The sequence below is a fragment of the Vigna unguiculata genome, chromosome 9, assembly GCF_037176805.1.
Source record: "Vigna unguiculata cultivar grain cowpea cultivar isolate G323 ecotype 2 chromosome 9, ASM3717680v1, whole genome shotgun sequence".
Lineage (NCBI taxonomy): Eukaryota > Viridiplantae > Streptophyta > Magnoliopsida > Fabales > Fabaceae > Vigna > Vigna unguiculata.
The window spans coordinates 32,219,648-32,291,736 of NC_140800.1; the positions used below are offsets into that span (position 1 = coordinate 32,219,648).

The following is a 72,089-nucleotide window of genomic DNA, read 5'->3' on the forward strand; positions in this document are numbered from 1 at the left end:
AACAATCGAAAGACAAACAAACCCAAAAATAGAATTACGAAAACCCTAACCCACGAGCAAACACAACCCAGAAAACCCTGAACCCACTTACCATTGATGATGATTAACTAGAAAATTGAAATGAAGAGTGTAACTGCAATCCAATGATGAAATGGCAAGTATTAGCTGCTTCCTCTGCAAATCTGAACTCAAGAAAGACGAAGATAAAGAAATTTCCCTAATTGCAAAATTTCCCCTAAATTGAGAAATTAACGTTAATTAGTCACATGTACAGTACACGTAACACACCCTAATACAAATCGTGCCACATGTACAATGTTCCCTTAATGATTTAAACGACGTTACAGAAAATGACCAAATAAAACACGAATTGTGAAAATGAGGATCATTCTAAACATTCGGTAAAAAATGAGGACCATTTTAAACATTCTGTAAAAATGAGGACCATCCGCAACAAACACTACGAAAATGAGGACCAAAAAGGTATTTAAGCTCATTTATAAAAAACCTTAATTCATAAATGATAGATGGTATCTAGTAATAATAATAAATTATGTTTATTAAAATTGATTTTTATGTTACATAAAAATATTAATTATTTATATTTAATTGTAATTAATTATATTTAATTGTAATTTATTATATCAATTAGTAACTTCAAAACTCTTTTAGAATGGAAAGTTCTCTTATTCATTATATGCATTCCATACTTTTTTACTTTTTGAAAAGAGAGTTTTGTTATGTTCTAAAAGAGATATTTTGAGAGTATCATACATTACATGTTGTTTAAAAAATAAGTGTTCAAGATTCATTAAAGGGAAATGATCATGCTATAGTTGTTTCATTGTATAATCCTTTACAATATTACCGATATTTTTCATTTATTTTTCTCATAATTTGATTTGAATTTTGTGAATGAATGCTCGGTGTGTAAGTATAAATAATTGACTTCTTTTTATTACATTTGTAAATTTCTTAAAGGATGTTTCAATGAGTGATTTGTACATCTTATTTTAACTACGTGTATTTATACTCATTAGATAATTTAACATTTAGTAGTGAAAAATTCAAACCCAAGATGCTTGAATTAACTAGATTTAGATTAAAAATTATCTGGTGTACAATTTCTTATCTCTTAAGCTTTATTTTTCTTATTATATTCAATCCTTGTTGTTTTTGGTGCTGATTAACAAGTTCACTATATTTCTTTTACTATAAACAATTTTAAGCTAAGTTTTCTTTAAAACTTGTAAAGAATTTTTTTGGACCAATTCACCCATCTTGGCTATGTTTTTAGTCATTCTTTATTTTATAATTGGTATCTCAAGAAAGTTATTCATTTTTATCTAAAATAGCTAATCACTCACAAATATTTGCCGAGGTGATTTAATAAATATGCCTTTTCTTTTTATTGAAAAATATTGTTCTTTTTGAAAATTAGAATGGTATTTTTTTTAATCTATTAATAAGGGAGTTTGGGATGCGGAGATAAATGATACTTTTCAACCAACTAGAATTTTTTTATAATGTTTCACAAAATATTTTCTTTATGGAGAGAGTTCGTAACGATGTTAGAACCAAAAATATCGTTTCTTTTATTTGAACTCTGGATGAATTTTAGAATTTTAGTTATTCTTCAACTAAAGAAATATGAGTTTAGAAATCACTCACGAGAAGACTAAATAAATTATTATCTCAAATTTAAGAAAAAATAATATCATAAAAAAATCTTATACTACATGACAATCACACATTTCTATTAATTATTAGCTTCAAAACTTTGTTCAGGATTACAATCACCATCTTCAAATGAATCGAAGATATTACAAAGTACTATTTTGTGCCATGACTTATTACAAAGTACTATAATAAGTTGATTTTATATTGAATGAGACATAAATGGAAGATTATGAAGAAAATACCCCATTAATTTGTTTTAACTTTTTTATTTCTTCAACAGTTTCTGAGATGAGAAAAGAAAATCATCATGCATATCAGCAGTATACTCTTAAATGGGATGATAGGCGAAAGTAAACATTTTAATATTGCAATACATATATATAATATAGTATAGTAGTGAGTAGTTGAATCTCTCATATCAATGCAGAAAGAACACCTGGACACGAATTTGACACTAGATTCTGCTAGACTGCAACGAGGACCACCTTGTACCTTTGATGACACAAGCACACACACTTCCATTGAATTTCTTTTCTGCATCCTAAGATATCATCATGTGAACCCTATGGGTTGGATATATTTTCTAGTTTTACTTTTTAAAATCATTATTCTGTGTATCCGTCTGAAAATGAAACTCTTGATGGTGGAAGCAAGTTCAGACCATGTTGTATATATGTTGGACAGATTCTGTAGAAGAAAATATGAAAACGTCTCCCAAAACAGTTTCTTATACGTAAGATACTCATACTGCAATCCAATCCTATCACAGAGTATCATATCTCATTTTTACCTCAACAAAAAAATAATAATATTTTAATTATTTTTTTTTATCCTTTTTAATTCATTATTTTTATCATTTTTAAATTATTTATTTTAATTTTTTATAATGATATGATGTGATGATATAAGAATGATGAGAATAATAAATTAAAAGTAAATCAAAAAAATTAGATTAAAGTATTATTATCCAAACAAAAAATTAGCACATCACATTTATCATTTCATACACACATTAATCATATATTCTCCTCATATCAATGTCTTAAATTACAAAAATAATTATTTTTAGTGGAGGTTATATTTAACGTTTGTGAGAGTTTTAACCCCACTAATGGGTTTACCAGGGGTTTACCATTCTCCTAAAAGAGCCAGCGTGGCTAAGTGATTACTGGAGGTTTTTAGCAACCCCTGGTAAAGTGCAACTTACCTGGGATTTTTGAACCTCTGCTACTGCTTGAGGTTTTCCAAAACCCCCACTATTGCTTGAGGTTTTTCAAAACCCCTGCTATTGCTTGGGATTTTTCAAAACCCCCACTACTGCTTGAGGTTTTTGGAAACCCTCACTATTGCTTGGAGTTTTTTGAAACCCTCATTACTGCCTAAAGTATTAAATAACAATATTTCATAGCAATATCACAGTAGTGATCTTGCCTCACAATATTTGCATCAATTACATATGAAAATTAAACTTCTTTCTACCAACTTTTGTATATCTTTCTTTAGTAGGCATATCCATGGGAAAATAATACGCAAGAAATCTAAAGAAATAAACTATTAATTAAAGCATTAAAGTATATATATATATATATATATATATATATACACACTTACAATATAATTAAAGAGCACCCGCTCAATATACAAAACATATTAGTTATAATTATTTTATTTACATTTACAACATTAAAAAATCATTAACATGAGTTTTCATAGATTCATAGTGTAGAATTGTTTCACATCCCTTGAAAATACAGACATATAATAAAAGCACATAAATGAGAAGCTAAACTTTGCATAGGAAGTCATCATAATATAGATAGTTGGAGGACAGAGCATAGAAGCGAATGCAATATTTGCTGCATAAATAAATTGATTAAATTAGCCATTAGTTATGGCTTCCCTTGCTTCAAATTCAACAAGAGGAACAACCATAACCACTTCATCAAAAGAACCGCATTAGATGAAACATTAGCAAAACCTGTAAAAAATATTTGGAACAATTAAGACATGAGGGATTGAGAAATCAAAAAAATAGTGGAAACTGTTTACTTTATTGGATTTACATCTTATACTATAAATATTGCTTTTATAGATTAATTAGAGTAAATAATTAATAAAATTGTAGTTACTATATTCTAAATGTAATAATCAATTCACAATTCACAAAAATAATATGTAATAGTTACCAAGACGATGAATCACAAGGTATGAAGCCAGACACGGACACGGATATATATATATATATATATATATATATATATATATAACAATTACAATTCATAGTCTAAAAAATTGAAAGTTAATATTTATATAAAAAACAATCCACCAATTATACTTCATGATCTAATAGAAATCAAGATAAACAATTATAAAAGAAACAAAGTCTAGCAAAAGAAAAAAAAAAAACATAAGTAAATCATGATGTTTAACTCTCATATTTGTTCATCTTCATTGAAAAATGCTTCTTCTAATTCTGGTTCATCAAGAGATAGACTAGCAATCTGAAGAATTCCGCTGTCTTTCAATGAAAAGTTATCTCCTCCAATATCCCACAATTTAGTTTCCTCTTCTTTGTACTTTGAGGAGTTTTTTGAGAGAAGACGAAGATTACTATGGATAAATACTAAATCTTCCGCCCTTTTGGGAGTCATCTTATTTCTTTTCAAAGAATGTATAAAAGATTCAAGGTGTGCACTACACAAGGAGCCTAATAGATTGAAGAAAATTTTGATTCTATGATCATACCTGTTGCCTTACATATTGCTGCATTGTTTGTGATAATTTGTACCACGTTTTTTGGTCCAACTTCCATAATTACATCTCTCATGTGTTTGGCAATAAAATCCTTGTCTTTTGTCTCACCAGATCCATCTATTGCTTTCAAAAACATTGGTCCACTCTCATTGATAGCCATAAAATTGATAAGAGGTCTTCTTTGAGGGTCGCTCCATCCATCGCTAACAATTGTCACACCTTTTGGCTTCCATGAATTCTTTATAGGTTGCAGAAGATTTTCTACATGAGCTCTTTCTTTATCAAGCAGTGGACCTCTCAATTTATTATATGATGGTGGTACATATCCACTAAGGTTAGAAGTATTGGCAGCGTAAGAAAAGGCACTCCTATAATAAGGACTTCTTGCGAGATGAAATGCTAATCCTGGAGAATAAAACATCCTTGCAATTTCACAATCAAGAGCATCTCTAGCTTGAATGTTGAAAGAAGCTTCTAGAGGACCCTTGAGTTTTTGGTGAACACCACCACTGCTTGTCTGCTTTCTTTCCTCAGATACAGGTGGTAGAGAGACCTTTTTCTTCTTTGAATTTTCAATTTTCAAAGTTGCTTCATTATCCAATCTTTTAAGCTCAGCAAGTTTTGTCGGATTCACCTTTGGACAAACTCTAACCCCTTCGCCCTTAATTTTGAGAGATGAGCTCTCACTCGAGTGTAAGATCCATTAAATTCAAAATCACACAAAGTACAATTGACCATATAGTTTCCACCACCGAGAGTTTTTCTTATCTTTTAAAATATCTCCAAAGAGGTTTTGTTTCATCTTCTTGTTCAATAGCTTGATTAGGTCTACTCATCTTAATTTCCTATAATAAAATAAATTGAAAATACAAAATTTACTTAATATTTAAAATTTAAAAAATAAAACAAAAGTATATAATTTAAATAATTTTTATACATAATAAATTTATAAAATTAAATTCAAAATATAAAATTTATAATTTTATGTTTATAATTTAAATTATAAAATAAATTAAAATTATGTAACGCATATGTATTGAAATCTGAAATTAAAAACTAATAAAGTATCATGTATAATCTAATCATAATATAAAATATAATCATTTATAATATAATATATTTTTTAAGTAATGTTAAATTATTAAATTATTTTATATTGTAAAAAGAACAAGGAACATAGTACCCTCACATGTATAAGTTATAACAAATATGATGGATGCATAGAATAACATTAAGTATTAAAAAAGTTAAATTATTAGCATTTAATGGATGGATTTAATAAGTAGAAGGAAAAGAGTGTGTGGATAGCATTTAATATAGAAGGCAAAGAATTTAATAGATAGAAGGAGAAGAGACGTAGAGAGTACTTACCTTTTTCTACACACTTCTTCTTCTCATTATTTACTTTTTTTCTCCTGCTCAAAATATATATCTTCTTATTCTTCTATCCGAGCTTCTTCCTTCTTCCTTCTTCCTCCAAGAGCTTTCTTGCAATGACTATGTGTTTCGCTTACTAAATCTCAACGTTTCTTTCTTTTACCTCTAACTGATTTCTTTTTTCTTCGTATATTGTGTAAGTCTCGTTATGTATTTATAGGACATGTATAAGGTTTTTGTTATTAAAAGATAAAATATAAGGATATTCAAATAGATATATTTGAAGATTATTTTGTTAAAATTTTTAGTTTTAATTCTATATAATTTATTAAGATTTTTAGTTAAGATTATTTATATATTTATCTTTATTTTTTATTTTTTATATAAAGTAATTTATTTATATTTATTTGAAATACGAAACATGTATCTAGTAATTTATTTATATTTATTTACATATAAAAAATGAAAGATGTTATAGATTAAAATTAATTATAATATAATTTATTATATACTGATAAAACAAATTAAAATCTCTTTAAATAAAATATTATATTAAGAAGGAAGAAACTTTTAGATAAAGTGAAAATGTGATAACTGAACAAATTTATTTGGGGATCCGTAAAATTAAAACAAAATTTATATAAAATAACTAAATTATTAAATTAATAAGAATATGATAATGTTTTCTTTTCAGATTTTTCTTTTTCTTTTGCTTAATTTTCCCTTTCCTATCTTCAGTCTTCTCTTTTCTGTGAATTTTCTTGCAACGTAAACGGTGTCAACTCTGCAACTGCGTCCACATTCCACCTTTTTGCAGCACTGCAACGTGTCTTTTCTGCGTCCAGAGAGAAGGTCGTGTCCGGCCCAAAAAACAGCGTCTGACACCGCGTCGTGCGTGCTTCCGGCAAGTGTCCGTGTCCAGTGCGCCTCCAAAACGGGGAAGCGTGGCTCGGACGCCGTGTCGGAGCTTCCTAGATCACAAGCATACAACATATTAACAAATTGCTAAGAGGAATAGTGTTACTTTTTTCACACTTTAATTAAACTGCATAATAATTAAAATGCATAAGAATCTTTCAAATTATAAACTAGATTAAAGTTTAGATTTACTAAAATCAATAAAGATCCATGAATTATATGTAAATTTATCATCCATATCACGTCCCTGGTGTAAATTATTGAAAATAAGTCCAAAATATGCCTGAAATAAAAATAATGAAATGCAATCTTATTTCAAAAAATGCTTTAAATAATGAATACATACTTGTCACCAACATATGGAAATCCCTTTCTGGAATTGGCAGGGATACTTCCTTGTAGACAAGGTATGATCACTGACATTTCTTGCATGATTTTAGCATCCTTGCTATAGCTTTCATAACACCGACCCTATCTTGGATTACTACAAACCTATAATCAATGTTTCAGGAGTAATCAGTAACATCATCAAAGAAAAAGGTACACATTTGACAACCTCAAACCTGTATAATAAGAAATTTTTTAAAAGCTTATCATTACACTCTTTCCTATTTACCGCTATGCATGGAGCAAAAACATAAGGAATCCCTGTAGCCCTGACTTCAAGAGCAGTAGCAACACCAATCCTTTCTGCCAGATCTGGATCCCTATTCATCAAAGATTATTAGAATGGAATAACCTATGTTTTAAACATACAGAATTGACTGCATACCTACAGAAATGGTTCAGGTGACTATGTCAATTATCAAATTAGAAATGAAAAGGTCTATTAGTTATCAAATCTTGTTCATATGGCACATACCAAGAAAATAAATGATAATAAATCTTGAACTTGCCTGGTACATCCAAGACCAACATTATGGGGAAATGTGGTTGCATTGTAGACATTATTGTGTCCATGAACAACATCAATACCATAGATCATTGGTATACCCAATCTACTCTCCAAAGCTCCTTTATGAAATTCATTTATCATATTAACCCAATCTTTGGCAGTAGCCTTTGGAAGGGGCTCGCTACCACCACCACTCAATACACTCCTTGCACACAAATAAAATAATTTCCTATCTTAATTCAATTTTTCATCAATCACTCATCCCGGCTTCTTTCAGCTTCATAAGTATTACGAGATTATAAAAGTAAGAGGATAAAAATAAACTATAGATTCAAAAGGACGTATTCGTATGAACAAATATAAAGTTTGTAACAGATTATGAGAGAAAAGGAACTCAAACTGAAGCCAAGGAAATAAATAGCACGAATGTTGCAACTTTCCCACTTTCTTAAGGATCACTTTCCTGTGCGTCTTCATATTTAGTGAATTAAATCTAGTGATTATGAATTCAGTGAAGAAGATGATGATAAGGTAATCAACACTTAAGTTGGGATTCAAACTATCTAAAGGAAATCCCCCAGGAGTTGGTGCTATTCATGTATTATGACAAATTTTACATTTTGAGAGGTCATAGGTTTTGAATAATACAATTGTCTCTTCCTGGGGTGAAGTATATGTAAGTAAGTTCTGTTTCAACCCAAATACTTCCCTTTCCTTGGAAAGAGATATCATCCCCTTCCCCAAAAATATCTTGAACCCAAAAAAATTGATGTCCTGGGACAACACACAGTTATCAATAAAAATGAACTATATTTGCAAGGCATATAATTACACGGAAGAAATCCTTCTACATAAGTGAATAGGAATATCACAAGCAATGTCAAACATATGTTGAAAAACAGGAGACTCATCACAATTCACTAATTTTCTTTGATACCATGACAAAATGATGGAAGTAGCTATTGTGCTTCCCTGTCTCATTTCGATTATTGGTACAGTGCAAGCATTTTTGTTAACTGGAGAAACTGCTACTTTTACCTTTTGTTACATTAATTGCCTAAAACAAATCGAACTGAAGTTTTACTAAATAAGGCTCAAGTAAAAGATAGGATTGAAAATGTCATGTTTACTAAATAAGGCTCAAGCAAGAGATAGGATTGAAAATGTCATGTTTCACTGCATAGTGACAAGATTTTAGATGAACTAATAATTGCATATATGGTAGCAAGTAAAAATTATAGGACTTCAACTTACCGTAGTAGATACATGAGTTTTATCACTTATTGCACCCTCCCTTACAAGACCAAAATCTGAAAATTTGGGATGAAATTGCTTGTCCAGTAACACATTTCAAGATTTGAAATCTTGGCAGATCACCTTCCAATAGAAACAAAATTAAAACAAGACAAGATTATAAACAATTAAAACAACTACAATGTTCAATTAAAACAAGATTAAAACAACTATCTTAAAGGATAATCAATTACAAATGTGAAACATGTCTCAACTACAATGTACCTAAATATCTAATCCGTTGTGTAGATAATACAATCCTTGAGCAACACCGAGCATGTACCTTCCAGACCACTGTTTCAATAACATCAATGTAGGTTAAAGTTAGACTTGAGAGAATGACAAGAAAGGATTAATTGAAAAAACCTAAAATAAAATATAATTTTTAATCATTTGAACCTAATACACCACACTGATTTCAAAATTTGTTACACCATCGAAACGAAGATCCTTACCAGAAAAATTCTTACATCGCGAGACAAAATATAGAATAGAACGCTCCATAACAGAGAAAGCATGGCATCAACATAAACTTGGTGAAATCCCTAGAACGCGTGGCATCACAAATTCGCAGAGCATAAGCAATGTGAACCCTACTAGCATTATCTTAGCCTCGCCGATGAGCGGTTGACAAGAGACTCCAACATGAATGGCAGAGAGCGAAGGAGGTTGAAGATGAAAGAGACAAAGGAAGAAATACGAAACGCCAAAAAAGATGAAAGAGGGAAACTGAACAAATAAGCAGAAACATATTAAGTGGGAGAAAGAATAAGTTGAAATTAAAATACCACTTACTCTAATTGGGGTTTGATAAAAAAAACCCTTGTTAGTTGTCAAGGGTTTAAAAAACCTCAGATATGCACGTTACTTCCCGGAGGTTAGCATAACCTCTCTTAAATAACCCCTTTTAAAATTAAAATTTCTTGTAGTGTAAGTCATATATCGTTGTTAATTATATATATAATGTTAATTATATATATAATGTTAATTATATATATATAAATATAAAAGGAGAAACAAAAATAGTACATAAATTTAATGTAATTTAATATTTAAGATTGACTTTACAAATATTCAGTAAAAATATCAGTATACCGTCAAAAAAATTTAATTAGATTCTAAAAAAACTCTTTATTTTTATATTATTTTTTTTCATATTACTTAATTTGAGATTTTAATGAATAATCTAAAATATATCTCTTTTCACTAAAAGTCTCATATGTTTTGAAACAAACATATAATACATTATCAACATATTTATTTGAACCACTCTTGTTACTCGTATTTTGTAGAGACTCATGATGGTGACAATTTTTTACTGTCATCAACTCTCACCATCTTGTACATTAAACTCATTATCAACAACTTTCACATAATTGTCGCTGACATACCGAAGATAGAATCCATCACCAACACCACCTCGACCAAATCAAATCTAACTAACAATGCATCAACAAAGTCATCCCACAAAAAGAAATCATCAAGACTAATCTCTCTTCGAATACACAATACATAACATTGATTTTGGTTAACATGACAATTAAAGACTAATTTTTGTAATAATCAAAACTTTGATAGCTAATTTTAGTGACCAATTTAAAAATTACTTTAATTATCAATAATTTTTAATTTAATTGATATATAAATTAATTAATATAATGACAAATTATTTTTAATTTGATGTAGTGTCTATATACTCAATAGAGCCTTATATACCTAAAAGACTCTAAAAGAGTCATTAAGAGTGTTCATATTACTTGATCTGAATATCCATTTCACAACCAATCATTTGAAATTAATATATGTATTTAATGAATTGATCTGGTGAAATAGTGACAAACTTCATGAATGAGATCACAATAACAGGAACGATGACAAATTACTTTATATGAAAAAAAGAAGTTAGATGTCGTGTCCATTTACCTGAATCAATCACAATTGGCAGTTAAAATATGTCTTTTCAAAGTATTTCAATTTATATCAAATAAACGAACAAATAACTTTAATATTATACATTATTAGACTATATGCAATTATATATAGTCACTACAAAAATTAAAGGAATTACCGATGAATCTACTAACGAATTTATCCGTTGTTTAAAGGAGTAATAAATTTCCCGTCCGAATATGTATTATCAATGAATTTTAATTCGTCGGTACTTACATTAAAATCTGTTGGTACTTACATAACTTAAAATTCGTCGGTAAAATCCATCGATAATTTAAATTTTTTTTACCGATGAATCTACTGACGAATTTATCCGTAGTTTAAAGGAACAAGAAATTTTCCGTCCAAATATGTATTATCAACGAGTTTTTCCGTTGGTAAAATTCGTCGATAATGTAAATTTTTGTTTATCGACGAATTTATCGATAAATAAATCTGTCGATAAAAGGAGCGAGAAGGTTCATATTAATGATGCTCTCATGTGAGGATATGAGTGGGAAGATTCGTATGTTTCGTGCTCACACTTGAGGGTTGCTGCGAACGGAGAGGTTCGTAGTTGGATGGATCACGCGTGTTGAACTATGGGAGGGGAGGTCCGTAGAGTTGGACTACGAGTGGGAAGGTTCGTAGAGGTTGGACTACGAGTGGGCAGGTTCATGGAAGCATGATATATCCTAGGTCCATGGTTAAGTATTTGTATGGTGTGCTTGGAATAGTAGTTTCAGGTGCATAATGATACTTAGAGTTTTACACGACTTGTGACTAATTTCTTTGGAGGTGCGTGGTCTACGATGCTTTGGGTGATACCTTAAGGATGGACTTTGTTGTGACATTCCTTGAGTTGTGGTTCAGAATGGTATCTCTTGAGTTATGGCTTGGGATAAAGGGTAAACACGTGACATTCCTTGAGTTGTGGCTGCCATCCCTTGAGTTGTGGCTCGCGTTGACGAATGGACACGAGCATTCCTTGAGTTATGGCTCGGATTGGCGAGTGTTGCCGGTGTGAGTATGCAAGTTGTAGCTCGTACGAATTGGTCCAAGAAGATTGCCATCTTCGACGTTAGCCGGTGAGTTTGGTAGTCTTGAGACAATTATGAACTATGGTTCGTATTGGGAACTCCACTTGGCGTTACGGAGTGTGGTCCATAACAGGTTTCTCGCACGTGTTCTTCAAGTTGTGGCTTGTAGGTAGAGCCAGTAAAGAGTATCTTGAGGTTATCATCTAAAGACGTAGAACATGGATAACATGGTGGTGGTTGTGTGTTATGGAATCAAAGGATAGAGTTCCTTTGATGAGTGTATGCATATATATATATTTGAATTGTATATATAATTTGATACTGTTAACTCACCCTATCTGCTTGTATTTGACAATGATCGTGTAATGCGTTACACGAGAGCAGATAATGTTGCAGGTGAGGCATAAGATCGGAGAGAGGGCTAGCTAGGAAAAGCTTTTACTGAGTTTTTATTATTTATGGATTTAAGATATTATGTAAACATTTACGTTTATCTGACTTGGAACTTGTAGTGATATTTAAATTTTATTGATTTTAATTTAATAGAGATTTAATAAAGGTTTTTATTTTCCTTCGTTTTAGGAAAAAAGGCTGTTTAAATTAATGCGTATACATTATCAATTTTATTTATTTTATTTTAAATTACTAATAACCGACCGGGATGTTACAAGAAGGAGATGAAGAAGAAGGAGAAGAAGGAGTAGGAGAAAAAGAAGAAGAAGGAGAAGAAGAACAATAAAGAGGAGGAGAAGAAGAAGGAGGAGGAGGAGGAGAAGGAAGAAGAAGAAGAAGAAGACGAAAAAAATGAAAGACGAAGGAAGAAGAAGATGAACAATGCGTGTTATTTACCGATGAATTTTTTGGTAATTACCAACAGATTTTTCGGTCGGTAATTACCGACGGATTTTTTAGTCGATAATTACCGATGGATTTTTCAATCGATAATTACTGACAGATTTTTTAGTCAATAATTACTGACAGAACATGATTATCGTCGGTAAAATTTTATCGACAAGTGTTTTATGAACAAATTTTTGACTCTCGATAATTCCGATTTAGTGATGGATTTGATCATTACCAACGAATTTTGACTATCATTAATATCGGTTTTTTTTTTTTGTAATGAGTGTTCTGTTTAGTAGTATTAGAATTTTATATCGGTTAATAGAAAAAATAACTTTAATATTTTATTGGTTCGGATTGATGGAAAAAAATATACTTTTTTATATTAATTTATTCATGAATGCTCTTTCCGTAAAATTTTTAAAGAGTTTCACAATATATAATTAAACTTCATTTTAACTAGTATTTTTCTTCATTACTTTTTATTTAACAAGTATACAAGGTTGTTCTTGGTAAACCTTCTAAATCTAATATAGTATTAATATAAAGAATAATAAGTTTTCTAAGACACTAACTTAATTACTTCGAATTCTTAATAGTATTTTTTAGTTATTATTTCTGACGATAAACAATTTTTCTTTTTCTTTTATAGAAAACTACTAAAACAATTATCTTATAGAGAAAATATATAGGAAAAATATCTTTTAATGAGAATCTAACTTAATGAATGGATGATATTATAATTATTTTCTCAAAGGCCAAAAGGGCTGAGATAAATCATGTAAGCTCTTTTTTTTTTTTTCTTAATCAAATTTTGTAGTGTGTTCATTCTTCTTTGTCTTTTAGACTTTAAAACAATATCCACTGTGGAGACAATCTTTTATCTACGAAGGAAATTTTGTGATCTTTAATTTGACCATATCTTACATACATAAAAATAGAAAATACATAAGAAAAATAGACTTTTTTTTTTATATTTGAAATATTATTTTTGTACGATTTGTCACATTCTTAATACACTGATCAAGACCCGGCAAATAAGTGAGGCTAAGAATAACATGCGCGATATCTTAATTTAATCAAGTTTTCAAATAAACTCTAATTTTTTTCTATTAATAATAAATTCTAGCATATACAAATTAGACTTAATAATATTTTTTTGTCTCTATATTTGCAGTAGTTATTAAATATATCTATTTTATTTATTTTTACTCAACATGGTCTCTATAATTTAAAAAAAAAAACTTAATATGATCTATTCTGGTAGATTAACATTAACATTATTCATTTCATATTATCCCTTAGATTGAACAATAAACGCATTAACATTATTCATTTCATATTGCCCCTTAGATTGAACAATAAAAAAGTAGTAAACCATATAATTATTAATGGAATACTTAATTGTTAATTATTTATTATACTCAAATACTATTTAGGTCACTCTTATTTGTTATTGCAGGTAGATAGTTTTGGTGAATATATATGGCAAACAAAAGAGAAAAAGAAATAAAAAATGGAAAAATAAACTAATTTTGATGTTAGGCTCTTGTAATTTGAAATTAAATTTATCTTCAGAAGTTGATTTGCTAAAGAAAAGTTATTCCTCATTTATACATGCAATGCTTGTTATGTTATGTGAAGCTTTCGACACACTTCTATTAAACATCTTTACTATAAAATTTACATTATTAAACATCTATATCTATAAGTGATCACATAATTAAATGTTAGTGAGTGATCTAATAACCCTAATAGTAAGAAAAGATTCCAATTCTATCATAGAATTTACATTTTGAACATAATTCAATCCTCCAGAACTTATTTCTATTTTATCATTTCGCTATTCATGATATAAAATCTTTTAAAAGAACTCTCGTTATTTGTTTTGTTGGAAAAGAAGTAGTGAAAATAAAAAGAAAAAATAGATTTAATTTTTTTATTTGATAGGACAAAAATAGGAAAGAGAGAATTAAAAAGTGAGTAGATCAGTAATATTTTTCCATTCTATTTTTCACCTCTCTTCATATATATTTTATTTTTCTTCGACAAACACTTTTAAATTTCACTTTATATGTCGTATATTTTATTCAATTTTACTTTATTTTATTATCCTATATGACAAAAGTTCAATAAATAACGTGTTTAATACAAATAAGTCATAACTCTTTGGTTTTGCATTTGTAGATCTAGAAGATCATTTTAAATCTAACTTTAATTTCTGATTTGATAAAAAAAACATAATATAATTGTTTTCTAACTCATTTCCACCAACTTTTTCTATTTTCTAAGTAAATTAAATTAAGATTTTCTGTTTTTTTTTTTAAAAAAAATTGTACTACATTTTTACATTATATATGCATGCATCCTTCTAAGAAGATCATTGTAATGTTTTCAAAATCTTAAGAAAGTATACGTGTAACGTAAAATTGAGAGACATGAAGATTTTTGAACAAACGGAAAATTTATATAAAATTTTTGAAAACTAATGTACCAGTGTAATTTGATAAACCATGTTTTCAGTCCTATTTATCTCGTCGACACTAAATGAACAGTTGGGTAAAGAAGGAAAAAAAAAAAGGATAAATAGAAATAGAAAATAAAAATGAAAATCGTGTAATACATAATAAACAAAATAAAAAGAAAAAAAAAATTAAAAACAGTGAATCTGATTCATATTTGGATTACAGTGAAGAAAGCGTATTTGAGTTTCCCTGCTTTTACTGTGTGTGTTCAATTGTGTGCAACTAAGCAGAAGAGGGGCATTAGATTTTGCGTTTGAGGATGAACAGAACAAACGTGCATGAATGGTGAGATCAGAATGCAGAGAGTGATGCTGAAATCTCGTCAAAGAGAGACAAAAAATTAAGATAGAAACTATAAATGAAACGAGAGAGAGGAGAGAGATGAATTGATGATGAGAGTGTTGTAGCCTTTGAACACGCAGGGTGGGGACTGAATCAAATCCTAGATACCCGAAAAGGATCACGAAATATCTGTGACACGATTCTCTCTCACTCTCTCTCTCTGGGTTTTCTAAAATTCCTCGCCCACCAACCACCTTCGAATTCATGTCCATTTACTCTCTCTGTCTTCTCTGCACCATATATATCTATATGTATATCTATATGTATATACACTCACACACCATATCCTTACCTTCATACAACTCTTGTGACTTTCGACTTGTGTTTCTCTACTTTTCTCTCTTCATTTATACACGTCTTGTCACCCAACCCTTTTGTTTTTCCCTTCGTCCTCTTCTTCTATACAATTAATACCTTTATTAATTGCTCCCAACTCTGTTCATTAGTTTACCTTTCTGCATCTCTCTATCTTCTTACTATTACTGTAATACTAATCCCTTCTTCCACATTACTACCATTTACTACTCACAACAGAGACCAAAACCAGGACACAGTACCATTTATTCCTCTGCTTATTTATTATAAGTATCACCAACAACACCAACGCATGGCTGCACCTTCTTCTTCAAATTGGGTCATGGAAACCGCTCATGATGTTCCTCATGTTCTGGCCGTCGACGACAACCTCATTGATCGAAAACTCATTGAGAAACTCCTCAGGAATTCTTCTTGCAAAGGTACACCTTTATGCCAGTTTTACACGTTTCTCATGTTCAAAAATGGAACTGCTTGCTTAGTACTACCACCTTTGTGTTTGAAGCTTTCGTGTTTGAGAAGTTGTTTGAATGGGCCTTTTTGTTGCGTTTGGGGTTCATTTGTGTGCCATTGTTGATTGCTAATGCTGTTTATTTGCTGCAGTTACAACTGCAGAAAATGGACCAAGGGCATTGGAGTTATTGGGCTTGACAAGTGGTGGACAGAACAGCATGAACGGTGTAAGTCTTCATTTCAGATTAACCAAATGTTTACCAACATGTATGTTTCTTAACTGTGTAATATAAGATTAAACATTTGTTGTACAATGTTTACACCTTTAAGAGATTTCAATGTTTAACATATATTAATCAGGTTCTATTGTTTACCACATTCCTTTTACCAAGCTGGTAGTTGGTGCTAACTGGTTAATACTATCTGCTGCTTTGTAGAGATCCAAAGTAAATTTGGTAATCACAGACTATTGCATGCCAGGAATGACAGGCTATGAGCTACTCAAGAAAATTAAGGTACTACTGCTTTTTACTCTTTTTGGCACACAGATACATTCATTAACGTAATATTAATAGCCCCCACAACCTGCATTCTATTTTAAACAGGAATCATCTGTAATGAAGGAAGTCCCTGTAGTGATAATGTCTTCTGAGAACATACCCACACGGATTAACAAGTAATTTCCAACATTTCTTATATATGTTCAATGACAGTTTTTTTGGCTCAATAAGTCTATTCTGTTGTTAAATGTGTTCTGTGGTTGCTCTACTGAAAACAGGTGTCTGGAAGAAGGAGCTCAGATGTTCATCTTAAAGCCCCTCAAACAATCTGATGTAAAGAAACTGACATGTCAGTTAATGAATTGAGAAAGTGAAATTTGACTTTAAGAAAGTCTATGCAAGAACACAACTCTGAGATCTGTGGTCTGGTTGTGGGCAGAAGAACTCCAGAACCCAGAATTTATCATTGCCGTCTACTGCGGAAATATATAGGCCTTAACCAGAATGTTACCCTCTAATTGTGGTAGTAGTTTAGGTGTAGGAACGCATTTCATTGTTTTGAACATGCTTTACTTTCTCCACTCTTTCTTGTATTGACCTACACATTCCAATTTATTAAATTTCCTAGAATATATTTCATGTTCCTTTTCAATGTTTCATTTCATCTGCTTGGTATCAGAGAGGTAGTTAGTTTTAGTGCCAAATAAAATTGCAATTTGCAAATCCCGACCCCCAATTTCTCTTTATGCAGAAAATGGTGGTTATGCAGACTGATTGCAGACTTCTCCTGTTGCCAAAGATGGCTGAATTGCAATATCCATGAATGATAATTTGTATAAAATTTTCCATAACCAAAAGAGATGGTTGAATCACATTAAACCAACCCTTTCAAAATTTCGAATTGTTCATCTATCATGAAAAGAATCGTGTAAAGCTAATAATCTACTACAGAAGAAAGATAAAGAACAAAAGTGAGCAGTGAGGACCATTTATTCATCCCTCTCAACCTTTCCTAAATCTTAAATCCGAAAAACACGAATAAAGTATGCATTGATTCCTATAACCTTTCTGGTTTGTGTCACCAATCAAAATGCTTGCCATGGTGATGATGGTGGCGGTGTCTGTGTTCATCCAAACCCAAGCACCTCACAACAGGGTAACATGAGACAAACACGCACCTCCCAATACCTCGGAACATGCACGATGCTGCACGACAGGGGCATCGACAACACGTCACTATCTTGTTAGTCTTCTTAACCCTACTACTCTTCCTTTTCATCTCCTTGCTACGCTTCTGCCTCTCAACTTGTTGATCCATTTCTAACATTACAAAAAAACACAAACCCAGAAACTATTATCTGTACTCGAATCACAAAGACAAGACTTTAACGTCAGTGTAACAAAAATACTGTCATGTTACCTTAAACTTTTGGTGATAGCTTGAAGGCAGGCACCACAAAATTTTTGTCAAGATGGTGAGGGAAACAGCATCGGATGCAGTGGCTGTTGGAGAAAGAAAAAGATAGTGATTCTATGAAAAAGAAAAACAAAAATAAATACGAAAATTTAAGCTAAGAATATTCGATTTGTGAGGCTGCCACAGTGTGAGGTATGGGAAGGTTTATTGTGGGCTAGTTGAGATCTGAACTAGAGAGACCCTTTTCCGCGTTTTCTCAGCCAATCTTATTTCTCTCTCTTTCTTTTTAATCTGTTTCGTGCTTTTACTACTTTTCTCACATTTTCTTATTCTTTTGGTTGTTCTTGTTCATCATGGAAGCTTTAATTATTGATTTCATTTTTCATCTTACAGGTTGCAATCAAACTCATTTATTATAATCATGAATGTGACTATTCGCGTTTCAATATGTTTATTTACTTCCCCAGTTTACTGCATAATTTATCATTCCTCCTTCGATATTATTATTTCAGCTTTTCTAAAATAAAATTGAAAATGAATGTATTTCTACTTTTTTTTTATTCTCTTTCCATTTTCTCTTAAAAAAAATTCCTGTTTGAACACTCGAATTATTAAATTAAAGAAATACTTTAGTTAATTTTTATAAAAAGCTAATATATTAAATTAATGTTATTGTAATATAGAAAGTAATTTATACCTTATCCGTTATGTTCCTCTTTTTGTGCTGTTTGGTTAGCATTAATTTACGTATAGAAGTTGGAAAGAGCATAAAAATGACGTAGGAATTAGAAGTGAATGAGATGTACTAGTACTATACGAAAATTCAGTTCCTTAAAGAGTGTTGATATGAAAAACCAAGTGCAAAAGAACAATAACATTTTCATCATGTGCAAAAGTTGATACATGCCAATTTTGAAATTAAAGACTTTGATAATGACTGTTCCCCTATGCAATATAGCATAACCTTTGTTTAATAAATCATAGTTTAAAGGGGAAAAAAGAGAGAAGATTATGAATATAAACAATAATTATTATTTAATAACTCGTAAAAGAACTATAATCATGAAATTTAATTATTTATGTCGCACAATATCATTACTTATGTCTATCCATAATGGATTACCAAACCAACACACGTATTATTTTATTATAGAAATATCCACTTTCCCTAAGCATAACATATTGATAACCAATCAAATTATTCTTAAATAACGAAAATCGAATCCTAAATTAAATGCTTGAAGAGTGTGACTACTTATTAATTATATCACACCATAGAAATTAGTAGATTATGACTAGAATGGTCATTGAAATAATCCATAATTTAAATTTACATATTTTTTTTAAATCAATTAATAATACGTCTGAAATTACCCTTTTAATAGTGTTATTATGAGAATGGTTAATTTGTATTTGTTTGTTGCGGCTTATCTGCACATCAAATCATTCTGTGTGACACGCAAGTAGCTCTGCGTGTTTTTTGCGTGTGGAGGCTGATAACAAGAATTTTCTTGGGCCTGCTTTTGTAAGTCAAAAGTTGGTAGATAGAAATTTGGTAAGAACATGAAGCCTTGTATTGAAGTAGAGAAAATAAAATTGAATAAAAATAATACTTAAAATGTTCAAGTAATAGAAGCTAAATTATTGGAATCTCTCAATCTGGACTGTTCCAAGTGTTTTTACAAGGGTTTAAAATAACCTATGTAGGATAAATGTGTTTCTTTGTTCTTCATCCTTTTGTTCTTTATTTTTGTTTTTGGTTTCCCTTTTTAAGTTCAAGATATGTCTTTCATTGAATTCAGTGTTAGACCAATTAAACTAAATATGACTTTAATATCGAAATAAAGTCTTAATTACCTCTTTATCTCTTAATTTGATAAATTTAGGTTAATGGGAAGAATATTTGGGAAAGTAAAGGAGTCCATATTGTTTTGGGTCTTTTTCATTGTATTATAGGACTTTTTTTAGGACATGAAGAGTCTTAAAGAAAATGTCTAATTTTTTATTTTGGTGAAATCACCTAGACACATATTATACACTGAACTCAAGCTCAAAGAGACATGGTAGATGAAAAGTCTATTCTGAAATAAATTTTCTCCATCTTTGGTAGCACCTTAACATCTCTTATACACACAACCCTAAATCCAAAAATATAAAGTATATGAAAAATTGATAATTGACATTATTATCTTTTTAGACATAATCCAAAAATATAAATTATATGAAAAATTGATAATTGACATTATTATCTTTTTAGACATAATAATGTAATACATATTAAACGAACCTGTTTATACATTGATTAGACAAGTTCAAAAAAAAATATATTAGATGATTCTAACAATACACATTAGATTAGTTTATCCATACACTGATTAGACAAATATAGTAAAAGTCATTAGATTGGTCATTTTATACATTGATTAGATGAGTATGTTCATACATTGATGAAATGAGTATCGCAACCCACATAAGACAACTTTGTTCATACATTGATTACATGAATCTAACAATATACATTAGACGGATTTATTCATATATATATATATATATATTAGATGAGTTTATCAAAACACATTAGACGACTCTATTCATTCTCTAATTAAACGAATTTTGAAATATACATTAGATGAGTCTGTCTATATACAAATTAGACTAGTTTAGCGATATACATTAGACTAGTGTGTCCATATAATCATTAGATAAGTCTAACAACACATATTATATAAGTTTGTCAATGCATTGATTAAACTAGTCTAACAATACATATTAGTCAAATACGCTTATACAATAATTTGTACTTTTAGCGACTCTACTTTACATATTTTGCATGTTCTTTATACTTTTAGAAAGTCCCATCAATATTTGTGCACATGCTTTATCATTTGTACTTTTACAAAATTTACTATTTATATTTTTACAAACATATTACTTTTCTAAACATATAAATCATTTTTCCTATTGATTCTATTCAAAACTTAATTATAAACTTTAAAATTATATTATTTTTTCTCTCAATCTTTAAATCACTTCTAATAAACGCACAAACAAATAATAACATATGCGTACACATGCATTCAAAACTAGTCTACAATTAAAATGTTAAACCAAAATAACTTTTGTTTTATAAAACTTATCCTAAACAAATAATTTTTATAGCATTTGTTGTAACGTCCCAATAAAATAGATAAATCCAATTTAATGAAACACCCCATACATAATTATCCATAGAGTACGAAATTGAGATATAAAGTACACAGTTTCCCAAACACATCCATAAAATAGAAATGAGACCCCACACGGCCTAAAACAAAAATACACTAGTGAACTAATAATACGAAGTCTTGTGCAGATAAGAGAAAAACATAGCAAATAGATTCTTCAGCGATGGGCCCCATATTGGGCCCAATACTCGTCCAGTCCATCAAGTTGTATCATTCTTATCATCCTTACCACTGCCGGATGTTCTCCTATCTGCTCCCATCAATAGAATTGATGATCATCGCAATAAGAGGAGAGCCACATACAAGACAACCAAACAAGCAAACAGGGTAAGCTAGTGTAACGAAATCTCATATTACGACAGACAACATGCAATCTTAAGTCAAACATGAATAACAGACATTCACACATGGATTACCAAAATCATTTAGGACCCCAAGGCTTGATTATCCGGATACGCATAATGAGGCAACACCACGTGGCAGTGGAATTATGTCCTAGAAACGAGGCGTCACCGCGAGGCCTTCGCGAAATTATACCCTTACTGGAGGCACCACCACGTGGCCTTCGTGGAATTACGCCCTGGCCATGAGGCACCACCATGACCCCCCGTGGAATTACATTCTTTCATTAAGGCACCATCAGGAACTCCCCTTACGGTCCAACAGATGAGGCGCCACCAAGACATCTCGCTACAAGAGTCATGGAAATACACCCACCAACCAAAGATTTTCCATAATATTAATATCATGTATAAATAACAAATCATACGACTCATGCTTTCCAATTCATACCCAATAACATAACATACCATTTCCATCTCAAACTCATATATTAATCATGGCATCATCACACAACCCTTCTAGTAAAGTATTTAGATCAGACAAGCAAGCCACACATCAGTGAGCCATTCAACAACAACATCAGACCTGCCCGCAGCCTCGCTCAAGCTAGCAGGGCTCGCCTAGGCGAGAGGGACCCTCTCGCCCAGGTGAATCCCATCTCGCCTAGGCGAGGGCGCGACAAGGGAGCAATGGGTTCTGCGACGTCTCGCTTAGGCGAGACCCTTCTCGCCTAAGCGAGATTGCACCTCGCTCACAATGAAGCCAAGTCACCTGAGCGACCATTCGTGCATAAGTTTTTGGGCGAGCCCCCTGTTAGTCTTGCCTAGGCGAGACATGCTCGCTTGGGCGAGAAAACCAGTGCCCGCCACTGTTCATACACACAACAGATACACATACACCCAAACCCAACAGCCAAACGACATTCTTATCACATCATAGCAGCATATAAACCACAGAATCATACAATAGTAGTAGAACAAGCAGAAAAACGATCTAGACAAATGGACCCTAGCTTCCCTTACCTGGAACTAGCTAGAACAGGGGTTCAACTCCAATAGTGGGATGCAACAGTACCAGGAAGGGATGAGCGAGCTGGAACAAAACCACGGAACAAGTCTTAACATCAACTTACAACGAAACTCTAACTGGAAAAGTGAACAATGAAAGGAAAAAGGGTGTATGAGTCGTAGAGTACCTACGTGAATCAAGAAGATGAACTAAGCTCGCTTGATTGAGATAGAGTAAACCCTAGCATAGCTTCTAGGGAGAGGTTAGGGGCTTGACAGCTGCGATTTCTGTGAATGAAGAGAAGAGATTAGTCTATGGCAGACTTAGGGTATGGTCCCCCCTTTTTGGCCCAGCCCTAGGCCCAACCAACTTTGGAGCAGCCCTTAAGGATTTAGACAGAAATAAATAGGCCTTACATTTGTTATGCATTAATATCATTCTAATCAATTACAAATATTTCTTTTACAAAGTTTTTAGACAAATAATTTTAAAAATGTCACCATATTTTAAAAGGTTTTACTCTTTTTTTAAATCATGTTAAATGATTTCAATTTTTTTTTCACCGGTAAAATATGTCTATTATGAAATTTTATTAAAATAATATGATCGTGTATTAAAAAAAACAAAAGAAAAATCTGAACAAATAAATATGTATTGATGTTTTAGAAAAGAAATATATATTGACATTTTGAATTTTATTTTTATTTTCAATTGGTGTAAAAATAATAGAATTTACTATGAAAAACAAAATTTGTTTTAAAAAAACTGTAAATGTTGATGTAAAGATTATGAAAATGTATATTTAGATTATCTTGTTGTACTATACCTAAGCGAACTAAGACAACTACACGCACAAGCCCCCCTAGACATAGCCTCACAAATAAAAATTAGTATGCAGGTGACCAATCAAGCAGAACCATATGGCTGCAAAGGGCAATACATAATAAGTCAATGATTCCAAACTTAGAATGTCGCAAACAGGGTTCCTAGTATCAACAAACGCCAAAGATGGCAAGACATAATTAATAACTCTATAAATATGCATGGACCCCAACAATTAAGAGGTACACTTTCATTAATTTCTTAATCTGAGATTTGACTTTTGAGAAACTCTTTGCTGACTTGATCGTCGGAACTCTCTCCGCAGGTAACACCTAAAGGTCCAGACCATCTACGTTGGAAGATAACATGTATACAAACTAAGAAAAAATCGGCTTGAGAGGTCAAAGATTGAGGTAAGATATTATTTGTATTCCCTAATATCTCTTATTTCTTATCTAGAGAGACTTAATGAACAGTAATCTAATAGTCAAACAGATGTTACAGGATATTTTTAACAAATATTTCTATAAATTATAATAAAAATTAAATTTAAAATGCAGAGGCACAGGTAGAGGACGATGATGGGTGGGTAGTGATGAATGACTTCACAGATCCTAACAGCCACAACATTAAATGTGCTAATGCAGAAGTGAGTGGATCAACACCAAATTTAAATTTAATAACAACCTTTTTACTACTGGATTAAACACATGTAACCAATTTAAAAGAGACGTTAATAATTATAAATTATAATTGAATTTTATATACAGATTTTTTTTATTATACTCGAAACAAAATACATCGATACGTATTGTAGTAAATCGATTATTTACTGAAAAGGTTAAAAATGTGTAATAAAATTTATTTGATTTAACACAATTAAGGTTTATATTTTCTCAAATAAAATGTACAAAAAAAAAATTGTGTGATCAAAGTTGTGGTAGAAAAATATGTCTAAAGAATCTGGGTGAACTCTGCAAAAATAGAACAAATCAAAGAATTATAGTGAAAATAGAAAACCGTATGAAGGAAGAGAGGTATAAAAATTTTCCGATTAAAACAAAGCTAAGGACTAAGAAAAATAATCAAGATAAGTATATATTTTTTTAATTGTTTAATAAAGACTTAGTCTTCGGTCTTTAATAAATTTGAAAATTTTCCACTGAGACTTTAATAGAATTGTGAGTCTTTTCTCAAAATTTTAAATTTTTTTCAATTGAATTTATTTGTTATATTTATATGTTGATTACATAATATGACAATTATCTTACACTATTACTTTATTTAAATATCGTCACATAATACTTGATTACAAAGAATATCCATAAATAATGTATTTCAGTGACGGAACTTGGATAAAAATTGTAAGCGTGCCAAATTAAATTTTTTATATATATAAATTATTCTTATTAATTAAATAAATGAACTTTTCATTTCCTCTACTTAAATTATTTGTTTACATCGATTCACGGATGTACTTCTCAATTTCTAATATTTTTGCTTTCTATTCCAATTTAAGACTATTCAACTAATTTATTATGAGTAACAAAATTTGTAACGCAACCCAGATACATTCATAAAATTTACAAATTTAAATTGAAAATACAAAATCCCTAAATTTCATAATTTATAATTATACTAATATGAGGAAAACTATAATCAGGGTTCATGCCAATTTCATAAAAGAATTCCTAAAATCTTGATAGAGTTCATACTAATTCGAGAAAAACTTAAGTTGGGAAAAACATCGTAATAGAAATAAGAGAATCATATACATAAATCATAATAGAATTTTAATCTTGATTTATGAGATATATTGTAATAATACATTCCTCAATCTATTTGTTCTTTAATCTCTTCCCCTATTATATTTTTATCTTTCTTTTTACTTTCATACTTTCTTGATAATTTACTAAAAAAACCTTATGTACAAAAGCAAAAATTCTATTATTTTTTATTAACGAGCATCCATCAAATTGATTTTTATTTTATTTTTTAAATAATAAAAATACATAAATAAATAATATATATAAATAAAATGATAAAAACTTTTCAAAACTTAATATATATATATATAATATAATATAATAATATGGTTAAAATACTCCCTTTATCCATGTTTTTGTTGAAAAATCTCAAATAGGTCCTAAAATTTTTTTTAGTCTCAATTAGGTCCATATTTTTGAAAATGTGTAACAATTAGGCCAATTCCGTTAGTATGATGTTAACGGTGTTAAGGATGTGTCACGTGTCAGCTCCACATTTTAGTGATTTTTTTTTTAATTTTTTAATTTTTTTTTAAATTTTAATTTTTTTTTGAAAATTATTCATGTCGTCAGTAAGGTGACACGTGTCAAATTAATGTCTGAATCTCAATTTGGTCCATATATTTGTTATTTTTATTACATTTCAATCCATTTTTAATTTTTTTTTAAAATATGTTTATTTTAACCTTTTACAAAATTGTTTTAAAATTTTATATTTAAATTTATAAAATATTTTTTTAGTCTCAATTAGGTCCATATTTTTGAAAATGTGTAACAATTAGGCTCATTTCGTTAGTATCATGTTAACGGTGTTAAGGATGTGCCACGTGTCAGCTCCACATTTTTTTGATTTTTTTTTAATTTTTTTGTAATTTTTAAAATTTTTTTAATTTATTTTTTTTTGAAAATTATTCATGTCATGTGTCACGTCAATATTGTGTCACGTCAGTAAGGTAACACGTGTCAAATTATTGTCTGAATCTCAATTTGGTCCATATATTTATTATTTTTATTACATTTCAGTCCATTTTTTAAAATTTTTTTAAATATATTTATTTTAACCTTTTACAAAATTGTTTTAAAATTTTATATTTAAATTTATAAAATTCTTATTTTTAAACCAAGTCTAACATTTGTATATAAATTATTTAAAACAATTTTGTAACAAGTTAAAATAAATATTTTAAAATTTTAAAACAAAACATAAAATAAACTTAATATTATTAAAATATTTGATAAAAATATCATTATAAAATTTATATTAAATTTAAATTTGATCTCAATTTGGAGAAGATGAAATTGAAAATTAAAAAAATGGACTGAAATATAATTAAAATAACAAATATATGGACCAAATTGAGATTCAAATAATGACTTGACACGTGTCACCTTACTGACTTGACACGTGGCACAATATTGATATGACACGTGGCATGAATAATTTTCAAAAAAAAAAAATTAAAAATTCAAAAATTCAATAAAAGGAGGAGCTGACACGTAGCATATCTTTAACACGGTTAACACCATACTAACGGAATGGGCCTAATTGTTACACATTTTCAAAAATATGGACTTAATTGAGACTAAAAAAAATCTTAGGACCTATTTGAGATTTTTCAACAAAAACATGGACCAAGGGAGTATTTTAACCTAATAATATTATATATATATATATATATATATAATTCTAAAATATATATATTACATATAAAAAAATAAAATTAAAGAGTTTGGAGGAGTCATGGCTCCCTTAGTCACATGCATGTTCTGCCAATGAATGTATTGTATTTAAAAATTATTCTTAAAGTATATTAAAATTATAAAATATAAAATATAAAATTAGATAATTAGATGATTATAAAATTATGAAATTATAAAATATGAAATATAATTTTATAATTCCATAGTTTTATATTTTTGTAACTATCTAATTTTATAATTTTATTCAATAATTTTGTAATTTTATAATGTTATAATTTTGTAATTTTGTAATTTTGAAAAATTTTAAATTTTTAAATTTTTAAATTTTTAATTTTTTAATTTTTTAATTTTTTATTTTTTTAATCTTATAATCTTATAATTTTATTTTTTTGTTTAATAATTTTATAATGTTTGAATAATTTTTGATAAATACATATTGGAGTTCCTCACAATGATGGTCATGATGTTCTTTTGTAATAAAGTATAATGTGATTAACAGAAATATCTAATGTAGAGAGTGATTAAAAAGTTTTAAAATTTTAAAACTCAACAAGGAAAGTATAAAGATAAACAAGGATAAAAAGACGGTTGGGACAAATATGATGAAGAGATGTGTTCATAGCATTTTCATTCTTATACAGTAAACATTTGTTTAAGTCCGTATTTTGATCTTAAAAGTTTGATGCGAACTTATGAAATTTTATGAGTCATATTACAATATAATTATAGTATAAATATTATGGATGTTGAGATTTTTGAGGGATTGTGAAAAATAGGAGAGATAATATTATATATATATATATATATATATATATATGATAGATATAAGAGATATATGTTATAAGAGGAACTTGTTATTTTATTTTATTCATATACTCTCTCTATATATAACAAAAATGTAACAAAATATAAAATATAAGTAATTGGTTTGGATGAAGTTGAAGTAGACCAAAACATGTTACCTTCAACTAATTAGAAAATGTTATCAACCTTGATGTCTATGTGAGTGAGTTGAAAGATTCTCCTTGTTTATCATCAATTATAAATCAAGCTAAGGCACTTTTTACCTTTTGTCGTATTTTACAAAATGATCAATCAACAATCACACGTGAATGAATTGAAAACAATCGTAAAATAACTTTATGTGTTTTTTTTCTAAAAATAAAATCACAAAATTATTGATCCGATTTTTTTAGATAAGAATTTATGCTTTATGCGAATTTAAATAAATGCGAACTTAAGCGAATATGTAACCTAATTTAAAAAATTTAATATTACTCATGCTTATATCCAATTAGTATAGAGATTCAGAATCAAAATTGAGATGAATTTAAATAATACTGACATCACAAGTTTTATTTATTAATCCTACAAATGATGTTTTTTTATGACCAAATACCATCATATATATATATATATATTATAGATAATTACTTATATAACTATTTTTTAATTATTTTATAGGTTAACAAATTTTTGCAACAATAAAAAAAAGTGAGCATACATGCTATGTTTTTTAATTATTTTATAGGTTAACAAAGTTTTGCAACAATAAAAAAAAAAGTGAGCATACATGCTATTACATAAAGCATATATTTTTACTAATATATACAAAAGATAATTTAATATTAAACATTATAATAAAAAATGTTGTTCTTAAATACTATATTTAAATATAAAGAATGATTACAATCGTGCATTTTAGAAAATTGGAAGTATGAATTCGTGCAAAAAAATATAAGATAACGATAAGTTTGAGAAAATAAAAAGAAAGAAAGAAAAACACATTTCTCCAAAAGAAAAATTGTTAATAATTTTTTTTTTTAATAAATTCACTCAACTGGATGTAATGATCGTTATTGGACGTGAGATTTCGAAATTCATTGAATGTACTAATTCCTTATATATATATATATATATATATATATATATATATATATATATATATATATATATATATATATATATATATTGAGTTGACTTGGACAATTATACAATGTGTAAGGTTGAACGGGTATCAAGGAGTAATGAACGTTTGACCCCTTTTCAATAAACAAACGTAATCTTTTTAACTTTATTTTCATTCAACCAACCAATAATTGAGGGAGACTATTTTCTTAATATCATTCATTTTTAAAATAAAACTAATTATACACCATTGTGCTATTTAGCTAAAATTAAACAACTATTGTTTTGAAGTTTAATTACAATTTCAATGCTATAATATAGTTGGTGTATATTTGTGGAGTTTTTTATATTTTTAAGTGTTTGATTTTGGTGCTGAAAATATCAATTATTATGTAAGAAAGATTAAATAGGCTAAACAATAGCCAACTAGAAACAAATTAACTAATTAGATTAATAGATCACTAAAGTCATTGTGAGACTAATTACTTTAAATGCGTGGATGAAAATGGAGTAATTAATTAATTGCACAACACATATGTAAAAAGCATAATTTATACCTTTGTGTACAAAGGGATACTTTATTTTGGCACTAATTGTCATTTTAATCGGAAAAAAATTGTATTTGAAGAAATATAGACTCTTTTAATTCTAGTTATCAACTAACAAATATGTTTACCAAGTCATTCGGAGACCTAAATTTAAGAATGACAATGTGGGGCGAGTCATGCGGGATGGCCGATAAGAAAAAAGTGTGGGAAGGATCGAGCATTTTAGCCCGTTAGTCCACCAAGGTCTGTCCTACATAAGGATGTCAACGAGACAGATAGTCTACGAGTAGTAGCTCCCATATACCTTATTAGCTGGATAAATACCCGTCCTATATTTGCACCCGTATTCGTGAGGATATCTGTTATGCGGGTACCCACATATTTTTTTAGTATCCACTGGTAGCCGCAGATATATAAAAAAAAATATAATAACATACTTTAATCATAAATTCAAATAAAAATACAATGCATAACATTCATAAATTTCAAACAAAGTACAAATAACCCATTTAAATAGTCCCGAGTGACAATTTACAAAAAAATGAAGATTTTTTAAAACCATCGATAAAAAATAACCCATTCAAAATCAATGTGTTAATGTTTTAATCATGTTTTTTTATTTATTTTTTAATTTAAATTAGAACATAGCAGGTACGAGTATCCATGAGTATTGATACTATGATACACGTCCCCGCCCGGTTAACATGCAGGTATAAAAAAATACCTATACCTGTTATCTGCGGGTATCCATTTACAATATTTATTTCCTACCCGTTATGGGTTTTATTCGTAAATACCTGCGGGTATGAATTTGTTTGACATCCCTAATCCTACATAACCTGCAGCCCGCATGCACCACCAACAACGGATTGTCCCGCATTTGGCTCGCATAGTTCGCATTAACTTAATTTTTTAAAATCAAGCATAACAAGTTGTGTGTTTCTTCAAATCAACTTATTTATTCATGTTTCTTCTCCGGTTCATCCAAATGTAGCTTGTTCATTCCCATTCATCCAAAAGTACCCCATATTCGCATTTTTTCCTTGTTTCTGTCCAATTCAAAGTTATTTCTATTTTCAATAGACTTGTAATTAAAAATTACAAATTATAAAATTGTGAATATTACTTATTTTAAGAAATTGACTTACATAAATTATTATTACTACTAATTGAAGTAAATAAAAAAAGTTATTAAAATTTTTATGGGAGTCGCGAGTCAAATGTTATGCAGTGGAAAAGAAAAATTAGCCCGCGTTGTCATTCCTACCTAAAATTGATTATATGTTTAAAAATTTTAATATATATAATTTATATGTATTATAGCTTAAGGGAAGTCTTAAATATTCCCAATTCAATTTATTATATTTATATTATTAAAGAGGTTAGATAACCAGCTTAAACCCATCTTTTTATATTTTCTTATTTATAAATACATAACCATATGTACTTTATATACATTAAATTTAATTTATGTCTCTTTCTTTTTTATTTCAGCATAACTGATATAAAATTTTGTCTCATCATAACCTTATCATAGAACACATAATCGTTACTTGTATCCTATAAATAAAACATAATATTATCATTCATAATAAAAAGTTATAATTATATAAATATAATATAAGGGATAAATGTGAAATAGTTATAAAAAAATTGAAATATTAAATGTTTGCTATAGAAATAAGTTATGGAACTAAAAATCAAACAAAATTAATATAATTTTTATTATGTAATAAATTAAAAGTATTTTAGTAATTTAATAAAGAATCAAATATAAAAAAAGAGATAAGTATTATCAAATGAGAACAAATTTAAATATACAAAATTTGTTATCAATATCAAATACAAATCGAAATTCTCTATTAAGTTTTTTTATGTGTTGTTGTCTGCCACTCATGTTGGTAGATTAAATTTATTTCTAATATATTTTAAAACATCAAAATGAAAATATTATGAACAATAAAATAATCACTTTCTCCAAACACTCAATTACATAATACTTTTTTTTTTTGCTCTTTTAGGAACCAAACAAACAACTACTACCTATATTTAGAAGATTACTATTAAAAGTTGAACAATTAAGAGAAGATAAAATGGCTTCCTAAGGTGTTTCTCTTCATTGATGATCAATGCACAGTGATAACTGTATAACAAATTAAAAGAATACCTCCATACAAGTGACATCATCTTATAGCCCTTTTTATTCAATGACATCATCTTGGTTTAGAGAAATTTAAATAAAATAATATTAAAAATACAAAATAATTTATCATAAAGTTCTTATGACAATTTTAATTTTTTCTGGGCTTTGTAGACCCTACCTGTCACTTTTTTTAATTAAAGATGTATGCATTTAACAAACACGAAAGTTCCTGCAAATCACGGAAGGGAAGTCAATTAATTATTGACTATTTGTGTAATTGCATTATATAATTACTGATTATTTTATTTCTATTTTCAGAAATAAATTCATTAACTTCGTAAGGGTATATATATGGTGGCAGGGTTTGCACTAATGAAACAAATAATACTTCAGTATTATTTTAATGCTATTTGAAAATTTTCTAAATATATATAAATGGAGAAGATAGAGTAAATAATAAAAAGACACATTTGAGAAATAATATGAAGTCAGTTTAATAATAATAATAATAATAATATAAAATATATAAAAAGAAGGAAGAGGCAAATATGAAGTATGCTAAAACTGTGTGCTGAAGAGCAGTAGAAAGACCATTTGGTGGTTTCAGTCAAGCGTGATCTTCTGGCTATTAATTGTGGAATATCCTATAATTCAAAAACATATTTAAATGTGGAGAATTTTCAAAAGTTAAATGCACTCATTTTTAATGTGTTGATATGGTAAAAATTATCATATTAATAATATATTAAAATTAGCTACAACAAAATTAAAACATTTTACTTGTGAAAATATGTATTCACTTTTATGATAATACAAATAAAATAATAATTATTATTATTATATAATTATAAAATGAATTAAATAATTTTTGTAACTTTATTATAATTTTTTATTTACATAGGTATTTTTATAGTTAAAATGATAAAATTAATAAAATATTTATTTTAATTTTTAACTTTTTTATTTAAAGGATAAAATTCGAAAACAAATATGAACATAAAAATAAAAATCCCTCTGTATATAAATATAATAAATAGACGAAGCATCTAATAAATTTTGTATTATACCGATTTAACCCATATTTTAGATGAGTATAATTTATATATTAGGCCGACAAATCATTACCGGTTTTAAAAGATATAGACAAAATATTAAAAAATAGTTTTAAATAAGAAATTAAAAATAAAATACATTTTAAAATTTAAGTCATATTAATGAAATTAATTTTAATTTAAATATAATAATAATAATTTAATACATTTGTATGTATGTATTTATATGACATTCTAAACTTAGTTAGCATCAACCGTTCGGAAAAGTCTTTACAGGCAATTTTAAAACTTTTCCAATAAAATGAGAGAAGGAATTTTTTGTATCATTGAAACAATTAATTACAAAATATGCGATGCTTAAAGAATTTTTGAATCAAGTTTATAATTCATAATAGAGCTCTTAATCTAACTTAATTGTTTTTTTAACATAATAAAAAACTTAGTTAACTCAAACTCACACGTGCTAGGAAAAACTATTCCAGCATTAGAATAATCCCAAGTTGTTTAGAGGATTGGTTAGTAAATTGCCTATGAAATGCATGAGTGCATGTCAAGTGGACTTTTCTTTCTTTCTTTTTTGTTCATAACAAAAGTTGACCTGGGTATTCTGGTTACAGATTGAATAAATAAATAATTAATAATATTAATAATATATACTCACATATAGTGTCAGAAATTTGTACTGTTATATAATGAACTTATGGGTTTTTTTTCTTATGGTTATCATAAACTTTTTAATAAGAATAATATTTGGGAAAAAAATTCACCCTTTTTAAACTCTTGCAAATTTAACTCATTCCCATGTGTGTACACAGAATATGAGATGATTTCATGCGGCAAGTCCATATTCTTTATTTATAACTTTAATCATGTGTAAAGAAACTAACCCTTTAATGTTTATATATGTTAGAAAATTAGCTAATTAAATTTACTGTAGAGCGTTTATCTTATAAACATGATATAGCAAAGGAATTCAAAAAAAAAAAAAAAAAAAACTCACATACAAAGAATGAGATTCAATTAAAGTGTTAATGAATTTCAAAACTTATATACAAGAAAGAATCACTAAATCACATATTACAATTTCAGTTAATTTTTTTTTCTCAATATTACAGCTTAAATGTTAGCTACTAAATGAAGAAGACACATGAATAATGTTTCTCACGCTACATGGTTTACGACTTAACAAACACTAATAAATTAGGATCTAATGAGACCATTTGTTGCATATTAACAACAAACACTCTGATACTGATCATATAATCTATGAATCTTTGATCAAGATTTTAATGAGTCATTTTTTCCATCATATTTTAATTAAGATTTGTGGGTAAGAGGTATTTGGGATCAACAGGTATTTGGGATCAACTATATGACCAGTTGCGAAACTTGCACAAAAAATATAGGGAGCCAAATTAGATTTATTATATATAATTTTTTTAATTAGAAAAAAGTTCTTCATCTTTTCTATTCATTATCTCTGCTTAAAATAAACACACAGTAGAATTTAAAAAAAATATTACTATCATTTACTATTATATCATGCTATTATTTTATGTTACCAAACTATGAATACCATTTTAGATAAGTCATTCGTGCCTTATCAATTTGATTTTGTGGTATTGTCAAATTCGAGGTCGTTTTCCCCGAATTGCGTTGTAATGAATTTTTAAATTCATTATATTATAACTCTAAGAACTTTATATATTTGTTTTTTATTGTCTTGAATTCTTGGTTCTCATAAAATTTCTGAAGTTTAGTTAACGTAAATGCATTTTTTTTAATCTTTATCACAAACCTACTCTTTAAAAAAAATCAATTTTTTTACTTCAATCTCAATCTGTGTTTTTCAACCTCTATTTTTCAATCTATCTCTTTGTATTTATTTCTCTTCACACATTTTCATATAATTTACATGGTGAAAAGATCTTATAGCCAGATAAAAGAACCCTAATCTCTTTTATAAATCAATGTCTCCATTAAATTTTTTTATTTTATCTTTTATTATAATTTTTCATAATATAAACTTAATATAAATAATATATAAATATAATTTTAAAAAATATAAATATATATAAAAAAAACAAAAAACAAAAATTGGGAGAGTCACACTGTCACCACATAGTTTCGCACCTGTATATGACAAAAGATAAAATAAGAGAAAAACTAACATATTATAAGAAAAAAATTAAATCAATTTGTTTGCCTTTTATATATATATTTTTTATTTTTTGGTTTAGTGCTTTATTTGTATTTAAATATGGTTATAAATTCTTATTAAAAAAGGAAAAAATTTAAAAGTTATATTTCAATATTTATTGAGAATAAAACTAAACATTTAAAAAATTCTTAATGAATTAGAATAATTATCTTCAATGAGAACATATTAATAAGTGTATTTTTGGGAATTTTTCTTGATCTTTTATTTCTTTCAATATATTCTTTTCATTTTCATAAAAAAAATAAAATTATCTTTATTTTAAATAAAGTCTTTAATATATATATATATATATATATATATATATATTATTTATATGAGATAAATACTAATCTTATTCATTTCAAATATTAAAATACATGCGCTTGAATAGTATATAATGATTATAAAATGTGTGTTTCTCATTGTAAATAGAACACTTTAAAGAAAAATATCATTCACCTAACTATAAAATTATATATATGGATATCATTTTAATGATCATCATATTTATATTTTTCTATGATTTCATTATTTGTAATTCTCTTGTATGGTAAATAATATATTTATCATTAAAATTAAAATGAAACGAGAAGTAAATTGTACCATATGATGTTGAGAACACCTCGACACTATAGAGTGACATCATGTTGATTGAGAAATCAAGATTACACTATAATCTCAGTTAAAGACATAAAATATAGGATTAAGATGACAAAGAGATCAAGGTACATTATAATTAGTATTGTTGGTGAGGTAACTATTACTTAGTCATTCCACATTTGTTACTTATTCACATAGTTGACTTGAGCATCAAAGTATTTTAGTATGCATGAGCTTCATCCGAACGTAGGAGATATTTTTGCCTTGTGAGATTTATTTCAGGGTATATCTTTGTCTTGTAAAAACAAAAATATTGATTAAATTTCAAATTACATGAAATGTTGTAAGTTTGACTTTTTAAGTTGAACTATTGGATTGATAACATATTTTTCACAATTATTAGTAAACGTATGCTTTCATTAAATTTGACGGTAAGATCATTTTTTATAAATTATATCATTATTAGCGGCAATAGTTAACAATGTTACTCTTAGCTGAATTAAATAAAGTATATTTGATAACATTTTAATGTAAATGGTAACATTTTTCAAAATTCAAATAATTAATAAAGGGAATATGGTGGAAATCAATACGCAAGTTTAATATATATATATATATATATATATATATATATATATATATATATATATATATATATATATATATATATATATATATATCTTTACAAATCAGCAATGATGCGAAACTCTGAAATTTTTGTTAAAGGAAATCTTACATTTCTAAATTTACATTGTCAATTGAATCTCTCTTAATATTTGGGAGACAAGCATAGTGTTAATGTACGAGTAGATTATTATAGAGCGAAAATTCCATGTAAATTCCATCGCGGGTCCGGTGTGTGAAACTTTAATGTTAATACAACACAAAGCTACTTAACAACGTTAGCTTCTATATATATAAAACAAAAAAAAAAAAACATAGTTTAAATCCAATTAAATTATTGTTCGTTGTTCATGTATAACACACATTTGAGACAACGAAAGTTATAATTTAAATGGAGACATATTATTATAAATATGTGTGTGTGCATACATATAAAAAAAAAAAATAGACAACAGAAAAGGAATACCATGAAGCGTAACATTTTTTGATGTAAAAAGTAACGAAAATTATATATTATAGTGTCGAAGAGAAGAACAGTAAAAGAAGTGAATTTATGATTAAAGGATAGTTCCAAGAACGTAGGAATTAAGAATCGCAGCATAGTGTACGCTGAGAAGAAAATTTCCAAGTTGGGTCTAAAGCCTAGAAAATTCATCTAAAGGGGTCCGAAAGTAATCGTTTCAATGGGGCAATGGGGTCTTCGTCTAGACCCAAAGAAAAGATCATAAAGTTTGAAATTCCAAGTAGCTACAATTGTTAACGACCAACGACCAAGTCATCGTTTCCACACATTCCACCCTTTTTTTTCATCGCCGTGTAAATGGAAACGCATATGCATGTTCTCTTTATATTCTTGCTTCCATTTTTCCTTTCAACAAGTGTCACCACCACAGCACCTACGTAGAAGCTTAGTACGAAGCTTGCACTTTCGGGAACATATATAAGTATTATTATCACACTTTTCTTTATATTTTCAATTTTCACCGCATGAGAAACAGCTAGAAACAATGGAAGAGGTAATTAACTCAATTCGACGCGCTTCTGAATTGGTTCAAAAGCTTGAACAAGACCTACCCAACTTGGCGAACCAACCAGGGACGCTGTCCCTGTCCATTGATCAGATAACTGAGGCTTTCACAGCTGCCAAGGAAAAGCTGTTGCTGATTTCCCGACACACCCAAACCTCGGAATCTCCTCCAATGTTGCTTCATGAAACGACACCCCAGCAGCCTCAGATGGATGCTACTCTAATGCAGGAGTGGTTAAGGTCTAGTCATGCACTAACCATTGATCAGTTGTTTCAAATGCAACGTGCTGCTGCAATGGGAGGGAGAGAGGTCGAAGATTCAGAGAGAACCATTGGATCTGAAGGAGATCAAGCCCAAGGAATCCACGCATCTTCTTCACGACCACGAAGAAGGTATCTATCTATCTATATCTTTTTAACAGTAATCACTTTTAACAAACTTTAACAACACTAACTGAAATTTCTTAAAATACATTTCATTTTTTGACTGAAAGATGAGATATGAAATAAGCGTGTTCAATAGGAGGGGACTACAGAAAGGTATTTATGGAGAGGTGTTTAGGACCCTCCTCGTACGAATAACAGATCACTTACAGATAAAGTTACCGACAATAATTAAATCAAAAAGAAGACAAAAGTACAGTAGTGGAGGGTTTTAGGTTTTTCCAGCTATAGCGATAAGCTTTAGTTTATGAATCTTAATGGGGGTGGCTCAAAAAGTAGAAGGAAACTTTCCAAGCTCTTTCTTGGTAATTAGGCAACGACTCACACAGACATCATATCAGCTACATTGTTGGTTAATTAACAACAGTAAAAAAACATGTTTTACAAAGTAGTTTCTCGGACATTATATGATTATGTCTCTAATTATACACATTAACTAGAAGCAGGGAAGCAAATCAAGAGAAGAAGAAAATTCTGGTTCCTGCCCCACAGTTTGGGAACACAGAGATGCCACCGGAGGATGGTTTCACTTGGAGGAAATATGGGCAGAAAGAAATACTTGGATCCAAATACCCGAGGTATGGTTGGTAGTGGTATAGATATAATTGCTAAAATAATTACACGTCTTCATCAATGCAACTTATATCAAGGGTATCGGGTCTTTTAGCTTACCTGTTAATATATATGACTATTTCTTCTTTCCTAATATTTTTTGTACTCTGAACTATCATAATGGAACAAAATAAAACGAAAACAATGTACCTGCCAACTTTGAAATGGCCAAAGCCCCATAAATAACATCTTCTTCATTATAATCTTCTCAACTTATATACTATCTGTGCTAACTAGTAGTCATAAACAAATCCACTGCATATTGATTTTGACAGATGTGGTTCCCATGCAAAGCATTTTTTTCGTCTGCGCCGTAACTGCTAAACATTCTTAACTTTTTTTCATGCCACACCTCCCTTCATTCTGAGATTCTTTTTTTCTCCAGTTAGAAAAGTCACCACCAATATATATATATATATATATATATATATATATATATATATATATATATATATATATATATATATATTATATGTGTGTACATGAAGTGACGCGTCCACACTGTCCCGCACAATGAATAACTGGCGGTTGAGGGATTTCATGACATTTAATTCACGGCTTGTAGTGACCACTTCATAAGCAATTGATATATGAAGACAAAAATTTCTTTTTCTCTTCTACGCATCTGTGAACCACAAGAAAGAAAGTCACATTGAAAATGCTTTCATTGCTTGATGAACCATGGAATCTTGTTTGGTTGGTAGTATCTTATGATACCAAGAAAGAGTTAAATTAATAATTGCAGCGATTGCTATGTGCTGTTCTTTTTTCCTGATTGGAAACGGTTCTTTCTTTGATCCATGGCAGGAGTTACTACAGATGCACACATCAGAAGTTATATGAATGCCAAGCAAAGAAGATGGTGCAAAGACTTGATCACAATGCTGACATATTTGAGGTAACATACAGAGGGAAACACACATGCCACATGTCCTCCACAGCACCATCGTCGGTTCCTCCAGAACATATTTTGGTGGACATGACACCAAATAGTAACACCATTTCCTCTCAGTTGTCTCCGTCAGTGAATCTCAGCCTCCATCCCGCTAGTGCCGGCGCCGCCACTACTAGTGGCAGGGGCGGTGCCTCCGCCTCAAGATACGGTGGTGATTATCCCGTGGTGGATATGGCTGATGCTATGTTCAACTCTGGTAGCAGCAGCGGCAACAACAGCATGGAATTTCTCTTCTCTCCCACCGAAGATAAAACTGATGCAAATTGAAAACAGGAAGAGGTGAACATTACTTTGGCTTCTGAAAATAAGCCTAATGTTACATTATAGGAAGGAAGCAGATTTATATAATCTTACTTATTATTTTATAATTTGGCTAATCCAATTATATAATCAGTGAATAATGAATCAATTCTATAACTTCAGTGGTGAGGTATTCAACAAAAAAGATTTTGAATTTTTTCTTTTTCTTTAACTTTTCTCATATTTTTCTCAACTTTTTTCTCAGATTTTTTTTCTTCCGTCTAACTTATCTCATATTCTTTTTTCTTTTACATATCTATTTCATTTTGGCTTATGTATGTTTGTGCTCTTTCAAATATATATTTATTTCATTGTTTCACAAAAAATAAATCCATTCTTTATAAAAAAATAACTTTTTAATAACTCAATTTTGACAATTTTTTGTATAATTTAAGATAATATTTTGTAAGTGTTTTTACATTTTTAATTTTTATATTCTAAAATCACTTAAATGATAATATTTTATATTATAAGAGAAAGTTGTAAAAATTTAATTGTCAAAATATATATTTTTTTTATAATATAAAATTGTATTATTTTCATGCTCCGTTGATGATATGCTATTAAATCATAATGTAATAAACAAATGTTATGTATTACAGACATTACATTTTTGTCTACCACTCGTGACATAGAGACCATATTGTAAAGGGAGAACAAATTTATTTAAATTAACATTCTAATTAATTTAAAATATTATGTCGTTTATCGATAAAAGTTAAAATATGTTGTCAATGTAAATTAGTTGTAATTTTTTTCCATATCATCAACAATAGTTGAAAAATTAAGATGAAAACAAAGTTTTTTTCCAAGGTTTAAACGTATAAATGACCTCTATAATACTTTTGTTTATTGGTTTTCGTTTTCAGAATTTCTTTCGTTTTAATTTGTGTAATATAATATGTCATTTTTTTATCCACGTAACTACGCCTTTCATGAGGTGACATCATTTTGTTTTTATGACATGACACTTTATCAATCACATCATCGTTTAACAGCAAAATAATAATAATAATAATAATAATAATAATAATAATAATAATAATAATAATAGAAGGAGTAAAATTTATATTATATATAGAAATCAAAATATCAAAATCATAGAGATATATTCGGAACTAAAAAAACATTTATCACTTTTCCCTTCATCTATATTTCCTTTCACCATACAACTCAAAATTGTATGGATGGTTTAACCCTTTTTTTTCTTGAGCAGGATAATAAAATATGTAACACACTATAAATTCTTTCATATCTACCAAGTGTTTTTCTGCTAAACTTTTATAAATATTTACAAAAAAAAAAATTCTTTGAGTTTGACGAGAATTTTGAAGGTTTTACCAAAATATTTTGCGGAAAAGTCTCACCAATATTTTAGTGATAACATGAAGAAAATCAAAATCATTTAGTTGATTAGATACTTACAACTCTTTTCTTTTCCAACTTTTATGTGACAATTTTCCCTAAAAACAATTGTACTTTTGTATAACGGAACGGTGATGTTAGGAATACTGGACATAAGATGTTCGTTTTGATTTTGAATACCACAAATTTTATAAAAAAGAAAAATTGATAGATAAGAACATGAATGTTTATAAAAGAAAAAAATATATACATCAAGACAAAAATAAATACTCTTCTTTTTTTGTGTAGTTTAAGTTTGCTCCTTCGTTTCGCCGCCCATTATATATCTGCCATTGCAATCAATATGTCATTTCCCTGTCATCAATCAGCAGCCACGTAACCAATTTCATCACCACCCTATCAAAGGAAAGAGACTTGTTTTTCTCCTCTTTAAAGTGTTTCTAATTTTTTATATTTTCAATTATATTTAGATATTTACATTTTATGACTTTTACTTCTTCTTGCAGTATTATTAGTTTGCATTACTGAAACTTGACCGTGATGATAAAAAATTATATGTAGTTTAAATTTTCAGACAATTCAGTTTAAAAGACTTGGTTTGGATTTTTTTTTTTTTACTTAAAATCAAATCAAGTCGAATCGCATAATTTTTATGTTTAGTTATGATGTATTTGTGTAAAAAAAAAACAACCAAGAGTTTGACATGTTAGGTGTGCACTTATGAATGGTGGAAGTGGTATAACCATATTGTACTTTTGTTTTATTATAGTAATATTGATTGCACTTTAAAAAGACTATTTTTTCTTTTGTTTGAATTATGTGAGAATAATGATAAACATGTAGTGTATAAGATTATTGGACCTTAACTTATTCGTCAAACAAAACAAGTTAAACACAAACATACATCACTAACTACTTAGGAGAGGGCAGTGATATTTTGCTTCATATACTCGTAAGTAAGTACAATTTTTAAAATTTATCGATCAATTATTTAAGTATTTTACCAATATAATATACAATTTTTATAATATCATTGTATGATCAACGTTGTATACACTAAGTATGGAATGTATAAGTGATCCTGATTTTGTTAAAATTATTATCAAATATTTAAAACAAAATTATTTTGTTCTTCCTCGTTTTATTTATTCTCTCTTAATTGTGTCTCTCTAATTCATTATTTTTATTTTAAAATATTGTTAGATACAAGAAATCTACCACATATTTTACGCAAATAGTATATTAATAATGAAAGTCAACTCATTGTTAACACATTAAACTTACATAGTTTGACCCTTTATGTAATGTTTTGTGTTATTCATATGTAATTTATATATAATATTTTGAAAGGCAAACTAAACACAAGCACAAAAGCTTAAGTGGGTGTTTGTAAAAGTGTATTTAGTGGCATTAATGTACACATTTTTTGTTAACTTATATATGCTAATTAATTGTGTTAATTTTATTCATACTTAACTGAGATATAATAAACAAACAAATTAGATGTTATGCATGTAATTAACTATGCTACAATATCTCTTACATCAAATATAAAAGACAAATTAACACGTATCTAAGAAAATTTTTAATAAACAAAGCAAGCAAAAAGATATGAAAAGTTTAATATAATAAAATATCTATTTTTTTATGAAATTATTGGTCTATTCAATATAATATATATTTTTCAATATTTAAAGGATATTTATTTATTTATTGTCTAATGTCCATGAACGTCAATTTTGGGGTGGATCCTTGTTTTGGTGTTAGGGAAGGAGGTTTATGGGAGATGGAAGTAGAATGAAAAACAAAATGTTTAACACTACAAAATATCCATTTTTGTTTTTGCTATCTAATTACCTATGATGATGTAAAAATACGATACGTATTCAATACGTTTGATACGTTTATTTTCAAAATAATAGGATATTATACGTAATAGATACGCGATATATGAATATTGAAAAATGTACAATAATTCTTACAAATATAATAAATATATAATTGTTAATGTATGAATCGAAAATTCCTAATTAGAGACCAATTATTTTGATAGCCAAAACTTGGTAACTAATATTAGTGACCAATTTAAAAACCAATTTATAATTGAAATTATTTTAATTATCAATTTAAAGACTAATTATAATTTTTTGAAACTATTTTAGTTGTCAATTTGGTTATTAAATAATGACTAATTATTTTTTGTCACTAAAATTATTCACTATTTAAAGATTTTATTGTAGTGTATTACAACTTTATAAAGTAGATACTTTATTGATAAGTATGGTTAAAGTATCATAAAGTATCGGACACGGATGCGTGATCCAAGTTGAAGTATCGGTGCATCATACCTACGTCTCCTCTTGTTTGTTTGATTCTGTATATTCCACCCATTAATTACCTTCTCCATACTCCAATGTTCTTCCACTTCAATTATTGGAGACACTTTGTGCCCACTTGCTAAATCTTCCTATTGTGTTCAACGTCACAGTTACCGGACTAAGTTACAACATTTTTGCATTGCAAAATCCTCTGCTCAATTTCATGTCCTTCATAATGCATAACCATTTTCTACCCACTTGACTAGTCGGCTGGATGAAAAAAAAAAGAGAGAAGATATTTTAGAGTAATGGGATGACGTTTAAAAGGAAGAAGAGAGATCAAAATCTTAGTTTAATATTTTAAAAGTTTTGATTTTCAAGTGTTTCGTATAGTTAATTTTTAACTTTACAAGACTGAATTTAAATTCTCCATTGAATTTTGTGTTATCTACCAACACAAAAAAAATTAGCTAAAAATCCAAATTCTGTAAAACTTTTGTAGTGTTAAATGATTTGTCGTGTAAAGGTTTGTTTGGGAAAATCTTCATAAAGAAACACTTTGGAAGAAAATCTCTTGAAATAAATTAATTAATGTTTAAACTAAAAAATAGTTTTTTAAGACAAGTTAATGCAATAATAAAAATACCTGGTATCAACAAAATTAATCAAACTCCAAAAAAGAAGTAACCCGTATTTACTTGGCTTACTGGAACCGAAGTAACCCGTTACAATTTATATATGTTCATCACACTGAGTTCAAAGGCTCATGCATGCATGGCACTGCCTAAGAAGATAAAAAAAAAACTGCAGAAGAGTGCAGCATCCACAGTAGTTGATTGATTCCGTCCATTTTTAAAGCACATAGAAATGGACTTGTCTACCTTACACAAAAATAGAAAGAGAATTAAATAACTCCATTTAAAATGATTGGTATGATTCTTATTTGTTTCAAAATGATGTATTATTATATGCACCAATCATTTTAGATGGAGCTGTTCAATCTCATCTTTTAGTTTGGTAAGTTAGAGAAGCCTTTGACAAAGACATACATCACATTTGATGACATGTGAGAATGATCTAAGGTTATTCTCTCCATGGTACACGAAACTTGGAAGATGCAAAATCTAAAATATTCAATCTCATCAACGCATGGTTAAGATTCCACAAGGTAACTAAACCATCAAAATTCATGTCCAAACTCCGAGAGCAAGTTCATGAATGCATCTGATATTTTCAACGCAGGCTTGTCATTGGACAGTTCAAAATCCTTCAAATCAGACCACAGGTTGGCATCTGTAAGATCACTGGGATCAGTCTCATCATTGAGACATTCTTGTTTAACAATTGGGCTTTGTGACCTCATCGGAGGACATTCATGTTGCTGTTCTTCATTTGGAACATTCAAGTCTTCATGGGAATTCTCAAGAAATGAGTCCCAGGTTTCAGAACATGTCACCATTTGTGGAGCCTTGAGGCTGTCTTTGCATGTGTGAAACCCAATGTACGTAATATTGTACATATCAGGATTCTCTTCTAACCGTTGCACTTGTTTGGTTGCTTTGCAACCTTGTTCATACTTCCTGGTGCATCTGAAGTAACTCCTGATAATAATTTATCAATAAATGTGAGTTAATTAGAACACAAGTTTTGTGCAACAAAAATACAATTCAACTCATTCTACCCATGAAAGTTTAAACACTAGTAAGCTTGAGTGTCCTAAGTAGTAGTCTCAGTGTACACCAAAGTTTCCTCATTCGGGTTTTTCTGCATTAATTTCCTATAGTTGCGTGATTGAGTTCAGTTTCTACATTTTGCATGATCATTTAAACAACACAGAAAAGAATGTACTTCTAGCATTCCCAATTAAGGTGTTTTTTTAAGATAATATTTCTACATAGATCACTCTCTTGCTCAAACTAGAAGCTGAAAGGAACCAAAAATAGAAAAAGAAAATGAATAGTGCTGCAATTTTTGCTCGAATTGAACGAGTGAGTATCTTTGCCTGGTTCAGGAAGAAGGAAAAATCACTGTGCAAGAAAATGGAAAACAATGATTACCTGGGAAACTGAGAATTTAGAATATCCTTTTGTCCGTACTTTCTCCACGCACGATTATCATCAACAGTGTGGGAAACTATGGTCCATGTCTGTTCCGTCTTCCTGCGCACCAATTCAAGAAATACCGTGCATGTTATTTCGTGTAATAATACAACATATTGCTGTGAATAAGAATATCTAAAGAAAAATAGCCATATTCCTCATTGCTTTATTTTAAAAAAATATATATATTAGCCTTTTTTTTATGTAAATATGAAGTTAAGTATATAAGAAAAAGAAAACTTGATGTGAAATAATTTTATTGTTCCATACGATCATATCAAGGTAGGCAACTACCACTAAGCTAAAATAAAGGAACCCACTTGAAGCACACAGTAATCAAATCAAAGAACGAGAACTAAAATATTCCAAAAGTCCAATAGTTAACTTAACCTCAAAGCTTTAATTTTCTTTTTTTCTTTTTTCCATCAAGAAAGACTAGCTTTACTCATATGAAGAATGCGACTATAACAAGGACTCTGTCCGTACAGTTCCCAATTCACCAAATCCTCTCAGTACCACCTCCCCAATCACTGACAAAACAGCCTTTCTTGACTGAGAAATCCAAACAGTATAATTCATTATGGATAAGCTTTGTGTAAGGTTTTTAGTATTGTAAAAGATAAAGGAAAAAAAAAAAAAAAAGAACTTTTTGAGTAAACTAAAATTAGTTGATGAATAAATAAAAATCAGTGTGTTAACTATAAACAATTAAAAATCTGAGATAAAAATAGATCACAGAAGCGAAACGAGAAAGAGTGAAAGTAAGACCTTCGTTTGTAGGAACCTCTGCGATCCTTTGCGAGGGGCAACGATCTCTTTCTACTCTCAGTTGAATCCTCAGACCTGGGATCAATGCTTGCAACCTGCGACGCATCTTCCCCAGAAATCAGGAGATTCTGAGCAACCTCGTCTTCACCCCTTGCAGGCTGAGAAGAAGTCAACATAGAAAGAGTTTGAGCGAAAGATCTCTGCACATTGGTGACTAGTTCCTTAGCTGCAACAGACCCATCTGGGCCAACAGGGTTCTGAAGCAGAAACTTGAGCTGAGTGGCATGGTCGAGACCCAGAAGAAGCTCTGTGATGACCCTTTTGTTCATGGGTGAGGAAGGTGTGATTGGTATTGGGTGTGTTGTTGGTGGGTAAGGATGTGTATTGTTATATATTTGAGAGGAAATTTAGGATTAGGGAAGAGTGGGTTTGGAGAGAAGGAAGAAAAGGGTGGGGTCTTGCGAGGAAAGAGAGATAGCAGTGAAAGGAAAATGTTGAGAAGGGAGGGGGTGATGTTGAAGGATCATGGAAGAGAAAAATTTTCCACAGATAATAACTTGCTTTGCTTACAAAGCTAAACATGACGTTGTTCTTCTGATGCAAGCCTGACGCTGCATAATTTTCTTTTTTTTTTTTTCTTTTCCTTCAAAATTAAAACTTCCACCACTTGGACCTGACAACTGTTCTTATTTTTCTTAATTCAAAAAAAGAAAAAGGTCACTGTTTGTAGTACACAACCACGCTGCTCCTTTTAATGCTTATTAAATTATTCACTATCTGTTGTTTTATCAGTTTACCTTTGTAAAAATAACAGTAACTTTTACTTATGTATAATTATCTCCGTGAGAAAGAAATAATAAATAATAATATTATTAATAGAAATATTATTATTATATTTATAAAAATAATTAACGGTGGGTTGAGAAACTGCTATATAGTTCTTAAATTTTATAACTTTTGTTTTTATTGAGATGAAATCATATTGCAAGAAGTACCCGCACTAAGGTCCCTTTCTATTATGAGAACATCAAAAATATTAGTAATGAATATTTATCGTTAAAGGAATCGAAATAATATATTTAAAATTTATAAAATTATATTTTATATAAATATCATTTTAAATAAATATTTTTAATTTTTATTTATTTATTAAATATTTTTATATTTGATTATATCTTTTATATAATATTTTTAAAAAGTTAATATCAAATTTGTCGTTTATTATTTTTTAACCTTAAAAAACGATTCTTTTTAATTGAATAATTACATTATTACTATTATGTTTCAAATTATGTAAAAGGTAAAATTTTTTTATTTATGTGAGTAGTTTTCATTTTCTTTCTTTAAAAAAATAAATTATTAGTTTATTCTTCATTGTAAGGCCCATTATTTCTCTGTCCTTTTATTTTAAGGGTTACCCAATTTATTGGGCCTAAGAGCTGGTTTAAAAAGGGGAATTCAGACTTAATCTGTTCTAATCCTAACCATTCTGCTCATTTTCGAAAAACAGACCCTCTTCCCCTTAGAGTTGTTGTCGTCTATCCCTCTGTTAGGTTTCGAAGGTTAATCATATTACAGTTCAGTTCCATCTCGTTTATGCTCATGTAAGTGCTCTTCAACTTATAGATTTTCCCTCTCTAGTTTAGTTTCGTAGTCGTTGTTAGGGTTCCGTAATAAACCCACTTTTGCTCACTGTTTTCCAGCTCTGAATATGTTCCTAGAGCTACCCATGCTCCACAGTTTGGGTGTCGAGGTTTTCGTATAGCATTGTCCAGGTAAGGGAAACTAGACCCTACTGTGTTTTCCGTGAACTCTGCTTATTTTACGAGTATTTGATGATTGAATGGACTGTGTGGAAATATGAGCGATTGAAACGCTTGTTTGAACTGTTTGAGTGTGTGTGGGTGGTTGTTACTCGAGAGAACAGTGGTAAGCACTAGTTTTCTCGCCCAAGCGAGCCTGCCTCGCCTAGGCGAGATTAACAGAGGCTCGTCCAGGTTATTCCACGCGAATAGTCACTCAGGCGACCAGCTCTGCTTTTGAGCGAGCGTCTCGCTCAGGCGAGTAGAGTCTCGCCCAAGCGAGAATGTGCAAAAGCCACTATACCTGTATGTCGAGCTCTCGCCTAGGCGAAGGGATCTCGCCTGAGCGTGACCCTTCAGCCTGAGCGAAGAGCTGGGCGAGAGTGCGTTCTAGTTTGGTGTTTTTCCCTGTTCTTGGATGTTTGGCATGTAATTGATTGGATTATTGTATAATGGCATGAGGGGGATGAATATGCATGAGTGGGAGGGTGTATGGGTTGTGAATGACGAACTTGGATAATTCTTGGCATGTAATGAACATGAGATGGTTGGTTATGAAAGTGGCATGATAATGAGATGAGTTAAAATTCTATATTCATGGATGGAGTATGAGGAGTTGGTATGGGTTTGACCTGGAATATAAGAGAGGTTGATTATAAAGGTTGACATGAGATGTATATGCGTGATAAATATATTACTTGGTTGTTTGAATATGTTTGGTATGTGGTCAGTACGTAATTCCTTGGAATCTCTATGTGAGATTTCAGGGTCGTGCTTCAGTGGTTGGGACGTAATTCCATGACCCCTGTTAGTGGAAATTCATGGTGGTGCCCCATCTATATAATTTGGTAAGGATTCAAGGTAAGGTTGCATCCTGACACTCTAAGGAGTCAGTTAGTCTCATTTAGAGCGGACTGACTCTTGTGGTGAGAGTAGCAGGAGGCCTGAAACTCATTAAAGGCTAACCTTGTGTGGGGGGATTGAAACATCATAATACTTAGCTCGGGGGTGAGCAGGGTAATCCACCACAAGTGTAAGCATCTGCTGAATCCGACTAGATTATATGTATCCGGATGAGTCGAGTCAGAGTCTTAGTGTATTGATTGGAAAGTCATCACATGCTTGGATGATGTATGTATATTTGACTGTGAAGGTATGTCTGATTGCATGATAAAACTACTTTTGGCTCTAGCTTACTTTTGTTTGTTTGTTGTATGTTCTGTATGTGTGGTTCTCTCTTTTTGCGATGATCATCAATTTATTGATGTGAGCAGATGTGAGAAACACCCGTGGCCAACAGGAAGGTAATGGTTCTGCTGCGTAGCCCATCTGGGCCGGATTCTACTGCTTTGGGCTCTTATAATAGGGTTATGGCCCATGTATTTACTTCACTTTTCAATTAAATTTTGGTGTACTGTTAAACTTTGTATTTTGGTTAGTTTTGGCATCGTGGTGTGCATTGAGTATTAGGGGTTGTGCTTATGCTCCAAGACCGCGCTACTATATTATCCTGTATGACATTTTCTTTAATTTGGATTATTGATTAAATGGGACGTTACATTCATTAATTTATTTTTTTAGTTTAAAATTGAAAATTAATTTATCATAGAAAATTTCAAAACTTACTAAAAAAAACTATATAAAAATTAAGTTATAATTAAAAATTTGTAATGAAAAACCATATAATATATTTTTTTTCTTCTAATTTAATAAAAAATAATATACAAAGACTCATGAGATAAAAAAATGTTAATTATTAAATAAATATTTCATTGTAATTTGACCAAAAATATTTACTTTTTTAAAAAATAAAAAAAATGAGAACAAACATAGTGAATTTGTGATTAACTTTTTCTTTTCTCCAAAAATAAAAAGAAACAAAATAAGTGGAGTGAAAAATAAATATAATATATTATAAAATTTAAAAGATAATACCAAAAAAAATTAAAAAAGAATGTCTTAATATATAATTTTATTCTTTATTATATTTCATTTTAAATTTTATTATTTATTAACATTAAATATTGTATTTCATAAAAAAAAATACCAAACTTAATTTTCATTAGTTGTTTTTAATATATGTTACATATAATTTAAAATTTTTAGAAAACTTTGAAAATTATATACATTGAAAATTCAATATATAATTTTCCAAATTTACAAGTTATTTGTTCCTAAAATTTTGTGTGGGGAAAAACAAATTGTTAGCAACATTATTTTTCTAATTTTATAGATTCATATAATTATTTATAATAAATAACTTTCTTAAAAAATAATATTTTTATAAAATCACGTGAATATAAATTTGAAAAATATATTTAATTTAATATTTGTAAATTAATTAAGAATAAAAAATATAAAAAAGATAAGTTAAATATATTGTAATTATGGTATTATAAAAATTATCTTAATTCAATACTATAATTATGGTTATTTTTCGTAAAACTAATTTGATAGGTGTATATTTATCTGGTAAAATAATTTATGAAAAAAATATTGTTTTAGTAAGTTAGAAAAATAAAATAATAATATGATTGTAGGTAAAAATATTTTATTGTAGTTGAAAATATTTGAAAAAAAAATTAGTGTAAAGCTAAAAATTAGGAAATATTAAACCTTTATGTTTATTAATAAAAAATATTTAAAAAGTATAGAATTTTTTAAAAAAGGTTTTATTTAAAAAATATATATAAATTTCGAATATATCAAAATATACAAATTTTTAATAAAATTTTATATAAAATTTAAAATACAAAAGGTATAAATGTCAAAAGTTCAAATTTAAATTCAAAATTAAATTAGATTAGGCAATTATTTGTTGAAGTTATTAGTTGTTTAAATTAAATTTCGTAATTAGAACAAATAAATTACTCAGTGGTTTATTTTTTCAAAATAAAACACTAACTTGTTTTTAAATTAAAATTTTATTACTAAGTAATTTATATTTTCTAATTACTAATTTTAGTTTAACTAACTAATAACTTCAACAATAATTTTTTAATTTCAATTTCAATTTAAATTTGAATTTTTGAATTTTATACCTTTTGTATTTTAGTTTTTTTTTATAAAAACTATTAAGAATTTTCATATTTTTCTATATTTTAAATTTATATATTTTTTCTAAATAAAACAATTCTTAAAAAACTTATACAATATTTTCTTTAAATAATTTTTTTTATAAATAAACCTAAATATTTTACATTCATATTAATAATTCTTAACTTTACATGAAATTATTTTTTAAATATTTTCACCTACAATATTATTATTTTATTTTATTTTTCTAACTTATTACGTTCAAAAAATTCTACGTATATTATTTTAACAAAATATACATTTGTCAACATTTATTTTTAAAAAAACAACCATAATTACAATATTTTATTATGATATTTTTTTATTATCCTAATTGTAATATATTTAAATTATCTTATTTATTATATTCACTTTTTTAATTTTTTATTCTTAATTAATTTGTAAATATTAAATTAAATATATTTTTAAATTTATATTCACATAATTTATGAAAAAATATAAATTTTTTGTAATGTAATTTATTATAAATAAATTTACAAATATATAAAACTAGAAAAAAAAATGTTGCTAAGAATTTGTTCCTCATAAACCAAAATTTCAGCTTTGTAAAATTAGATAAAGCACGATGAAAATTTAGTCTTTCACAAAAAAGAAAGTGTAGTACAATAAAAAGGTCTGGTTTGGGAAAAATTTTGTGATAGTCTGTCTACTCATGCCAATAAAATTCAAAAGTGATTTATAATAGGAAATTATGAATGGATACCGCAAGTCTTATGGGAAGGAACAAGAACAATAATCAGAAATTAAGTTGAGAAAATATTACAAAAATACTTTTAAGTAATGACTAATTTTAGTGATAACAAGTATGTTTAATGACCAATTTAGATATCACTTTCTTAATTATAGACAAATTTAAAAACTAATTTCTTTCGTAGTCAAAACTTTCCTGAGTAATATTAGTGACCAATTCATAATAAAAACAATCATAGTGACCAATTTAGAGATCAATTATAATTTTTTTTAAACCTTTTTATTACCAATAATTTTTAGTTTAAAAAATTGTACCTAACTTGATCAATGTAGTGACTAATTATTTTTTGTCATTAGTGACAAAAAATATGTTTAAAGACTAATTTAGATATCAATTTTTGTAACATTCGCTTAAATCGGCACTCGTTTAAGTCCACATTCCGCCTAAATTCATATTTGAAACGATAAAATTCTCGAATTAATAATTTTGTGGCTTTATTTTCAAAAATAAATCTCAAAAAGTCATTTGACTTAATATTTTCACACACACACATATACATATATGTGTGCGTGTTTATTCATATTATGTATAATATGAATAAAATAAAATAACAAGTTCTTCCTTTTGTAACATATCTTTCATATCTATCATATATTTTATATCTCTCATATTTTTTAATTTTTTTTAACACTCATAATATTTCATACTGTAATATGACTCTTAAAATTTCATAAATTCGCATCCCAATTAAGTCTGCATCAAACTCTCAAGATCAAAATATGGACTTTAATGAATGTTTACTATAATTAGAAACCAATTCCTTTGGTGATCAAAATCTTTGTAATTAATCTTAATGATCAATTTAGAAACCAATTTTTTTGGTGGTAAAATCTTGGTAGTTAATCTTAATGATCAATTTAGAAACCAATTCATAATAGAAACTATTTTAGTTACCAATAATGTATAGTTTATGAATTGGTATCTAACTTGGTCACTATAGTGACTAATTATTTTTTATCATTAAAATTAATCATGATTCATGGATTTTCACTAGTGAAAAGTATTCTAATTTTATTAAAAAATAAAATTAATTTGTTTATAATTTTAAAATTTTAAATATTTTAAATAATATTTTGTTAATATATTTAAAATATATTCTTTTAAATTTTCTCCGTATTCAAAGCAATAAACCATTAGATTAGATGCGATTTTATTTTCTTTTCTCCTCAAAATTAGGCCAATTTTTTTTAAAGGGAGACCTATTTCTTTTCTACTAAACAGTTATAACTTTATAAGAAATTAATATATTTTGATAAATATTCTTCCTGGCAAACATATCTAAGCATATTGAAAACCCCTCACCAAAAAAAGTTCCTTCTAACTTTTACACTCTTTATTGTGTATACAATAGTCACGCTAAGTTAAAATATATACCTCAGTTTGACAGCAACATATGAATATGCTATTTTTAAATTTATTGTTAGTGCAGTGTTCTTAATAAATTAAATTCTATTAAAAAGGATTATTAATAATAGCTAACCCAACAAAACATGGTTAATAAATGAAAGATGAAATAGAATGCATTTTTGAATATTGGTTGCATGCTTTATAATTTAATAAAGATAAATATATATAATTTTTTATTAAATAATTGTAATTAATTTTATATTTTGTTATCATTAGTTATGCTATCTATAAGAAATGTTTACTAATTTTATTAATAATTAATTTTTTTAGGATATCTTGGCTTATAATTCTTCTATAGACTTTTATTTCACACCTTTCAGTTTATAATATTCAAACTATATTTAAAAAAAGAAATCAATTCTAATCTACTCAAATTGTCTATATGTTAGTGTAATTTTTAAGGTAATACAATGAGTTAGGACATTGAGCTAGTTGGCTCAACCTAACAATCCATTTACCTCATCAATTCAATAGATTAGTTGATTAATCTTTTTTTTTTCAAAAGAATAAAAAAAATTGAATGTTTAAATCTAAGATTTTTATTATATAAGTTTTTTTTTTCGCCTTAAATCATCAAATATATGTTCGTTATTGTAAACCTCAAATCATGTTATAGTGATGGGGAAATTTAGACTAAATAATTAATATATCGTAGTGTTACTTAATTAATTTTGTTAATTTAAATTATTTTTATTAAAATAATTAACTTTTCTTTTTTTTTCTTGACAATCTGGTTCAACAATCAATCCCTTAAAAGAGGAAATCAAAATAAGTCAGATTGACAAGTGTTGTCAATCCTATGGACAAAGATCTCTTTGTAATTGAATGACGCATCGATTATTTTTCAAAAACAATACCTTTAGTTATAGTTTACATGTTCTTACAAAAAGATTAATGAATAATTGACATAAAATTTGTGTCTCCTAATTCGATTTGAGAACATAAGTATTGATGGATGTCAAGTTTCACTAGACTATTTTAGCTTTAAATAATGGTAATTTTTTACAATACAAATTACATTACAAATTATTATTTTTTAACTAATTTCCTTAAATGGTATAAATTATAATATTATTGTTCAAATATAAAAGAAAGACTTAGTAAGAATTAAGATGTATTGAATTTATTCAATAATAAGTTATTAAGTGAAATTTAATTTGTATTTGAAACTTATTAAAATAAAGTTTTAAAGCGTTTTATCCAGCGAATTAAATTTAATATTATATTACAATATCATGTAATCAACTCATAGATCACACAATATATTTTTCTAAATATTCATTCAATCTTAAATGGATAGTAAGACTGGCAAAACGGATCAGTCCGGTTTATTTTAGCCCGACCCGACGTTGGTCCGCCAAAAATGGATAGGGTCAAGTTGGCCTGCCAACTATAAACAAATTGAAATTTAGAACCAGACCTACAGGAACACGAATTGATAGATTGGCGGGTTAGCGGGCCGGCCCGCTAGCTTTGATTTTTTTTTTTTTATCGTTTTATTTCATGGTCCAATTGTGAGGCCCAATTTCTCTCGCTTTCTCCCCATTTCATTTTTCATTTCTCTCTCTCGACACTCACTTCACTCATCTTATCTCTTCTCCAAAATCAACTATCATTTCTTCACACCATCATCCTCTCCCAAACCTTTATCTTTTCCATCTTCAATCCAAAAATCCCTTAGGGTTTCTTCTTCTTCATCCACTTAAGGGATTCTCCCCTATTCTTCAAGGTTTCTTCTTCTTACATATCAAAACATGAACCATAGTCTCACTTCAGCCACCTATTGCCACTACTTTTGGGATTTGTCACCACCGGTTGGGATCGCCACCATGCCACTATGTTGTTTCCGCACTACGTCATCACTGTCGCTGAAGATTTCGTAGGCGGTGTCCTTCCCACATTAGTGTTTTGATTTTGAAACAAGAATATTAATACTGAGTAGCTTTGTGAAAGAGAGGGTTCAATCTTCCACAATGAAGACGACGAAGGTGGCAAGGTCGTGAACTCCACCTATGCTTACTAGAAAGAGAGGGTTCAGTCTTCCACTGATTCTTAACTTCCTCAGCCCATACTCTATTTTCTCTTTGGCTTTTAATGTATTTTTGTTGTTCTCCCTTTTCTCTTATTTATGTCCTAATTCGTGATATGTTAATTGATTATTTGTAATTGAGTGCTTAATTGATTGTTGCTAATTGATTGTTGATTGTTGCTAATTGATTGTTGTGAATTGATTGAAAATTTAAGTTATTTTTAGTGATTAATTTCAATTCAATTTGAACTGCATTAGACCTTCATGCTCAATTTTTTTTTAACAAAACACTTAGGTTGCGGGCTGGCTCGACTTAACCTGCGGGTTGGCTTGTCAGGTTAATAGGATGAGCGGGCCGAGCTGGATTAGGTTTACAGGTTGAAAAATTTGTCCCGACCTTATTTTTTTAGGCAGGCTGGCGGGTTGGCCCATCGAATCTAACCCATTTTGCCATCCTTAATTGATATAATGATATCAAAAGTAAAATAGAATAACTTATCCTACTATCACAAAAACAACTTGACGAAATTTGAATATATTGTTAAGTTGAAAAATTCAAATTTAAATAACTTAGAAAAAAAATGATATTGGAACATATATATTATAAATTTTCAATGTTTAGAATTCAAATTAAAAATACCAATGTTTATAAATATAAAGAAATTATACTCCAGTCATTTACAACATCTAAATTTTAGAAATGTTAAATAACTTAGAACAATATTCCTCTTTTATTTGCTAATCAATATATAGAATTTTTATTGTATCGTAACACACCCGATGAACGTATCAACAATCTTACAAGTTTGGCATCTACAACTTTAAAATTTTGTTCCTTGCTATAATTCGATTTTTTCACACTTCCTCCTCTTGTTATAGTGAACGATGCTCCATTTTCAAAGATGTCCCTTACCGAATGAAAATCCCATCTATCTTTATTTGTATCATTTTTCTTTCTCCAAGTCACCTGCACGTAATAAACAATTAGCATAACGCTACTAAAATCTTTAATATATATATATATATATATATATATATATATATATATAAACTCAAGTGATTGATTATCGATTGAATATGAAATAGTTAGAATGAAAAATCTAAAATGTATTACCTCCTTATTTCCTATTGTTGGTGCTACAAAGAGATTAGCTTCACTTTTGAGACTAGGTTCCATGCTTCCACCAATAGCATATTGAAGCCATCCTTGATAAAGATTGTTGGCAACATGTGCATATCCATGACGAATCCTAGAAGGTTATTTTGTTTGTTAATAAGAGAAAATAGTATTGCATACTTTTACTTTGTGTATTTTTAGTACTTAGTTTAGCAATTATTTACCTTGGCATACGTTGATTACAATTAGGTCCAAAATGGTTGTACACTACTGTAACCTTCATATTCTTGTCTCTCACATATCCATCATCATGTCCAAGAAGCATAACTTTATCTTGGTTTTTGAACCAATTATTGGATATAGTCACATCAGTAGAACCTCGTGTTACATCTAGCAAACCATCTTGACAATCATACAATGTATTATGGTCAATCCAGATCTTTGAAGCAGTAACCAATCTTATTGCATCTCCGTCTACATGGCCTAAAGGGATTACCTTTCCTTTAGGTCCCATTACAATCCCAGGGGCTTGGGGTTTGCAATGATGAACTCGAATGTTATGAATGATTATGTTGGTGGCCTATAGTAAAAAAAGTAAGGTTTCATAAAACTTGGTAGCTCATGAAAATAATTTTGTAATTCTTAATTATCATGTAGGAAAATTAATTATTAGTAAGTAAATATTACCTTAAAGATCATTAGACATGCATTATTAGCAATGTCGACATTAACACCTCGACCATCAATAGTGGTAAAACTACTAATGAGAAGAGGTTTCTCTAATGTGATAATCATGTCTTTTTGAAATGTGATCCACACTTTACCTTGAATAATAGAAGTTCCATATCTCAAGGTGTTGGGTTTGGGGTTTATAGGATCATCACTAGAGTCCGTAACTTTATAATAAATAAGGTCATTACCGATGTTATTTATCATCTTGCCAGCATAGCCTACAGAACATGTGGCCAATTGAGATCGATGTCTCATCCATTCAGGGTTTGGTCTCCAACATCGATCAATAACATTTATTTTCAAACCGTTTATCTTTGATTGTTTTGCAAAACTAAGGTGTGAAATAAAAAAGAAAACCATAAGAGCAAAAAATAAGTGTGGGGGGTTGGAAAAGGCCATAATGAAGAATATTTGTTCTCAACGAATGGAAAGTGAAGAGAAAATCAATGGATGAAAAAGAGAATGGTAACTTTCTAATACTTTTATATGAAGGTGTGGTATAAGGAAAGAATTATATATAGGCAGCAATTTTATAAGAGTTAGTTTAAGTTGTTTTTCAAACTATGGCCAAAAGAGTGTTGCTTGCAAAACAAATGCTATGAATAGAAATAAATGATCAAGATGTTTAAGTAGTTTTAAATCTTAATCTATTACCTAAATTTGTTCGAGAAGAAAAATTGAAATATTAACACACTATAACAATATTGCTCTTAATAAATGAAATTTAATTTAAATTTAATAAATAGTAACCTAAATTTAACCTAACATAACATGGATTGTGTGTACAATTTTAATATCATAAAAAAGAGTTCTATTTATCCACCTAAATAAAAAGATAATGCATAGATAATTTAAGTAATATTGTGAATACCCTTAAAATTAAATATTTTTGTAAATATTGTTTAAATACCCATGAAATTTAAATAATATATTGACAACTTAGTTTTGAGAATTGGCTACATTTACTGTTAATATAAATTAAATTATTTAAAAAACTTAATCCATGAATTATTAATTTCATGTGACAACTTTTAGTTTTGAGAAAACTGACAAAATTTCCAATCATACGTGTGATTACTTATTTTTATATTATTGGTTGTTTCATGATTAAGCTTTTTATGAGTTTTAGCTCCTTCGTTTAAGACAAAACACCTTCATCCAACCAATTCAAATAGAAAAAGAAATTGAAATACATTGGAGAGTGATATGATTCTCCGCCTTAGAGTTTCTTGATTTTCTTGCTTGAAGTCTTCTAACATTACCCGAACACCATTTAATGTGCCACCGAGGAAGACTTTGCATAAACACTTCAGCAAGCTTTATATATCCGTCTTAGTTCACTTTTTTTATGCATAAAAGAGGATATTATGGATATAAAGATTGTAAATATTGTTAAAGAAGAGTAACATATAAGTCTTGACATTTGTGAAACCACATATGCATAGTAGGATTACACTTTAAAAAAGTGAAAAAACTTGTCTTTTTCAGGATATTCTCTAAACAATTAGGCAGTTATTAGTGTTAGAAATTTAAGTGTGGGGTCATGAGTTTTTTATTGTGTATAGATGAATAAGATGAGCAATATATATAGAAAAAAAACTCACAAACTAATTATCTTAATATTTTGTATTAGATGTCTGATTAGGTCTTTTATATATGGGTGACTAATGGTTCGAGATTCGTAATGATCTCAAACTCCAAAGTTTCATACCAATTATTCACTCTAAGAATCCAACAATTAGAAACATTTTGATCAATGGAAATTGATATAAATAGGTAAGGACATTTTGAGTTTACCTTTTCATTAGTGGAAGACTCAAAATAAGTTCTTATAATGTAACTTCTTGGGATCTTTAGTTCATAGTCTTTTTCTTATTTATTTTGGACACCATATTTTCTACCAAACACTCAATATCATTTGTATTGTAGGTTTGTTGCAAGAATATTGGTATCCTTGTTTTAAATTTTTCATTACCGATGACGTTAGTGTTCCTTTATCTCTTAATGATTACATTGTCAAGTGCTCAAGTAGGTTATATGTTGGGGGTTTTGTAGATCTCGCTATAGATCACTCCCTTGAATATTATTGATGGATTGTTAAAGAAAGGGTTAAGAATGAGTTGCAATGAAAATTTTATTCTCTTAAATGACAAGTCAAGTGGATGATAAAATTAGCAAGATGGTAAACTTGAATTTCAAAATGTAAGTCATAAACCGCAACAAAAAAATAAAATTTTAGAATTATAAGAAAATACAATAAATTTATTCACTATAAGACATTAGGAAATAAATGTTCCAACAAGTGCATTATAACCTAGATAATAAGCTAAGTTATAAGTGTGTGACTCCTAATGATAGTATAAAGTGACTTCGTAGGATCATTATAAGCATTATTAAAAGGGATGTCTCTTTCTCACCTATTTCTTTTAGTTTACTTAACATTTTCTCTTGTGTTTAGCTATTTTGACCTTTATTTACATGTTTGTTTTATAGGTTTACTTTTGGTACCTTTCCTTTTGAGGTTGTCACCTTTTTGAAGTAAAAAAGGGCTTGGAATGGGCGTCTAGGCCAATGCGATTGAGTGCTACACCCATATTTTTTAAGAAAAGCACCTTTGTTTGTAGTGATGATAAGAGTTTGGGCTTGAGGCACACTTGTTGGGATGCCACATGAGAGTGAAGTAGGAAACATGTTTACCTTCTAAAAGACTTGGATGATGACTCTCACCTTTGGAGAGCATGGAGCCGAACAATTCACCCTAATCTAAGCTGCCCTAGCTTTTAGATGACTATCTTTTGCATTTGCAAAGAGGCCCTTAACCATGCCTATATAAGGGAACCTCCTTAACACTTGTAAAGGGTTTATCAATTGAGAATTTATGAGAATTTGTTTAGTCGTGAAGTTACTCTCTTCTTGAGTGCCTTTACCTCTTAGTGTCATCTTGAGTTCTTGGCTCAAGTGACAACAACACCACTCATCTTTAGTTAGATCATCCCTCAAGTGGTATGTCATCCCTCCCTTATCATATTCTTTTCTTTCCATAATTGATTTTGAAGTTTCTTTTCCTTTATATTATTTCTTATTGTTTTCATGCCTACTATCACTCTCTATTGTTATTATTTGTTTTCCAATGAATTACTTTGTCACATGAGAGGACTTAGTTTCCTAAATTCTAACTCTATTCTGAGTGAATGTTATGACAAATGTAAATCTCTAAGTGTAATAAAACATGAGTCTTCTGAAAATAAAGTCAATTGTTTATGTTGATGTGATGTCAATACTTTTTATATATGAGATGATCATTTGGACTAAAAGATGTTAGACACATTATTCTTTGAATAATTTTTTTATATAGAAATTTCATTCTAACACCTTACATGAAACTAAATTTTGAAATATAATAATTTAATTTATAACAATATAATAAAGAAATATCAACCTAATTTTAATACTATACTTTGAATTAATTAAAAAAAAAACAAGATTCATTAGAGATCAATTACTTTCTCTAAATCAATACACACGTTTTTCAAAATTGGATAATCCTTATTTTTCCTTTTTTTTATTACTTAAAACTATTTTTGTTTTATAAAAAATGTAAATCATGGTTACAATAGAAACAATCTAAATAACAACACCATTAGAAAGTAACGTTGATAGGAAAAAAATATTTTTGTTATTAATTTTTTTATTTTTTATTAAGAAGTTATAATTATAGGGAAAAAATATTTACGTAGTTATCTTGTAAATTGTTTTGGCTTGTTATTTTACTTTTTTTTTTTCGATTCTTATATTTTTGTCGGATAATATATAATATTAGCTTAAATTTACCTAAATCTGATTGAGATTGGTTCACCAAGAAATAAAAAAGAACCCCAAATTAGTATTATTACAAGTTTAAACGACCGAGTAAGCGTGTAAGCGTTGTAATTGAGAATAATTAAAATCATATAAGAATGTAATATTGGAATGTACTCAATTATAATTAAATGGTTTATATATATATATATATATATATATATATATATATATATATATATTTTAATTAAACTATATATTTATTTCATTTTTATATTTTATAAAAAAATATAAATTATCATTCTAATCAATGATAGATGAGAATATTTTTTATGTGACAAACAAAACTTTATTAGATTATAATATAAATTTCACGTAGATTAGATAAAACATGAGTTTTAGAATTAATTTTAAAAAATACTTCACCCTAATTAAAATAGGGAGGATTAAAATTATCTGTTTGTGATTAATAATTAACTCAAATGATGTAGTTAAAATATAAAAATACTAGAACTACTAAATTAATATATCTGAAGAAAAAAATAACTAATTAAACCTAAACTTCATCATCCAATAACCATTTAACGAAAAAACTTGACCTAACTGTTAGGGTTTATATCATCAAAGAAACTATGAAAGAACAATATACAACAGACAAATACATAGAACCTTTAAAAACATCAATTACAATTGTTCATGTCATTTTTTTAGTTCAGGTTTATCCATCTTTTGATCAATTATATTTCACACGCTAACTCAACCTATTGTGTGTCATCTATTATATATAATATATAATGTTATCTCCTCCAAAAATATCTTCTCATCTTTTTTAACAGCTTATATGGAGATGCTGATTAAACTATTCTATTGACAAATTGGAATCTGAGTTGGCCATGATTGAGGGAAAAAAAAAAAGGTGAATTCAATTTTTAAACAATTTTTTTACCAAACTATGAGGAGATAAACCAAAAAGGAAAACTTCTAAACCGAATTAAAAAAAAAAAAATTTATCATCGTTCAAATTTTGTTTTACAAAACAGCATGCAATGTAAATTTATATTTACAAAAATGAATAACTATATTTTGTAAAAAAAGTGTATTACTATGGTTGAAACCCAATAAATTTGTAACCTAATTATGATTACAAGGATAAAATATATTAATTTAAAAGAATTAAAATTGCAACTTAAATTGCATATTTACACATACCTTGATGTATAAAAATTCTATCTTCAACTTTCTATCACCTAATATATATTAGTTTAGGTGACTTTAATTAACAATTCAAAAGTATTATTTTTGCTTGAGCAAAAAATATTAATTTGTTTAAAAATAGAATCAAAAGAGGTTGATATTCAATTCATTTTTTTTTTTGAACAAAAATAAGATTGAAAGTAAGGTTTGAATCTTTATTCTACGCTTAAATGAAAAAAAAAAAAATCAAACTCATATAGTAAAACAAATCAATTTTCAAATATTTTATAAAATATCGTTTTACAAAATACAATTTTCAAACAGTTCAAAATTATCAATAAAGTCCATAATTTATTCATACATTATCGTTTGTTCATTTTAATTCAACCTTTCATATTCAAACTCATTACATACTTTTATCGGTATTAAGCTTGTAATTAAGATCGAATATTTTGCTTTGAATAACTACAATTCCAACCAATTTGTCTAAAATGCAATAATTTAATATAAAAAAATGATAACATGTAATAAATTTTATCCAAAATTTCATTCAATCAAGCACTACAAATCTCATATCAAACTCAAACTTTATAAATATGTTCAAACAATACAACTTTGAATAATATTGAAGATCCTATAATTTTTTATTTTTATATCCAGGTAATTTATCATAATTCCGTCAAAAATATAAATAATTTTCCATGTAATTTGTAAAACCCTCTTTTATTTTGCCCTAATTTTTAAAGGGTTGCCCCTAATTTTATGGGCCTAAGGGCTGGCCCATAAGGTGTCCAAGGTCCCTAAGGTAGCCAAACCCCTCTCACTTCTGTCATTCTTGCAGAAACAGTACTCTCACACTCTCTTTTACCCCACAAAGGCTCTACTAGGGTTTAGCCCCAATCTTGGTCAAGCTAGCTCTAAACTCGGCTCCTCTTCACTTCTTAGATATGCTCTTGGAGCTGCCGGTCCTGTTGGTTTAGGAGTCGAAGCCCGATATTAGCTCCTTTCTAGGTAAGCGAAGCTAGGATTTTTTGTTATGCTTTTATAAATAATGTGTCTGTTTTGGTTCTGTTGGGTGCTCTTGATGATTTGATGTGCTATTGATGGTGTGAAAATAATTTGTGTATTGTTTATGGATGGATTTTTGGCTTGGCATGCGTGAGAGTAGGTGAGATCTGCTATGCTCGCCTAAGTGAGCTATTTTTCGCCCAAACGAGAAGCTCTCGCCTAAGCGAGAATAGCAGTAACTCGCCCCCTTTGGTTTCGAATGCTCACCTGAGCGAAGGCCTCTCACTTGAGCGAGAACTCGAAGTGCTCTCTGTTTTCAATCTCGCTTAAGCGAAAGCTTTTCGCTTGAGCGAGAAACCCCTGTCGCCTGAGCGAGAGCTCCTTAGCTTGAGCGAGATTGACGGCATAGTTGTTTAAATACTTGTATGCTCCCATGATTGATTTTTTTACCCTTTTAAAGCATGACAATATGATGCCAATGTTTTATGTAACGAGTTTGTGTTTTCTTTAGTTTTTGTTGTTTGGGATTTTGTGTTCTTACATGTTGAAACCAGTGAAAAGCTGTTAGTTTAGCTTAAGCGAGAGATTTTAGCTTAAGCGAGATCAGTCTAGCTTAAGCGAGACTAGTCTAGCTTAAGCGAGAATTGCTGCAGAATTTTAATTCCTTACTTTAACTTGAACTTGTGGATTGATTCAATTAGTTTTAAAATCATGAATTGGGCGAATGGGTATGAGTAGAATGGTTTATGGTCTGTGGTTGATAAGTTTAACATGACCTTGGCATGTGGCATGTATGAGATGGTTGGTAATTAAAGTGGCATGGTATTGGTATGAGATGAAATTCTATATTCATGGTTTGGGAAGGATGAGTTGGTATTGATTCTACATTCGAATATGAATGAATATGGTTTATAAAGGTTGGTCTGAGATTATTTGCATGATAAATATTATTCAATTGTTTGAGCATGATTGGTCGAGGGTCAGTGCATAATTCCTTGAGATCTCTAGGTGGGATTTCAGGGTCGTGCTTCAGTGGTCGGGACGTAATTCTATGGGCCCTGTTAGTGGGTGTCCATGGTGGTGCCCCATCTGTATAATTTGGTAAGGATTCAAGGTAAGGTTGCATACTGACACTCTAAGGAGTCAGTTAGTCTCACTTAGAGCGGACTGACTCTTGTGGTGAGAGTAGCAGGAGGCCTGAAACTCACTAAGGGCTAACCTTGTGTGTGAGGGATTGATTCATTGTAACACTTGTAACACATAGCTCGGGGGTGAGCAGGAGCAGAGGTATCCACCACAAGTGCAAGCATCTGCTGAATCCGACCAGATTATATGTATCCAGATGAGTCGAGTCGGGTCTTAGTGTATTGATTGGAAGGTCATAACATGCTTGGATGATGTATGTATATTGGACTGTGAAAGTATATTTGATTGCATGATAAAACTAATTTTGGCTCTAGCTTACCCTTCTGTTGTTTGTTGTATGTTCTGTGGTGTGGTCTTTTCTTTTGCAATGATCATCAACTTGTTGATGTGAGCAGATGTGAGAACTCCCCGTAATCATCAGGGTGATGGAGGTTCCGCTGCATAGTCTGCTTGGACTGGATCTAGGTTTATTTGGACTTTCCTTTAGGGCTATGGCCCGTGTACCGCTAGTCTTTAGGCTTAAAATTCTAAATGTTGATGATTTATATTTTATACTTTGTTATGACATCGTAGTGTGCCCTTTTTTTATTCGGATTTTCTCTTGGATAATTGTGAGGAGTAGTATCTACACTCCAGGACTTTGTTTCTAATACTATTACGCGTGACATTCTTTTAATTAGCATTATTAATTAAATGGGGTGCTACATAATTCCTTACTCCATATTATGTTTTTGTTTAATCAATAAATCCTTCTGTATTTAAGAACTCATAACAAAATATCCAAAAATAAATAAATTAACATAAAATTTAACTAAATTGAGAAACACTTTTTTTAAGATATACTTGATTTAAAAATTTGATGATTTAGAAATAATTTCTAATTCTCCATATTCTAAAGAAAAATAATTAAGATAAAATTTTAAAAAGAAACAAAAAGGAAAAAAAAAACTAAGAGGAGAACGTCACAATAACAAGTCTACCTACTAATGATAAACTTATATATATATATATATATATATATATATATATATATATATATATATATATATATATATATATATATGAATTTCATATATTATAAAATTAATCTATACTGACAGATTAAGTTAAAGGAACTACAAACTCGCCCTATATTTAATTTGAATATACATATTTGCTACATTGAAATCAATGATTTTGCAAAATAAATAAAAACTTATATTTTTTTTTTTAAAATACTAACAACTTAAAAAAAAGAGAGTCATAAATAAAACCTGACTATAAAGAAGCATTATAAGGGAGCTTCTCCCTACACCTCCAAAGAGTTTTACTGCATCCCCAAAAAATTTTAAATTTTCAATAATATCCCTTTGAACTCTTTGACTATTTAACGGTAAAATCTTTAACCGGCTTTCGAAACTCGGTGAACAAACCATATTTGTAATTGTAAACCAGCATTTTAAATGCAGTTATGTGATATAACGGAATTCAAAATCCGTTTTCTTTGTATACCGGCATTCGAAGCCCGGTTGAAATGTCTACCGACATTCGAAGCTCGGTTCCAAAATTCAAAATCAGTTTTTTTTTTTGAATCGGCATTGATAGTCCGGTTGATGATATCAATTTTGTTATTTTTTTTATTTGATTTGTTTATAAGATTTAATTTCAATTATTTTATAATTTATGTATTAATTATTTAATTTTAGATTATTTATATTTTATACAAGTATATTAAATAAAATTTTATTATTTTAAATTTTAAAGTTATTTTTACTTTGTTAATTTTTAATTAATAATGATAAATTTTATTTAAAATATTTGTCTTTAAAATATGTAGATTAATTATATTTAATTATTTTCAAGTTATTTTTACTTATTTTTTATTTGTTAACTTTTAATGTTTTTATTTATTTATTTGATTTTATTTATAAGATTTAATTTCAATTTTTTATATTTATATATTAATTACTTAATTTTATATTTTATATTAAATAAAATTATATACGGCAATGGAAGTCCGATTAAATATTTTTTATTTAAAATTCATATTTATATACCGGCATTCCAATTTCGTTAGTTTAGCTTCTTTTTTTATTTTATACATAAATTTAATTTTAATTTGATTAATATTATTAAGTTGTTGTTTAATTATTTTTATAATATATTTTATTGTTATTTATTTATTTTCTAATTATGAATTTGAGTTCTTATGTATTTATTTTATTATTTTTGTTTTAATTTGTTATTTGTTATTCATTTTATTACTTTATTTATTATTTTATTTTAAATATATTTTTTTAGTTATATATTTTATAATTATTTTTACTTTGTTAACTTTTAATTAATAATGATAAATTTTTATTTAAAATATTTGTCTTTATAATATTTAGATTAATTATATTTAATTATTTTCAAGTTATTTTTACTTAATTATTATTTTTTTGCTTTTAATGCTTTTATTTATTTGATTTTATTTATAATATTTAATTTCAATTTTTTTATATTTATATATTAATTATTTAATTTTAGATTGTTTATATTATATATAACTATATTAAATAAAATATATATCGACAATGGACTTTAAACTATTTTTTATTTAAAGTTAATATTTGTATACTGGCATTCCAATTCCGTAGTTTAATTTTTTTATTTATTTTACATATAGGATTTAATTTCAATCTGATTAATATATTAAGTTATTTTAATTCCAATTTGGTAATATATATATATATATATATATATATATATATTAGTTATTATTATTTTTAATTTTATGTTATTCTTATATTTTTATTTGTTTAATTTTTAAAACTTTTGTCATGGTTAGAACATGTGGAGCCTTCACACACTCACTTGGTACCTTTAGATAGGAAGAAGAAATACGAGCAAATTGTTTTGTACACAAGGTGTTGTTAGACGTAGACTTACGAGCTTCGAATGCCGATATATAAAAAAAAATGGATTCTGAATTCCGTTAAATCACTTAACCGGACTTCAAATGTCGATTTACAAATTCAAATCCGTTTAGTACTATTTACCGGATTTCGAAAGCTGGTTAAAAATTTTATCGGGTTTCAAAATATAAAAGAATCTGTAATTTCATAATAGAGGCAGAAAGGATTTTTTTTAACTTTTACCGTTGACTAGTCAAAAAGTTTAGATGAATATTATAGAAAATTTAAATTTTTTTGAAAGTGCAGTAGAATTTTTTTGAAGTGTAGAGAGAAGCACCCACATTATAATAATGGAAAAGATGACAGTGATAAAGATGAGAAATATAAATATCTAAACCACTCTCAGTATTTAATGAGAGTGACGAAGTAAAGCATGGATATATGAGAATTTGGCATATTTTGCATAGAAATGTGAAGAAAATTGGAGGATTGGACATCCAGAAGAAGTGGTAAAATTTGGGGTTGAAAAACTCCTTAATTTATTATTTTTGTGATCCTATCCACAGCACGTGAATCCACAGAGTGCACAATTAGTTGGTCAAGCACATCACCTTTGAATATTCTCTTCTTTTTCCTTCTTTCTATTCATTTCTAAGAGCTACCATGTTGAAACTAGTTGTTTATCATGAACTTTTTTATTTTTATTTTGAATTTATTTCAACTTTAATTTTTCATATAAATCTTCTTAACAAAAATTATGGACATTGATTGGTATGAAGTAACCCATGATTATTTTGTAAAATAATATTAATTTGTAACCCGAGACACTCTTAAAAGTCGTATAAGTAATGAGTATTTAAACATTTTTTAATATTTTATCATATATAATTGTTAATACAAAAATAATTGTTATTTAATCTATAATTAACACATATTCTTATTTTTACTGCGTCAATTAAATTATCCATAAATTTTACACTCACTTTCTTTCACTTTTCACTCTCTTCTTTTTTAATTTAAGCAATCTTATTTCTCGTTAAAAGGACTGTTCTTTAAACTATTATATATTTATATAAATTGAATGGGCCAACTTACGTCACTTTGCCCAATCAAAAGATAGAATAGAAACAAACTTTGTTAAACCACGATCTTTCTGTTGATCAAAATAAAAACCATAGTTTCTCTTATTGAAAAAAGAAAAACATTTGATAACGGTTGGTTAAAGGACTAATCTTAAATCTACTATCGTATCATCCTTTTTCGTTTTCTAATTAAAAATGATAGTTCAATAACCCAGGTTGCTATAGATGACAATATGCATATGGAAGCATGAACCCTTTAGCATTTTCCTATCCCAATTCAATCACATACAATGTTAAGTATGTCATCAAGTATTAATTTTTTTATTAAGGATGATTAGTGGTTATTAAATATAAATTTGAAGAAAGTCAAATGATTATTAGAAGTTGTATAAGATGTTTTGTTTTTATCACGTGTTGTTTCGATAGTTTGTGTGTTGGTGTTTAATAAAATATAAATAAGAGAAAATTAGAAGAAAAATATTTTTATAAAAGTATGAGCATGAGAGTCATTTACGTAAGTGAATTATGCTTGAATATAAAGGAAAAATTTAATCACAAAAAATCATAATAGAAAATATAATAAAAAATTATAAAAGAAAACTGAAAAATGATATCAAAGATATCTAATATCTTTTTCAAAATGAATATGAAGATTATGAAAATACAATTTAAAAGTAATAGTTTTGGAAGATAGTGAGATATAAAGAATGTAGAAAACCTAGAGAGATTGGTTGAAGAACTTAAAGAGATCGGTTCGAAAATATTAAATGATTGTTCGAGAAAATAAAATTAATAAAAAATAATAAAAAAACTCTTAAATGATAAAGTACAATAATAATTATTAATTATAAAAGTTGATAAGTTAAAATTATAATAAATTGAGTATATATTTAACCAAACATTAAATTAATTATAACTACAACAGTTGATTTTGTAGTCAACCCTTCTAATTATATTGGATTCTAATACATGACATGGTTCATACGAGTCACATCCTTAAGCAAAATAACTAATAATTTTAACAAAAGATTACGCGTCCACTAATTTTTGTTTCGAGTTTCTTATCAATTATTTTATAAATCCAAATCAATTTTAAGTTTAAATCTACCAAGTAAGTTTTGCATTATGTAGACGTAAACTTTTCTTTCATAAAATTCAAAATGGATGGTTTGATTCTTACATATTATTTAGACTTCACTAACCACCTAATATATATATATATATATATATATATATATATATATATATATATATATATATATATATATATATATATATATATATATATAACAATTATTATAAAAATAATACATATATTATAAATATAAAACTGTGATTAAAGAAATATGTAAATTTTAGTGCAATGCGTTTTTCTTTTATTATTATACCAAATATGTTAAGCTTTACTTTTCTTGTAGGTTAAATGAAACAAAAAAAACCTAGTTAGTAATTAAATATTATTTAATAAGGTGAAATGTTTCATCTTATAAAGAATAATTGTGTATCATTTAGAATTGATTGAAATCGAAGGTGCGCTTCTAGGGTTCCCTTTCGCAGTTGAGATTTGAGAATTGAGATTCGAGAAAATGGCCGGTTTACCAGCGAGACTCCGTATACAACCCGCCGACGTCAAAGCCGCCGCCATGTGGGGCGTGGCTGCCGCCACCGGCGGTCTCTACCTCGTTCAGGTTAGCATCCTTGTTCTCCCTCCGTTAGTTCGACTTTCATTTATTTTTTAGTTTCTGGCTTCCGAATTTGCATTCATATCAAGGATTTGCGCACTATGCCTTGTTTGGCTCCTGACATTTGGCGACTTTAAATACTGATCTGAAATTTTGTTATCGAATTCTTTTGTTTTCTTTGTTTTGTTTTTTTTTTTTTATCAAAACTCATATTTGGATTGCCTTGTATGAATTCGTTTTCTAAATTTAATGGTTTTTGGAGCGTTTTTTAAGTATCTCCGTTGTAGCTGTCTGAAGGGTTGCTTCAACGATCACGTGTTTGAGTTTGGCTAATGTATTTTTATTTGCAATCTCGTGGTAAATTGTGTCAACATTTGGGTATCTGTTTGTGTAACGGTATTGTGCATTCTTAACTTTGAGGTATTTTGTTTGATTTGTTAAATCTCAGGCTGTGAAAAATTCAGGGGTGAGATTTTGAAGTCAATTTCAGTTTATTATCCTCATTAAATGAAGTTTTTCTGAAGAGAAATTAAGGAATGAAATTCATGTACTCAAACATTATATATGAAAAAAGGAAGAATGAAATGAAGAAAGAAAAAATGAAGTAAAAAAAAAAAGAGGATTTTTTCCCTCATTCTTTTTGATTTTCTGTGCTTCCCTCCTCTCCTCTCCTCTCCTCTGGGGTTGGAATGCAAAGAAAGTGGAACAAATTAGGTTGGCATAACCTCTTATCAGAACTTCATTGGTACAATTGGGAAGATTTTAAGCTCTATTTTAACTATGGCTCTTCTCTTGCTGTAATTTTACTAGGTATACAAGTATTTACATCATAGTTTTATAAAATTTATTGCATGTTTGTTCACCATCCAAATCAATTTTACAGTGTGACACACGGTTTAAATTAATTTGTGGTAAAAATAAGTTTGGGCAAATGTATCAATAACATTTAACAGTTTAAAATTGAAACTATCAAACATTAAAACAATTGAATACTTGGTTTATTCAAGATTGATTCACTTTTCGTCGATATTTAATAATTGCCTAATACAATGTTGTTCGTACATTTTAACTTGCTATTTTTTCTTTATGATGGACCAAATGTGTTTGCTAGGTTTTTTGTTTGTGATGAAGTTAGAAATCTTCTCTGTTACAACTTAAAACTGTAGTCTCAAGTTCCAACAAAACTTGGTTCATATATTCTGCTTTGAATTGGTATCTTTTTTAGTTTGTTTCTTTGTCGAATTTGACGTTCTCTTCTCTCCTTGTCACTGTAGAAAAAAATAAAATGAAAATTTTTTCGTCACATATTCCCGTGCTTCATCTTGGAGGATGAAGAGTGTGAAAAACAATGGTGCTTGTGCCAATAAAGTGACCCCAGCTTTTTGAAGATATATTTTCTTGATTGTATTACATGCGTGTCAAATACATTCGATAGAATTATGGACTGATTTTTAGATTCTTACTGCTAAAATTAATGGAGGTACACCTCACTCATAGAAAAATGCAGGAATTTGAATATGCATCTAGAGTTCTGCTGAGTCTCGGAACCTCTTGTCCACACGTATTCCCTTTTCCCTTCAAACCATGGCCACCTGCACTACCTATCCTCCCCCCTACTCTCCTTTCTCTGCTATTTCAAACTTTCCTCTTATATTTCACTGCTCAACCTTTGATTTTGCTCTTAAGACTTAGTGACATGAATATTCCCTTTATTTTCTATTTTGTCATCCTCACCCTATGATTCTCCTGCATTCCTTCCCTTTCTTGTAGTATATTTTTCTTTTCTTCTTTTCTCCGAATAACCTAACATGATGAACTAGACATACATAGTTAAATGTGTAGAAAGGACTGTGATAATGTTTCCAATGAATATAGCCCAATAGGACAGTTTGACGGCCTGTTCCAGTGCTCTTTTGGCCAACTCTCTTTAGGATGTTATAAGAAGTTAGCTCAAATATCTTTCCTTACTGTATTAATATCATGCCTATTCATTGGTTTCTCTATTTTGGTATTTTGTGTCTGTTATTTTGCTTATATATGTGTAGTCATATCTGGATTCTGGTTGATTTTGAGTGAATTATGTTGTTTAAATCATTAACAGCCATGGGGATGGTTGAAGAAGACATTCTTGGAGAAGCCACAACCTGAGCAAAAATGAGTTGGCATCTGAGAAGAATGTTTTGAATTTTGGGATCATGTGAAGAATGACTCAAAGAATAATGTCAGTTTCTGCTGAGGTCTTCTAGCGCCTGTTTTATGTTA

The 72,089-nt window shown here is 28.6% G+C and overlaps 4 protein-coding genes and 2 long non-coding RNA genes across 7 annotated transcripts; 2 read left to right on the forward strand and 4 right to left on the reverse strand.

Moving 5' to 3' along the window:
- Window positions 1-6,310: 6,310 nt before the first annotated feature.
- LOC114164496 (uncharacterized) lies at window positions 6,311-9,775 on the reverse strand. Its single transcript, XR_014984569.1, has 3 exons — window positions 9,143-9,775; window positions 7,076-9,001; window positions 6,311-6,782 (listed from the first exon to the last, which is right to left on the reverse strand). It is a non-coding gene; the product is annotated as an uncharacterized LOC114164496 (long non-coding RNA).
- Window positions 9,776-15,540: 5,765 nt separating this feature from the next.
- Window positions 15,541-17,523, forward strand: LOC114162105 (two-component response regulator ARR17-like). The gene is made up of 5 exons (XM_028045881.2): window positions 15,541-16,333; window positions 16,515-16,591; window positions 16,802-16,879; window positions 16,970-17,040; window positions 17,143-17,523. Exons 1-5 carry the CDS (start codon window positions 16,204-16,206, stop codon window positions 17,228-17,230), a joined length of 444 nt encoding a protein of 147 aa, XP_027901682.2. The 5' UTR covers window positions 15,541-16,203; the 3' UTR covers window positions 17,231-17,523.
- A 157-nt stretch (window positions 17,524-17,680) lies between these two features.
- LOC114162106 (uncharacterized) lies at window positions 17,681-18,667 on the reverse strand. Its single transcript, XR_003599141.2, has 2 exons — window positions 18,285-18,667; window positions 17,681-18,184 (listed from the first exon to the last, which is right to left on the reverse strand). It is a non-coding gene; the product is annotated as an uncharacterized LOC114162106 (long non-coding RNA).
- An 18,448-nt stretch (window positions 18,668-37,115) lies between these two features.
- Window positions 37,116-39,722, forward strand: WRKY55 (WRKY DNA-binding protein 55). Of its 2 annotated transcripts, none has more exons than XM_028046967.2 (3): window positions 37,116-37,639; window positions 38,131-38,268; window positions 39,110-39,722. In XM_028046967.2, exons 1-3 carry the CDS (start codon window positions 37,227-37,229, stop codon window positions 39,522-39,524), a joined length of 966 nt encoding a protein of 321 aa, XP_027902768.2. In that variant the 5' UTR covers window positions 37,116-37,226; the 3' UTR covers window positions 39,525-39,722. The 2 variants fall into 2 exon arrangements, with proteins under 2 accessions (XP_027902768.2, XP_027902769.2); XM_028046968.2 differs by having other exon boundaries at window positions 38,134-38,268; window positions 39,110-39,721.
- A 4,179-nt stretch (window positions 39,723-43,901) lies between these two features.
- On the reverse strand, window positions 43,902-46,630 carry LOC114164744 (putative WRKY transcription factor 70). The gene is made up of 3 exons (XM_028049499.2): window positions 46,108-46,630; window positions 45,298-45,399; window positions 43,902-44,841 (listed from the first exon to the last, which is right to left on the reverse strand). Exons 1-3 carry the CDS (start codon window positions 46,434-46,436, stop codon window positions 44,421-44,423), a joined length of 852 nt encoding a protein of 283 aa, XP_027905300.2. The 5' UTR covers window positions 46,437-46,630; the 3' UTR covers window positions 43,902-44,420.
- A 9,304-nt stretch (window positions 46,631-55,934) lies between these two features.
- On the reverse strand, window positions 55,935-57,709 carry LOC114163638 (putative pectate lyase 16). Its single transcript, XM_028047938.2, has 5 exons — window positions 57,696-57,709; window positions 56,997-57,372; window positions 56,534-56,889; window positions 56,307-56,442; window positions 55,935-56,159 (listed from the first exon to the last, which is right to left on the reverse strand). The coding sequence occupies exons 2-5, from the start codon at window positions 57,294-57,296 to the stop codon at window positions 55,935-55,937; spliced, it is 1,017 nt and encodes a 338-aa protein (XP_027903739.2). The 5' UTR covers window positions 57,297-57,372; window positions 57,696-57,709.
- Between the last annotated feature and the right edge of the window lie 14,380 nt (window positions 57,710-72,089).

Excerpts from the sequence above, each read along its gene's own strand:
- LOC114162105 (XM_028045881.2), top strand. The coding sequence starts at position 16,204 with ATGGCTGCACCTTCTTCTTCAAATTGGGTCATGGAAACCGCTCATGAT. Across the intron at positions 16,334-16,514 it reads CAGGAATTCTTCTTGCAAAG|TTACAACTGCAGAAAATGGA; the intron begins GTACACCTTTAT and ends TATTTGCTGCAG. Across the intron at positions 16,880-16,969 it reads AGCTACTCAAGAAAATTAAG|GAATCATCTGTAATGAAGGA; the intron begins GTACTACTGCTT and ends TATTTTAAACAG.
- WRKY55 (XM_028046967.2), top strand. The coding sequence starts at position 37,227 with ATGGAAGAGGTAATTAACTCAATTCGACGCGCTTCTGAATTGGTTCAA. Across the intron at positions 37,640-38,130 it reads TCTTCACGACCACGAAGAAG|AAGCAGGGAAGCAAATCAAG; the intron begins GTATCTATCTAT and ends CACATTAACTAG. Across the intron at positions 38,269-39,109 it reads CTTGGATCCAAATACCCGAG|GAGTTACTACAGATGCACAC; the intron begins GTATGGTTGGTA and ends GATCCATGGCAG.
- LOC114164744 (XM_028049499.2), bottom strand. The coding sequence starts at position 46,436 with ATGAACAAAAGGGTCATCACAGAGCTTCTTCTGGGTCTCGACCATGCC. Across the intron at positions 45,400-46,107 it reads AGAGGTTCCTACAAACGAAG|GAAGACGGAACAGACATGGA; the intron begins GTCTTACTTTCA and ends ATTGGTGCGCAG. Across the intron at positions 44,842-45,297 it reads CTAAATTCTCAGTTTCCCAG|GAGTTACTTCAGATGCACCA; the intron begins GTAATCATTGTT and ends AATTATTATCAG.
- LOC114163638 (XM_028047938.2), bottom strand. The coding sequence starts at position 57,296 with ATGAGACATCGATCTCAATTGGCCACATGTTCTGTAGGCTATGCTGGC. Across the intron at positions 56,890-56,996 it reads CATGTCTAATGATCTTTAAG|GCCACCAACATAATCATTCA; the intron begins GTAATATTTACT and ends TTTTTACTATAG. Across the intron at positions 56,443-56,533 it reads TGTAATCAACGTATGCCAAG|GATTCGTCATGGATATGCAC; the intron begins GTAAATAATTGC and ends ATAACCTTCTAG.